General features: G+C 51.9%; 4 protein-coding genes across 16 annotated transcripts in view; 1 reads left to right on the forward strand and 3 right to left on the reverse strand.

Annotated features, from left to right (window-relative positions):
* The window catches only part of LOC115640461 (sushi, nidogen and EGF-like domain-containing protein 1), a 12,513-nt gene extending 12,230 nt beyond the window's left edge, over positions 1-283 (forward strand). For both annotated transcript variants that reach the window (XM_030543218.1, XM_030543217.1), the window contains exon 7: positions 1-283. This exon is cut by the window's left edge and continues 81 nt beyond it. In XM_030543218.1, the coding sequence (XP_030399078.1) occupies positions 1-96 (96 nt within the window). In that variant the 3' untranslated portion in view covers positions 97-283.
* Positions 284-25,951: 25,668 nt separating this feature from the next.
* LOC115640462 (membrane-spanning 4-domains subfamily A member 4D-like) lies at positions 25,952-38,752 on the reverse strand. Of its 10 annotated transcripts, none has more exons than XM_030543227.1 (8): positions 38,474-38,751; positions 36,244-36,297; positions 35,210-35,368; positions 31,701-31,820; positions 29,109-29,165; positions 27,207-27,341; positions 26,685-26,804; positions 25,952-26,396 (listed from the first exon to the last, which is right to left on the reverse strand). In XM_030543227.1, the coding sequence occupies exons 3-8, from the start codon at positions 35,354-35,356 to the stop codon at positions 26,280-26,282; spliced, it is 696 nt and encodes a 231-aa protein (XP_030399087.1). In that variant the 5' UTR covers positions 35,357-35,368; positions 36,244-36,297; positions 38,474-38,751; the 3' UTR covers positions 25,952-26,279. The 10 variants fall into 10 exon arrangements, with proteins under 10 accessions (XP_030399087.1, XP_030399085.1, XP_030399086.1 ...); XM_030543225.1 differs by having other exon boundaries at positions 35,210-35,365; positions 36,244-36,335; XM_030543226.1 differs by having other exon boundaries at positions 36,244-36,335.
* A 7,045-nt stretch (positions 38,753-45,797) lies between these two features.
* On the reverse strand, positions 45,798-53,186 carry LOC115640463 (membrane-spanning 4-domains subfamily A member 4A-like). Of its 2 annotated transcripts, none has more exons than XM_030543231.1 (7): positions 52,195-53,186; positions 51,554-51,737; positions 49,774-49,890; positions 49,056-49,112; positions 48,145-48,291; positions 46,825-46,944; positions 45,798-46,216 (listed from the first exon to the last, which is right to left on the reverse strand). In XM_030543231.1, the coding sequence occupies exons 2-7, from the start codon at positions 51,677-51,679 to the stop codon at positions 46,121-46,123; spliced, it is 663 nt and encodes a 220-aa protein (XP_030399091.1). In that variant the 5' UTR covers positions 51,680-51,737; positions 52,195-53,186; the 3' UTR covers positions 45,798-46,120. The 2 variants fall into 2 exon arrangements, with proteins under 2 accessions (XP_030399091.1, XP_030399090.1); XM_030543230.1 differs by having other exon boundaries at positions 48,136-48,291.
* A 201-nt stretch (positions 53,187-53,387) lies between these two features.
* Positions 53,388-59,766, reverse strand: LOC115640464 (FXYD domain-containing ion transport regulator 5-like). Of its 2 annotated transcripts, XM_030543233.1 has the most exons (11): positions 59,673-59,766; positions 57,981-58,044; positions 57,437-57,487; positions 57,074-57,151; positions 56,790-56,861; positions 56,232-56,285; positions 55,739-55,789; positions 55,582-55,617; positions 55,416-55,490; positions 54,022-54,070; positions 53,388-53,944 (listed from the first exon to the last, which is right to left on the reverse strand). In XM_030543233.1, exons 1-11 carry the CDS (start codon positions 59,676-59,678, stop codon positions 53,920-53,922), a joined length of 561 nt encoding a protein of 186 aa, XP_030399093.1. In that variant the 5' UTR covers positions 59,679-59,766; the 3' UTR covers positions 53,388-53,919. The 2 variants fall into 2 exon arrangements, with proteins under 2 accessions (XP_030399093.1, XP_030399094.1); XM_030543234.1 differs by lacking the exon at positions 56,790-56,861 and having other exon boundaries at positions 59,673-59,764.
* Positions 59,767-60,948: the final 1,182 nt, after the last annotated feature.

A 60,948-nucleotide genomic window follows, 5' to 3' on the forward strand; every position in this document is an offset into this window, starting at 1 on the left:
ACAAGCAATGTCGGGGTTCAGGGCCGCTGGGTCTTCCAGGTGAATGATTTCAAAGTGACGGGGGTCCCCACTGAGAGCAACGACTGCTGGCTGTAAGTGGTACCAGCTCAAGAGTCACGTGCCCAGTTTGCAAACCTCAGATCTCTGCCAGTCTCACTGCTCATGCCAGCCCTACTTTCTCCAGATGAATCCAGGCCTGGCTCAGAGGGGCCCTTCCTCGACATCAGCTGCTGGAAGGATCCAGGCTTCTGCCCCGACTGGCAGGGCACCCCCTGCAGCCAGCCCTGAGTGTAGTGTAGCAATAAAGGATCATCTGTGAACTGTGGCTTGGGGTATCTGTCACCTCCAGGACGCCTGGGGAGTGTGTGTATGTGTGTGTGTGTGCGCGCGCGCGCACTGCCTCCTAGTGGAAAGAATTAAACCTGCTCAGTGTCCAGATGTCTAAATGTGAAAGCAAGATCTTTAGATAGATAGATAGAGGGGGCGTGGGGGGATAGATAGAGGGGGTATATGGAGATAGATAGACAGAGGGGTGTGTACAGGGGCAGATAGATACATAGAGAGGCGTGTATGGGGACAGAGGGGTGTGTGCGAGGACAGATGGATAAAGGGGGGTGTGAGGACAGACAGATGAGTGTCTTTGAGCACTGGCAGACAGTGGCTTTTCATGCCGAAGTGTCACCTTGATAACTCTGACTCACTCGCTGAGGCTGTGTGGTGCTAAGCGAATCCAGAGCCGGCATGTTCCCAGGCACAGTTTGATTTCACTGGCAAGCCGGCTAGGCAGGGAAGCTGCATCATTGCTGGCGTGTAGCAAACAGCCGCCATGATGAGATGAACAGGGGCCCACCCATCCCCCCTCGGTAACCCAGCAAACGCCCTGGTGCCAGCCAGGGATCCATCCTTCTGAGAAAGGAAAGTTGTTGGCTGTGCTGGCAACAGCACAGCTCAGCCAGGTGTGGCAGAGAGCCCGGCCGGCTAAGTAGTTAGAGCACTAGGCTCATGCTTGGGAGAGCGGCTCTGCTCCAGACTCCCCTTAGTCCCTCTGTGCCTCCGTTTCCCTTCTGTACCGTGGGGATAAAAGCATTGGGGGCAGGGTGACCAGACAGCAAGTGTGAAAAATCGGGACATGGTGGGGGGTAATAGGAGCCTATATAAGAAAAAGACCCAAAAATCAGGACTGTCCCTATAACATCAGGTCATCTGGTCACCCTAACTGGGGGAGTCATGAGGCCAGAGGCATTTGCAAGGGGATCAGAGGCTCACTCAGGCTGGCTAACCAAACGCTGAGCCATTTATCTGATCACACTGTGCAGGGAGAGTGAACTGCAGTGAAAGACAGTGGATGGTCTAGATGGTATTTGGTCCTGCCATGCGGGCAGGGGACTGGACTCGATGACCTCTTGAGGTCCCTTCCAGTCCTTGAGTCTATAAGACATCTGAGAGAGAGAGTCAGAAGGTTCAAGGAGGGGGCGCTCCCCCCTTGAAGTCAGGGCTGGCCCCAGTGCGGCGCTCGGGGGCACTGTTCTGCAGGTGCTCAGTCATACACCCCGTTAGTGACACAGCAAGGAACAGAACCCAGAAGTCCTGAATCCCAGGGCCCCTATTTAGTCACTGCCCTGAATGGGCATGTTACCCAACAGTTCTGACACCCAGTCCTACCCTCCTCATGCTCTGACTGCTAGACCCTACTCCCCTCCCAGAGCTGAGGACAGAACCCAGGAGCCCTGGCTCCAAGCCCTCCTGTTCTAACCCGCTATAGATCCCACTCCCCTCCCAGAGCTGGGTATAAAACCCAGGAGTCCTGACTCCCAGCTCCCTCCCCACTCTAACCACTAACTCATTTCCCCTCTGGCTATAACAGCCTGTAGCGCAGCTTGGCTCAGCTTCTACAGGGAAGTTACAACACTGCTGGGGCTGGACGACAGATCTCCTGAGTTCCTCTGATTCCTGGGGGCTGCCTGCCCCCGAGCATGGCAGGGAGCTGCAGGGCTGCGCCTTCTTGCTCCCTTACTGTCAGCAATATCTGTTCAGAGCTTGCTCAAACTCTTCAAAGCACCCACCAGCTTTCAGTGGCAAGTGAAAAGGGAAACTCTGCCTAGCTATTTGTTGCAAAGGGAGGGTGGATTCCTATACTGGGGTAGGTGGAAGCTGCAGCCTGATGCAACGTCCTGTGGTTTTCTGACCATGCAGGACCAGAAAGCAAAGAGTCTGTTTAAAAAAGACTCTCTTGTATCTGAGGAATATATAATCCTATACACCAAAGATGGGACGGTACCTAGTGGTTAGAGCGAGGGAGTGAGGATTCTTGGCTTCTGTCCTGGCTCTGAGAGGGGAGTGGGGTCTCGTGGGTTAGAGCAGGGGGCCTGGCAGCCAGGACTCCTGGGTTTCAGGGAGAGGATAGATGCTTGCACACATGGGCAGGGTGGAGATGATGACCCGGAACTCCAGTGTGGTGAGCGTGACCAGCAAGAGGATGCTCCCCGAGTACAAGCCCTGCCACAGAGAGAGGGAGAGAGAGACCCCTGCGGAACCCTGCCATGGAGCCGAATGCTCACTCTCTGAGCGCACAAATGCAGCAGCCTCAGGCTGTTTTATGGAGCAATGGGGGGAGCCCAAGGGGGGCACTCACCCCCTGGACTGAGTGCTTGCCCCTGTGTTGTGCAAGGGGGGCCTTGCTGCAGGGACCAGGGTGGGATTCAGTAGGGGGTGCTCTTCCCTCACATTTAATACTGTGCCCCCAAACCCAGCCTGGGGCTAGTGGGAGCTGTGCTGCAGGGAGCAGGATGAAGGCTGGAAAGGGGGCGCAGTGCTGCAGGAAGGGGGGGGCTTGGTAGGGGGCACTGTGTTGCTTGGGGCAGAGTGTTCTCCATGTATGATGCAGCGGATGAATCTCTGCCCACCAGACCTCGCAGTATCCAATACTCACCTCATTCAGCAACATGATGTAAAGGAAAACGTTCGCTCCAACTGCTAGCATGCTCGGGGCAGTCCTGACAAGCGCTGCCCTCCTCTGCATGGGGGCAGTCAGAGCGTTTGGGCTTCACCCCTCGTACCACCCCAGAAAGGCATGTAGAGAGTAGTGGGGGTATGGGAAGCCAGGAAGCCATTGCAACATGCTTTGTATGGGAAAAGGACAGGAGCAGAGACAGTAAAGCATGTGGAAGGGGCCATTAGCCATGTCTACCTCTTTCCCTTCCCTGACCTAAGGGAAGATGCACTGGGGTGGGAACCAGGGGATCTACGACTGTAGGAAACATTTCTGTACAGTTCAAAACCAGAGGTGGAAAAATAATGGATTTTTCTGGTTCACTGGCAATTTCCAAAAGATGACAATAATATTCATTTCAGGTCGGCTCAAAAATGAACATTTTTGGTGAAACAAAAAGCAAGACAAAATTTTGGTTTGGGTCAAATGAAACATTTTGTTTTGAAATCCAAATTAAATGCCCTTAGTTTGATCATTTTCTTAATGCTTTGGAATTGTTCTTTTTTAAATAAAATTAAATATAGTCTGAAAGGGAAAATTGGTTCCAACTAAAAAATCCAAACATTTTATTTCGAAAATGTCAAAATGAAACATTCTACTTTCGACCATTTGTTAACCATTAGTTAACGTTCTTGAATAATTTTTAAAATAAAATTAAAGGGATTTTTTAAAGGAAAAGTTGTTTTCAACCAAAAAAAGGTTTTATTTCAAAAATGAAACATTCCAATTTTGACCATTGTTTCATGTTTTTGAGAAAAAAATAAAAATAACAGAAATTTCCAAAGGAAATGTTTCCAACTGAAAAACACTCCACAGGCTTTGTTTAAAAAAATTACAGGGTTTTTTTTTTCCCCCAAGATGAACCATTCAGGAAAAGTGACATGAATCGGTTTGGCTGTCATGAAATCTGCATTTCTCACTGAAAAAAAGGTTCTAGCTGAAAAATTTCCCATAGTTCCATTCACAATTCTTATTACAGACCCCAAATACAGCTCCGCAGTTGTCAAGGTAACTGTCTTCCCCAACAGCTTACAAACAAGAGGCTAAGAGCAGTAGTTACAGAGAACATCTGCACATTCGGCTGATTGGCTGGAGTGTGTATCTGTCATAAGACCATAAGAACGGCCATACCGGGTCAGACCAAAGGTCCATCTAGCCCAGTATCTGTCTACCAACAGTGGCCAGTGCCAGGTGCCCCAGAGGGAGTGAACCTCTCCTGCCATCCATCTCCATCCTCTGACAAACAGAGGCTAGGGACACCATTCCTTACCCATCCTGACTAATAGCCATTTATGGACTTCACCACCATGAATTTATCCAGTTCTCTTTTAAACCCTGCTATACTCCCAGCCTTCACAACCTCCTCAGGCAAGGAGTTCCACAGGTTGATTGTGCGCTGCGTGAAGAAGAACTTCCTTTTGTTTTAAACCTGCTGCCCATTAATTTCATTTGGTGGCCCCTAGTTCTTGTATTATGGGATGTTAGAGATGGATGCTCTTGTCCGGCATTGTCAGATGTTCGGCTGTGTGTGTGCGTGTTCCCGATGGTGCTGTCCTAGCTCTGCGCAGATAGCAGACGCAGACCTCGACTGAACTGCCCAGTTACCACAGACCCAGTTAGTAGCAAAGGCACTTGGTCAGGTTTACTGCCAACTGTGGCAGGGCGGGGAGACCCTGTCCAGTGCAGGGTGAGTTCACCTTGTCCTTCGAGCTGCCCTCTGTCGCTAGGCAGTGAGACATAAGGGCTAAAATCAGTGTAGAGTTGCCAACTTTCTAATTGCACAAAACCAAACACCCTTGCCCCGCCCCCTGCCCTGCCCCTTCCCCGAGGTCCCGTCCCTGCCCTGCCCCTTCTCTGAGGCCCCACCCCCGCACTCACTCCAGCCCCGCTCCCTCAGTCGCTCGCTGTCCCCCACCCTCACTTTCACTGGGCTGGGGCAGGGGGTTGGGGTGTGGGAGGGAGTGAGGGCTCTGGATGGGGGTGCGGGCTGCAGGACGAGACCTGAAATGAGGGGTTCAGGGTGCAGGAGAGGGCTCTGGGCTGGGGCAGGGGGTTGGGTGCAGGAGGGGCTGAGGGCTCCAGCTGGAGGTGTGGACTCGGCTGGGGCCAAGGATGAGGGGTCTGGGATGCAGGAGTGTGCTGTGGACTGGGGCCAACGGCTTTGGACTGTGGGAGGGGTCTCAGGGATGGGGCAGGGGGTTGAGGTGCATGCTCCAAGAGGGAGTGTGGGAGGGGACACAGGACTGGGTTGGGGTGCAGATGGTGGAGCAGTATCTGGGAGGGAGTTGGGGTGCAGGAGAGGGTTGCAGACCTGGGGCAGAGGGTTGGGGTGCAGGAGGGGGTTTGGGGTACAGGCTCCAGCCAGGTGCCGCTTACCTCAGGCGACTCCCGGTCAGTGGCACAGCGGGGCTAAGGCAGGTTTCCTGCCTGCCGACCAGATTTTTAATGGCCTGGTCACTGGTGCTGACTGGAGCTGCCAGGGTCCATTTTCACCGGGCTTTCCAGTCAAAAACCAGACACTTGGCAACCCTATCCATAGGGCAGTAGGGCCTCGTGGCCCAAGTCAGTGGAGTAGCCCTAATGGCCAGAATCCATAGAATTACCCTGGTTCGCAGGGCAATGTGGCCTAGCAGCCACAGTCAGTAGAGATACTCCAGGCTCTCAGGGCAGTGAAGCCTAGTGGCTAGAGTCCATAGAGTTTATGTAAGCAGGGTCTGAATGAGCTTTTCCCTGACAGCTAGCTGGGAGGGGGAGACACAAACTGTATTTACATGAGCACACTTACTCTGCGTGGGCAACCAGCAGACAGAGCAGCATTGCTCAAAGTGATCAACCTTGGCCGATGTTGGGTTACAAATCACTTTAGTACTAAATGCAGGGGACTGAAATGCTGTTATCAGTGGTGTTGTCTTTATTGTACGAATAAAGGGGAGCAGAACTGTCCCAAATGAAGGGGTCACCGTCAGCTAAAAGAAACTCCCTAAGCCAAGAGTTCAAATGGCAGAGCCCTGGATAGGAGCAAGTATTGAGTTCTGTTCCCTCCCTGGTCTGCTAGGAAGCATAGACTCTGCCTGAGGGCCCTTGATCTGGTTTGACTTCTTCCTTCTTGCTGTTTAAAGATACAGCTAAATAGGCTCTATTAAGAGCCTTTGTTATTTTAAGAGCTGAAATCACTTGTGGTGGGACAGGGTTTCTGCCCAGCTTACTAAAAAGCTGAAAATCACTAAGGGTACATCTACACTACAGGATAAATTCAAATTAGCTAAAACCGATTTTATAAAACAGATATTATAAAGTCGACTGTGCGCGTCCACACTAGGCACATTAATTCTGTGGTGTGCATCCGTGGTCCGAGGCTAGCGTCGATTTCTGGAGCGGTGCATTGTGGGTAGCTACTGTAAAAGAATGAGGCCAATAACGTTGATTTGCGTCCACACTAACCCTAAATCGATATAGTAATATCGATTTTAGCGTTACTCTCGTTTTGTAGGAGTACAGAAATCGATTTAAAGAGCCCTTTAAATCAATATAAAGAGCAGTGTAGTGTGGACGGGTGCAGCGTTAAATCGATTTAACCCTGTTAAAATCGGTTTAACAGCGTAGTGTGGACCAGGCCTTAGAGACTGACCTACAGCAGAGAGGCAGGTGGTAGCAGAAGGAAACTGACAGTTGGCCAGCAGGAGCAGCAAGCAGTCAGCTGGTGGGGCCACCAGGAAAGAGAAACTGCATCTGGAGGGTGGCCAACCAGAGCAAGTGCTCAGATGGTGGTGCAAACCAGGTGCCTTCTTTGCTGGGTGGGAGGTGAACTCACACAGATGCACCTCTGAACCCTGGCTCCTCAGTGACCAAGGACAACCCCTGTGAGTGGGGTAAGGTGAGGAAGCAGACAGAGGCAGAGTAAAGGAACGTTTGGTTGTAGAACTCAAAGACATGAGGCGGAAGGCTCTGCCCCACGCACTCAGGGGTGGGTGTCCTGCGCAGTTTTATGATTATGAATCCTGCTTGTGGCGTTTTCCCTAATTAATGTCGGGTGACTTCCCTCCTTTCATTAAAAGGTTCTTTTCTACACAGAGACTCTGTGCTTGCAAGTGGGGAAGTACAGCCTCTTAAAGGCGCCCAGAGATGGTGTCTAATTTTCCCCAGGTTACATAGCGGGGGGGCTTGAGCCGGTTCTGTGTTGTATTGTTGAAAAGGAACTTCTAGATATTCAACCTGGTCCTGGTTGCTGCCGGCTCCAACTGGCAGAAGGGTTACAGTTGGCCTCCAAGGTGAGGCTGTATGGCTTACTGGCCAGTGGGGTATGTAGGCTGCCATCCGGAGGGGGCTGGGTGGGGGCGGAGTAGGGGGATCTGGGCCCTCCCTGCTCCACCAGTTTCCAGCCCAAGGCCCTGTCAGTGGCAAATGTGTCTGCCACTGAGTCAGCAGGGATCCATCTGCAACACGCTGATTATCATCAGGACAATGGCTACTTCCTATTGTGCTACCCATGGTGGCCGTCTGTGCATCTTCAGGGTCTCCAGGTTCCTCGGTGCAGCTCCCTGTAGCTCAGACCTCCCTGGGGCATCCACAGGTAGCTGGGGCATCTGGGTAGCTGTCGGTGGCTCTGGCTTCCACGGTCTGGGGCTCCAGCTGCTCCTGGGTGGAAGCCGGCAAGGAGCGTCCTTCCTTTCCGGCGGTCAACCTAGACTGAGCTGGGCTGCTCCCTCTTATGCTGGTGCTACATCCAGAGCATGTCCAGTAGGGAGGTGGCTTCCTCTGCCCACAGTGAGAAGTTAACCCTTCCCCATCCAGTGCAGAGTGAGGTCACCCCCTCACACCGATGAAGCAAGGTCCTAGCTCCCCAGTTCAAGATCTACAATTACACTAGCATGAGTATGCCCATGACACAATGGACCAGCTCATTCAGTAGTGGGAGTTTCCACTGCTCCCTAGGCCAGACGAAGGGTTTAAGCGAGGTAGCCCAACATTTATAGACCAAGACAAACAACCTGGGATAAAAAACTTATTTACCACCTCACATGTTTCATGACATGTTTGTTACCTCCCCTTGTAGCTTCTCCTAGTGTTTCAGACAAAACATCCCTACTCACCACCTGTCTCTGTGCTTTAACTCCTGAGGTTTCAGACAAATTGTTACTATTCACCACTTTTGTCATAGAATCATAGAATATTGGGGTTGGAAGGGACCTCAGGAAGTATCTAGTCCAACCCCCTGCTCAGAGCAGGACCAATCCCCAGACAGATTTTTACCCCAGTTCCCTAAACAGCCCGCTCAAGTCATTTAGCGTGTGCTGGGCTGGGGTGTTCTTGTGCAGGCCTGCTGCGGTGTGTTCACATGTTCAGTGTGGTTTAGCAATGCTAGCGATACCGGTGCCAAGTTCATGTTCTGGACACTGACCTTTGACTGGGCCTAACTCTTGCTCATAGTGTAACTTTTACTAGGGTGACCAGACAGCAAGTGTGAAAAATTGGACCGGGGGTGGGGGGTAATAGAAGCCTATATAAGAAAAAGACCCCCAAATTGGGACGGTCTCTATAACATTGGGCCATCTAGTCACCCTAACTTTTACTGACTTTCGTTCAGGCCTCAGGCCTTGCACCAGGCCCCTGCTTTAGGCTCTCTCTTTCTACTATACCCAGCACTGCCCCACTCTCTAATTATGACTGCCCCATCCCAGCCCCATAGTCTTTCCACTGAATGTGCCAGATCTGTGTGCTTGGCTAAGCTGTCTTTACCCACTGCTCCCAGAGCCAGGAGAACATAAGAACAGCCACAGGGTCAGACCAATGTCCATCTAGCCCAGTATCCTGTCTCTGACAGTGACCGGTGCCAGATGCTTCAGAAGGAATGAACAGACCTGGGCAATTATTGAGTGATCCATCCACTATTGCCCAGCCCTAGCTCCTGGCAGTCAGAGGCTTAGGGACACCCAGAGCAGGGAGTTGCATCCCTGACCCTCTTGGCTAATGGCCACTGATGGACCTATGCTCCATGCACTTATCTAGCTCTTTTTTTTTAACCCTATGTGATAGATCCAGGCCAGTTGGGTACAGCAGAATAGCAGAAGGCAGATATACTGGCCACTGGATTAACAGTTTTCTGTTCCCTGACTGACCAGAGCAGGGGCTGCTCCAGGCTAATGAGAACACCTGACTCTAATTAACCTGTAAAGAGTCAGGTGAGGCCATTAAGCTAATGTGACCACCTGACTCTAATTAAGGCCCTGCTGATACTATAAAAAGGGCTCACTCCAGTCAGGCAGGGGAGAGGAAGTGTGGCTGAAGGGCTGGTTAATGAAGACACCCCCAAACCGTTGATAAGGGAGCCCTAAGGTAAGGGTGAAGAAGGGAGATGCAGGAGAGCTGTGGGGAAGTGGCCCAGGGAAATGTAGCAACTCGGGCAGTGAAAGATTGGCTGCCAACAGCTGCTACCATTAGGGTCCCTGGGCCGGAACCTGGAGTAGAGGGTGGGTCCAGGTTCCCCCCAACCCACCACTACAGGAACATCTCCTGGGAGGGGAAGTCAGGCCCCTGTCAGGACAGGAGGCTAAACTGTTCTGAAATAAGCCCCTAGGGACAACAGAGACTGTGGGAGTTCTCTCACCAACCTCCTTGCTGGCCTATGATGAAAAGGGCTCAGTAGACCGTTACCCTGGCCCTAGAGAGAGAAGGGCTACGTGGAGGGTCGCAGTGAGCCACTGAGGCTAGCATAAACTGCCTAGAAGTGCAGGACCCATGGGGACAAGGTCAGAGCTCTGCCACACCAGTTACACTTGATCTTCACAACATCCCCTGGCAGTGAGTTCCACAGGTTGACTGCACATTGTGTGAAGAAATACTTCCTTTTGTTTGCTTTAAACCTGCTGCCTATTAATTTTATTGGCAAAGAATCCTGTGGCACCTTATAGACTAACAGACATTTTGGAGTATGAGCTTTCGTGGATGAATACCCACTTCATTAGATGCACGCAGTGGAAGTTTCCAGGGGCAGGTATATATATGCAGGCAAGCTAGAGATAATGAGGTTAGTTCAATCAGGGAGGATGAGGCCCTGTTCTAGCAGTTGAGGTGTGAAAACCAAGGGAGGAGAAACTGGTTCTGTAGTTGGCAAGCCATTCACAGTCTGTTTAATCCTGAGCTGATGGTGTCAAATTTGCAGATGAACTGAAGCTCAGCAGTTTCTCTTTGAAGTCTGGTCCTGAAGTTTTTTTGCTGCAGGTCTGACTACCAAAAGGAGGCTGCCAGACAACTCTCCAATACCAAATTCTACAGGCCACTTCCCTCAGATCCCACTGAGGAATACACTAAGAAACTGCACCATCTACTCAGGACACTCCCCTACACTAACACCGGAACAAATCAACATACCCTTAGAGCCCCGACCAGGGTTATTCTATCTACTACCCAAGATCCATAAACCCAGAAATCCTGGATGCCCCATCATCTCGAGCATTGGCACTCTCACTGAAGGACTGTCTGGATATGTGGACTCTCTACTCAGACCCTATGCCACCAGCACTCCCAGCTATCTCCATGACACCACTGATTTCCTGAGGAAACTACAATGCATTGGTCACCTCCCAGAAAACACCATCCTAGCCACCATGGATGTAGAGGCTCTCTACACGAACATCCCACACACAGATGGAATACAAGCTGTCAGGAACAGTATCCCTGATGATGCCACAGCACAACTGGCTGCTGAGCTCTGTGCCTTTATCCTCACACACAACTATTTCAAATTTGATGACAATATATAACTCCAGATCAATGGCACTGCTATGGGCACCCGCATGGCCCCATAATATGCCAATATTTTTATGGCTGACCTGGAACAACGGTTCCTCATCTCTCGTCCACTCACGCCCCTTCTCTACCTACGCTACATTGATGACATCTTCATCATCTGGACCCACGGGAAGGAGACTCTGGAAAAATTCCACCACGATTTCAACAGCTTCCACCCCACCATCAACCTCAGCCTGGACCAATCTACACGGGAGGTCCACTTCCTAGACACCACGGTGCAAATAAGTGATGGTCACATTACCACTACCCTATACCGAAAACCTACCAACCACTATGCCTGCCTTCATGCCTCCAGCTTCCATCCCGGGCACATCACACGATCCATTGTCTACAGCCAAGCACTGAGGTACAACCACATCTGCTCTAACCCCTCAGACAGAGACCAACACCTACAAAATCTCCACCAAGCATTCTCAAAACTACAATACCCGCACGAGGAAATAAGGAAACAGATCAACAGAGCCAGACGTATACCCAGAAGCCTCCTACTGCGAGACAAACCCAAGAAAGAAACCAACAGGACTCCACTGGCCATCACATACAGTCCCCAGCTAAAACCCCTCCAACGCATCATCAGGGATCTACAACCCATCCTGGACAATGATCCCACACTTTCACAGGCCTTGGGTGGCAGGCCAGTCCTCGCCCACATACAGCCTGCCAACCTGAAACATATTCTCACCAGTTACTGCACACTGCACCATAGTAACTCTAGCTCAGGAACCAATCCATGCAACAAACCTCGATGCCAACTCTGCCCACATATCTACACCAGCGACACCATCACAGGACCTAACCAGATCAGCCACACCATCACCGGTTCATTCACCTGCACGTCCACCAATGTAATATACGCCATCATATGCCAGCAATGCCCCTCTGCTATGTACATCAGCCAAACTGGACAGTCTCTACGGAAAAGGATAAAGGGACACAAATCAGATATTAGGAATGGCAATATACAAAAACCTGTAGGAGAACACTTCAACCTCCCTGGCCACACTATAGCAGACCTTAAGATGGTCATCCTGCAGCAAAAAAACTTCAGGACCAGACTTCAAAGAGAAACTGCTGAGCTTCAGTTCATCTGCAAATTGGACACCATCAGCTCAGGATTAAACAAAGACTGTGAATGGCTTGCCAACTACAGAACCAGTTTCTCCTCCCTTGGTTTTCACACCTCAGCTGCAGGAACAGGGCCTCATCCTCCCTGATTGAACTAACCTCATTATCTCTGGCTTGCTTGCATATATATACCTGCCCCTGGAAATTTCCACTACATGCATCTGAGGAAGTGGGTATTCACCCACGAAAGCTCATGCTCCAAAATGTCTGTTAGTCTATAAGGTGCCACAGGATTCTTTGCTGCTTTTACAGATCCAGACTAACATGGCTACCCCTCTGATAATTTTATTGGGTGACCCCTAGTTCTTGTGTTACGTGAATGGATAAATAACACTTCCCTAGTCCACTTTCTCCACACCAAATGTGAGTGTATAGACCTCCATCAAAGCCCCACTTTGTCATTTCTTTTCTAAGCTGAGCAGAGGCTCTGGGAGGGGAGTGGTGTCTAGTGGTTTAGTGCAAGAGGGGCTGGGAATCAGAACACCTGGTTCTAGCTCCAGATCTGCGAAGGATGTGGGGGCTGGTAGTTAGAGCCACATGTCTATAAAAGAAATAAAATAAAATAAACATTGTGACTCTTGGCAACACTTCTAGCCACCTCAGGGGCCCTTCAGACCTGCCAGGACTTTCATCAGCATAGAAGCCAGGCAACTATTTGTTTAAGATAAAGTTTTTATGGTTAGGTGCAAACAGCCATAAAACAATTTGCACAAAAACACCCGCAGGCAACTGTGCAAAACTCAGCAAAAACTCCTCTTGCATGCTGCCCAGCTTCCTCCCCAGCCAGCCCCCCCACACCAGCCCCCCCTCCAGCCCACCTTACGAGTGAGAGACAGGACTCCTGACAGTCACCACAGGGAGGGATCGGAAAGCAATGTACTGTAGGGAACAAGAGACAGATAGCACCCACTAGGGGGCGCCAGCTCACATCCAGCCCCAGGTCAGGGACTCGCTGGCTCAGAGGGGTGGGGAATGGGGCATGGGACCTTTCCCCTCTAGGGGTGCCAGAGACTTCAGAGTTTGCCCATGGTACATACCCGCAGATAAATCTCAAGCTTCAGACTCTGGTAGGTCAGGAAAGGCACCAGCACTTCCCAGAGACCTGTCTGCACCATCCCCATCACAATCTGGGCAACCTGCCATGGCACAATGGGGGACTGAGATGCTCTCCTTAGAGAGGATCAGCTGTTAAACACATCTGGGCTCAGAAACAGAGCCAGGACTCCTGGGTTCTATCCCCAGCTCTAAGAGGGGAGTGGGGTCTAGTGGGTCAGAGCAGGGAGCACTTGAAGCTAGAACTCCTGGGTTCTCTCCCTGACTCGGGGGTCTAGTGCTTAGGTCATGGGGGGCTGGGAGCCGGGATTCTTGGGTTCTATCCCTATCTCTGTCACAGGATATTCACCCTGAAGGCCAGTTGCTCCCATCTGTAAAGGGTGCCTCTCCACCCCCTCCCCACAACCACTTGGCTATAGTTCAAATGTGAGAGTAGGGGAGCTGGGAGCCAGGATGCCTGGGTTCTCTCCCCTGCTCTGGGAGTGAAGTGAGGTCTGATGGGTTAGCACAGGGGTGCTGGGAGGTGGGATGCCTGGATTCTATCCACCACCACAATCTTCCCCCTCACACCAGACACTTTGCACTGGGATTTGTCAGCACACTCCCCAGTGGGTCTGCAGGAAAGGAGAAGAAGGATGCACCATCTCCTCCTCCATACACAGTGCAGATAAAATCTCTGCATTAAGCATCTTTGCATAACTTTCATTTAACCTTGTATTGGGTCTATCCATGTGTGACCTCTGTTTTCATGCAACTTTGTGTCAAATCCTTATATAGAAACTTTGTATTGAGCGCTGGTATAATGTTATAGCCCCTAAGGATAGTGAAGGTAGAAGAAAAATATCTTTTCGCTAGGAATAGAATAAGATCTCCCCCCTTTCAATCAATTGCCCTGTTGAATGAATGAGGTGTGAATGGGTAAGGCATGGAAGGCAAGCGCTTCCAGACAGCTGCAATAGTTGGAGAGGGGATGGAAGCCAGACCCAAGAACAACACAACTTGTCAAGTGGGCTCATTAAATAAGATCAGACATATTTATGGCCTTGAGAGTTAGACGCGAGCAGCTTTTTTTGAAAATGAATGTGGCAGCATTAAGACAAAACTCAGAAGGAGGTGCCACAAAGGACTTGCAGCTCAGCGCAGAGAGAGGAAGAGAATGGGCCAGAACCAGGGAGAAGATAGGTACCCATTGTCTATGGGCAGGGCCGGGACCCCAGACTGGCAGCGGGCTGAGCGGGTCTGGCAGCCAGGATCCCGGCTGGCAGGAGCCAGCGGATGGAACCTCTGAGTGGCAGAGGGTTGAGCGGCTCAGCCCACTGCCGATCTGGGGTCCCGGCCACTGGCCCCACACAGCCCGCTGCCGGTCTGGGGTTCTGGCTGCCAGAGCCTTGCCAGCCGGAGTCCCGGCCACAGGCCCTGCTCAGCCCGCTGCCAGCCTACGTGAGCAGAACCCCAGGCCGGCAGCATAAGATCAACATTTTAATTTAATTTTAAATGACGCTTCTTAAACATTTTGAAAAGCTTGTTTATTTTACAATACAACACTAGTTTAGTTATACAATATATAGACTTACAGAGAGAGACCTTCTAAAAACATTAAAATGTATTACCAGCACACGAAACCTTAAATTAAAGTGAATAAATGAAGACTCGCTACACCGCTTCTGAAAGGTTGCCGGCCCCTGTATTATAGACTTATAGAAAGAGACCTAAAAACATTAAAATGTATAACTGGCACATGGAACCTTAAATTAGAGTGAATAAAAGAAGACTTGGCACCCCACTTCTGAAAGGTTGCCAGCCCCTGGTCTAGTCCAACCCCCTGCTCAAAGCAGGCCCAATCCCCAACTAAATCATCCCAGCCAGGGCTTTATCCAGCCTGACCTTAAAAACCTCTAAGGAAGGAGATTCCACCACCTCCCTAGGTAACCCATTCCAGTGCTTCAGCACCCTACCACCCTCCTAGTGAAAAAGTTTTTCCTAATATCCAACCTAAACCTTCCCCACTGCAACTTGAGACCATTACTCCTTGTTCTGACATCAGGTACCATTGAGAACAGCCGACTCCATTCTCTTTGGAACCCCCTTTTAGGTAGTTGAAAGCAGCTATCAAATCCCCCCCCCACTCCTCTCTTCTGCAGACTAAACAATCCCAGTTCCCTCAGCCTCTCCTCATATGTCATATAATCAAGTAATCATAGATGTTTTCTCTGGTTGGGTAGAGGCATTCCCTACTAGAAGAAACACCACCACAGAAGCCACAAAAAAGTTATTTACTGAGGCGGTCTGTCGTTATGGAACTCCCGAGATAATAGATTTAGACAGTGGCAGGGCATTTGTAGGAGAAATGTTTACCAACTTGTTACAAGCCTTAGGCATTAAACAAAAATTTCACATCCTCTGTCACCCTCAATCATCAGGGCAAGTAGAGTGCATGAATCACACTATGACAGAAGCCCTAAGGAAAGTTGTCAATGATACTGGGGAAAAATTGGCCTGATAAGCTGCCTTTAATTCTGGTGGCTATCCGTAGTAGCAACCACCTGAAAACAAAAATACAGCTGTTTCAAATGTTATTTGGACAGCCAATGAGACTGATGATTGATCCCACACAGATGGATTTAGGATCAGGGGAAACTGATGCGGTAACACAGCAGCATGATTGTTTTCAGTGGCTCACACAGTTACAAGAGGACACATTGACCTTGGAATACTGGATTAACGAGGCCATTGATAAAATGAATAACAAGCTCCATAAACAGAATGCTGGTAACTTCCAGCTCTGGGAGCCTGGGGATCTGGTCATGTATTTAAAATTGGGTAGAAGGGAGAATAATTTGGAATCTAAATGGATATGTCCATATTCCCTTGTGGACCAGCTTAGCCCTTTGGTGTGCCAAATAGATAAAGATGGGAAGTTAAAATAGGCTCACACCTCGCAACTAAAATTGTTTCCCTAAGCTACAGGTACCAGCGTTACTAACAAAAACCAGAAGATGGCACCCAAGGCATGGAGCATTTGGAGTCCAGTAACTTTGGTGGTGATTTACAGGCTGGAGACAGAACAACAACTGGACACACAATGGGTAATCTTAAGTCTGAGCAAACATTACTCCTGCTGATCATGGATGCATCTATGCAATGTCAGCTCCCGGAGACTCTAGGCAGGGCTCCAACCCCTCCTGCAAACCTGGTCAGCCTGGAACCCAAACCATACCCCCTTTTAAACTGGAGCCAACAGAAACTAGAACAATAACGATCTGGTAAATAAGATGATTTCTGCTGGAAATGTAACTGCTTTCATTATGGATGGCCCAGATCCAGAAACTGTAAAATTCCCCCACTTACTCCAGAGACAACCTGGTATTCAGGTGCCAGTGGCCCCCATGTTTATACTCTACATGTCACAATGAGCTGGACTAAAAACAGCCGGGTTCGGGTTAAGCCCGAGTGTGCCCCATATAGTTCCCCCATATTTGACGCATGGTACAGGGCATTATTGCGAGAACATATTCCAGGAAGAAGGGCTCGAAGTGGAGCAGACGCCATACTAGGGGGAGAGGACTCCTGGTGCGGCATACTGGCAAGAGCCGGTGCACTGTACCGAGGTGGATCGGCTTCCCCTGGTGGCAATTTAAAGGGCCTGGGGCTCTCAGCAGCGGCTGACGCCCTGGGCCCTTTAAACTGCCACCAGAGCCCTGCTGCTGGAGCCCTGAAGAAGAGGTGGAGGGCTTGCATGGTCATTTAAAGGGCCCAGGGTGCCTGCTGCAGCTACCCCCCCAGACCCTTTAAATCATCCCCGGAGCCCTGGAGTAGTGGCGGTGGGGCTCCAGCAGCTATTTAAAGGATCCAGGGCTGCAGCAGCCACTACCACCCTGGCCCTTAAAATAGCCACCGGAGCCCCATCGCCTCCCCAGGGCTCCAGGGACGATTTAAAGGGCCCAGGGTGGTGGTGGCAGCCGGAGCCTCGGGCCCTTTAACTCACCACCTGAGCGCCTGGCTGCCACTGCTACCCTGGAACTCCAGCAGCGCAGCTTGGGTGGCAATTTAAAGGGCCCGGAGCTCCCACTGCTGCTACCCTCCGGGGCCCTTTAAATCGCCCCTGAACCCTGCTGCTGGAGCCCTGGGGTAGCAGCCAGGGGGCTCTGGCGGTGATTTAAAGGGCCAGGGGCTCCCAGCTGCCACTACTGTAGTGGATCCCCGGGCCCTTTAAAGCTCCACCAGTGGCCAGGGCCCCCTCCTATGGTGATTTAAAGAGCCCTTGGCTCTGCTGCGGTAGCAGCAGTTGGAGCCCCAAGCCCTTTAAATCACCTCCGGGTCTCCCAGCCACCTCTGCAGCTGTTAGGTTGGGGGTGATTTAAATCCTGATTTAAAGCACCCAGGATTTAAAGGCCCCGCCTCTTCCAGTTGAGGCCACGCCCCCTCCTAAGGACTCCGGAGTACTGGTAAGTCCTTTAAGTTACTTTCATCCCTGGAGGGAAGCTGCTATAAATGTGAGGTGTCTTGTAGAGGATCCCAGGTCTCGTCTTCTCAACATCAGAGCATCGATCCGGATCGACAGAAGCCTGGCTCCACCTCTCCCCCATCTAACTCACCCGCCAGTGAAGTTAAGGTGAACAACTAGTTGGTAACAACAACAGGACAGAGTGTGTTTGTGTGTGAGTGCATGAGAGTAAAATAGATCATAAGCATATGATAGTATTGATTGTCGCATGTATTGCCAATAAAAGTGGTGCTTTGCCTTATCCACCCTGAAAAGATCCTGTGCAGTACTTTAAGTGCAACAACATGACTCACACCCTGATTCCTAACACCAGTGTTTTCCCCAGGAATTGAAATTAGGGGGGGTGTTCAAATTTATGGGGGGGTCAGGGCCGATGAGGGGTGAGACTGTGAGAGTGAAGGGTGGCTGTATGGCACCATAGTAAAAATTAAAAAAGTTTCAAGACTATATTATTAGATTTAACTCATGTTTTAAACTCATCACACAAATTAAAGTTGGCTACTCAAGCCTTCTGTGAAGCACGACATCTACATCCTTCTTGGTTTCTTGTTATAATTTTGCACAACTCTGTTAATGAACTTCTTGGATGCAGTGTGTTCATCTTTGGTGGCTTCTCGTGTGTCCGGAACTTCCATCCCTTCGATTGATCTGCTCATTAGTTCATTTACATGATTAGGCAGAAGGCGACTCTTTCAGAACACACAATTCCATTCAATGATGTAAAAGAACGCTCAACTGTAGCTGTTGTGACTGGGAGGGGGTACGTCTTCACTACCCGCTGTATCGGCGGGTAGCAATCGATTGCTCGGGGATCGATATATCGCGTCTCATCTAGACGCGATATATCGATCCCCAAACGCGCTTATATCGATTCCATAACTCCACCAACCCGAACGGAGTTGTGGAATCGACAGGGGGAGCCGCGGACATCGATCCCGCGCCGTGAGGATGGGTGAGTAATTCGATCTTAGATACTTCGACTTCAGCTACGTTCTTCACGTAGCTGAAGTTGCGTATCTAAGATCGATTTTCCCCCGTAGTGTAGACCAGCCCTGGGAGCAGCAAGAGATGGATTCCTACTTCTTTCATCTCAGGAAAGATAGCACAAAGATCGGGTCGAGCCCCTAGTGATAAAAAAGAAGCTGAAGTCAAATCTTCATTCATTTGTCAGATGATATTCCACTATGTGTTCAAATTCTCTATTCTGTCCTGATTGCATGGCAGCCCCATTGCTGGCAGTGCCTCACTCCACTCAACTCTCGGTATTTTATAGAACAGGGATCTGTGAAAGCTACAAAGAGGTTTAGTAGAATCTATATGTCATTGTAGATTTTTAAGAATCAAGTCTGTGTACTTTTTCAATTGTCTTAACAAACACAGCTTGTCCTCTTCACTTAAGGATTCAATATAAATGCCTTCATTAGACAACTTCTGGACTGAAGTCTTTGCTTCTTCCAGTACTTTTTCAATGGATAGCTCTCTCATTGATCCAAATGTAGCTTCTATTGCTGGACAAAGATCTACTACTGTTGTAGCAGATGCCTGGATGGCATTGTTTAATGACCCAAGTGGTTTCAACAGTAGACTTACAAGAGAGAGAATGGCAATAGTCTTCTCTGAATGTAATAGCAAAAATAATCCACCAGCCTCACTACTTAGATCCATCCCATCTTAGTAGATACTTTCCAAAGCCAGTAACAATGGCTGAAGTAATTTTAAGACAACAGCCAAGGATTGCTCATGAGAAAGCCAATGGGTTTTCCCAGGCTGGACTAATTTGAACTTCAGTCCCAGTGTATCTTCTATATTTTTCAAGATATTCAGTCTTTTTGGACTCTTGCTGAAAAAAGAATATAATAAAGACATTAAATTTATAGCTTTTAAAATGTCTTTTGAAGAGTCTGCAGCTCGTACTAGCACTAGTTGGAGTAGATGGCCTCTGCAGTGTGTATAGGAGAGATTAGGGTTACACTTTTCTCTGAGAAAAGCTTGTGCTCCACCATGTCTTCCAGAGAAGTTTGCAGCTCCATCAAATGCACAAGCAGTCCTCTGTTCAGGGTCCAACTGACAAGCATTTAACTTTTCTAAGATGTGGGTTGTCACAGATTTAGTCGATGTGTCTTCTATAACTCGAACATCTAGAAATGTATCTACTGGCCTACCACTGACATCAAGATACCGTACACAATGACTTAATACTTGCCTATTTGCATCGGTGCATTCATCAGCCATGTATGCAACCATTTTTTGAATATGGTGAGAGAGTTCTTCACTTTTTTAACTGTTGAGTCTTTCGCTATTACACCACATGCTTCTAGCCAGTCAGTTGCCTTTCTTGCAGAAAGATAGTGAGCATTTGCTGGTCTTGTTTGGAACTAGTGTTCAGTTTCAGGATGAACAAGTGACAATGCACTTAACATTGGCCTCCAGTTTGTAGTGTGTGGTATCTCTTCTTAGACAGAAAGTAGGATGCCACTGTCATAAACAGATAGCTAAGAGTTAATGTTCTTTTACCTGTAAAGGGGTAACAACAGTAACCTGAAACACCTGACCAGAGGACCAATCAGGAAACAAGACTTTTTCAAATCTGGGTGGAGGGAAGTTTTGGGTGTGAGTTCGTTGTTCTTTGTCTTGTGTCTGTACCCTCTCGGCTCTGAGAGTGATTTTTCTATCTCCTGGCTTTCTAATCTTCTGTTTCCAAGTTGTAAGTACAAGGATAGTAAGACAATAGGTTTATATTGTTTTTTTGTATTTACATGTGTGTAGTTGCTGGAATGTGTTAAATTGTATTCTTTTTGGATAAGGCTGTTTATTCATTTTTTTTTCCTTTAAGCAATTGACCCTGTATATTGTCACCTTAATACAGAGACTATATTTTATGTCCTTTTTCATTCTTTTTATATAAAGCTTTCTTTTTAAGACCTGTTGGAGTTTTTCTTTAGTGAGGACTCCAGGGAATTGAGTCTGCAGCTCACCAGGAAATTGGTGGGAGGAAGAAGTCAGGGGGAAAATCTCTTTGTGTTAGATTTACTAAGGCTGACTTTGTATACCCTCTGGGTGAGGGGGGAAGAGAGATTAGCTCTCTCGGTACTTGTGTTTCCAGGACTGGAAACAGGGAGGGTAGAATCCCTTTGTTTAGATTCATGGAGCTTGCTTCTGTATATCTCTCCAGGAACCCAGGGAGGGAACACCTGGAGGGGAGGAGGGGGAAGGGAAATGGTTTATTCCCCTTTGTTGTGAGACTCGAGGAATCTGAGTCTTGGGGTCCCCCAGGGAAGGTTTTGGGGAGACCACAGTGAGCTAGGCACTGTATAATTCCTGGCTGGTGGCAGCAATTACCAGGTCCAAGCTGGTAACTAAGCTTGGAGGTTTTCATGCTAACACCCACATTTTGGACGCTAAGGTCCAGATCTGGGAAGAAATGTTATGACATGGTGGCAGAGCGGTGCGATAAAGATAGAATCCAGAAGCCAGTAGGAATATTATATTTTTCTTTTCTCTGCTAGGGGCTTTTAAGCAGAGAGGGTTTGGTTTTAAAAGGAACCAGAGAGAAATTTTTTTTCTGTTCTCTCCTGGCAGTAGCTTGCATATTAAGCAAGGAACCATTAAGAAACTGTTAAGGGTCTTTTGTTATACTATAGCACTCCCATTAAAAGTTAAGTACCCAGCACAATACACATGCAAATAAAGTGGTTTTTCTGGTTTAATTTACTGTGTTGTGTCTCCGGCATCCTTAACAGCCTCATTAAGTACTTTTAAAATTGGCTTTGAAAGTGGGCCTATAAGGCATTCTGCATGTTGATGCACTCCAGATGCCTGGTGTTTCGCAGCCTTTCCACGTACTTTGCCAGCATTGGCTTGGCTTTGCTGATCAGTCTGACAAAGCAAGCATCTCTACTTTTACTAATTCTATCGTTCGGAAGCTTTCCTTCTTCACAACCTTTTTTGCAAGATTTGCACCAGTAGCCATCTTTTGTAACTTCAATCAATGGGAACATTTTGATTGACAAACATCGGGAACTGCCTTTAAGATTTGGAGACGCTGTTTCTTCAGTCGGTTGCTGTATTTGTGCTTCGGGCTGGTCGGATGTAGATACACTACTTGAACCTTCAGATGACATGTTGAGATATTCCTGGTTCTTGATGTGTTTTTCACCTTGGTTAGTTTTTGAGGCCTTTGAGTGGAAAAATTGTTGCATTGTTTTTTGTCTTTTCATTTTCACTTTGACCTGCAACATACAAAAGAGATATGAATAAATTAAATGTTTTGTTAGGATAATGCAAATTTAACATAAGGATAATGCAAATTACACCAAAACACATAACAGTTCTAGATTTCTAAAACAAATATATATATATTTTTAAATTATTTAATTTAAATTGACTTTTGAAAAGTAAGCCATCATGCGAAAAGAGGGAAGGTCCTCTCATGGATCAGTAACTGGTTAAAAGATGGGAAACAAAGGGTAGGAATAAATTACGAGTTTTCAGAATGAAGAGAGAGAAATAGTGATATCCCTGAGGGGTTGGTACTGGGACTATTACTGTTCAACATATTTATAAATGATCTGGAAAAATGAGTAAACAGTGAAGTGGCAAAATTTGCAGATGATACAAAACTATTCAAGATAGTTGAGGCCAAAGCAGACTGTGAAGAGTTACGAAGGGTGACTGGGCAACAGAATGGCAGATGAAATTCAATGTTGATAAATGCAAAATAACGCACACTGGAAAACATAATCTCAACTATACGTACAAAATGATGGGGTCTAAATTAGCTGTTAACACTCAGGAAAGAGATGTTGGAGTCATTGTGGATGATTCTCTGAAAATATCCACTCAACGTGCAGCGGCAGTCAAAAAAGCAAACAGAATATTGGGTATCATTAAGAATGTGATAGATAATAAGACAGAAAATATCATATTGCCTCTATATTAATCCATGGTACGTGCACACCTTGAATACTGCATATAGATCTGGTCACCCCATTCCAAGAAAGATGAACTGGAATTGGAAAAGGTACAGAGATTAGCAACTAAAATGATTAGGGGTATGAAACAGGAGGAGAGATTAAAATGACCGGGAATATTCAGCTTAGAAAAGAGACGACTAACGGGGGATATGATAGAGGTCTATAAAATCTTGACTGGTGTGGAGAAAGTGAATAAGGAAATGTTATTTAATCCTTCACATCACACAAGAACTAGCAGTCACCCAGTGAAATCAATAAGCACTAGATTTTAAAAAACAAAACAAAAGAAAGTACTTCTTCACACAACATAAAGTCAGCCCATGGAACTCTTTGCCAGGGGATTCTGTGAAGACCAAAACTATAACAGGATTAAAAAGAGAACTAGATAAACTCCTGGAGAATAGGTCCATCAGTGGCTATTAGCCAGGATGGGGAGGGATGCAACACCATGCTCTGAGTGTCCCTAGCCTGTTTACCAGAAGCTGGGAATGGATCACTTGATAATTACCTGTTCTGTTCATTCTCCCTGAAGCACCTGCCCTTGACCACTGTCGGAAGAAAGGATACTGGGCTATATGGACCATTGGTCTGACCCAGTATGGCCATTCTTATGTAAAAATTAACTATAATAACAAAAATGTTTAGTACAGAAACTCCCCAACATAATGATCTCTCAAGATAGCAACAATGTGAGATAACCTTGGCAAATAATGCATTTTAAAAATCTTGGCCTACTAGGAAACATATTTATATAAGTTTCCATTCCCAGTCACAAATCTAGCATTCTGGAGCAAAGTCACCAAAATATAGTCCAACAAAGAAATGTTTATTTAATGTGCCCCTCATGTTTCCCTCCATCTCACCCCACTTACCGGTGTTGTCCTTGATCCGTGGAGACTCAGAGTTCAGAGATGCTTTCACATAAGTTCATCTCCCAGGTGGGGGGCAAGAAGGCATCTTGCTCGTTCCTCCAGCTGCTCACTGTTCGCTCTGGCCACTGTTGTTCATTGTGCCACTGTTCACTCCATCGCTCTGTTGCCAATGGCCCTGCGCCATCACCTTCTGCTGCCACCTGCCCCAGTGACCTCTGTGAGTTGGTCTCTTGAGGTTCCAGCAGCTCTCAGTGATTTCAGCTGAGCTCTCAGTGGGGGAACCTCGCTGCTAGTGCAGGCTGGCCCGTCTCTTCCACAGAAACACCGGCCCACAGCAGGTCTAAGCACTTAGACCTGATTACAGGGCCGGCTCTCGCAATTTCGCCGCCCCAAGCATGGCAGCACGCCGCGGGGGGCGCTCTGCCACTCACCAGTCCCGCGGCTCCGGTGGACCTGCCGCAGGCGTTTCTGCGGACAGTCCGCTGGTCCCGCGGCTCCGATGGAGCTGCTGTAGGCGTGTCTGCGGATGGTCCGCTGGTCCCGCGGCTCCGGTGGACCTGCCGCAGACACACCTGCGGCAGGTCCACCGGAGCCGCCTGCCGCCCTCCCAGCAACCAGCAGAGCACCCCCCGTGGAGTGCCCCCCCAAGCACGCGCTTGGCGCGCTGTGGCCTGGAGCCGGCCCTGCCTGATTATCAGTGATTTCAGCTGCAGTGGTCACTTAACAGAACAATGACTATCTATGGAGCCTAATCTATGAAGGAGTTCCTGAGATACAGCCCCTCTAAACAGCCCATTTTTAATATTTCAGCTTTCGGACACTTTTAGCAGAGACGGGGATATCCAAACTGTTCTAAAATCCATGTGCCTTGTCTGAGCACCTTGAAAATTGGCACACCAATTCAGGGTCTGAAAGGAAGTTTTTGTTACAGACCTAGGGTCATTTTATAAAGGGGTTCTTGAGATACAACCCCCCCAAATGACCCATTTTTTAAATGTCAACTTTCTTGCTGTGCTTTTTTGACAGTTCAAACCTCTCTAAAGTGCATATGCACAGTCAAATTAGTTTGAAAATTACTATATCAGTTAAGGGACCAGGGTAAAATGTATGGTGCAAAATTAGAGTCATGTGGCCAGAGACATAGTCCTCCCCTCAATGACCCATTTTTTAAATTTCATCGTGCTTATTGCACTTTTTCGCACAGAGACAGAGGTTTTCAATCCTCTCTGAAGACCAGATGCTTAGTCGGATTATCTTGACATTTAACATGCTGGTTCAAAGGCCATGGCAAGGTTTGTGATGCAAATTCAGCATCCGTTTTTAACAGGTTTTTCAATATACAGCCCTCCCAAAATAACAATTTTTAAAAAATAATCAACTTCCTGATCACATTTCTTTGCACAGAGTTAGGGAAAAACTCCCTAACTCTGTGCATGGTCCACTTCAGTCTTTTCACACTGGAAAGCCACAGTCGGGAGGTAGGTTTAAGCACAGAACCAGCACCCAAACCCAATACTTAACAAGCTCTCAGACTTTTTTCCTGCACAGATCCCACACCCCTGAGTGCAAAATAGACAGGCCCTCCCCCAGAAAACCTTCTCTAGCTTTGGGGAAGGTGTGATAGGCTTGAAACCAGGAAAATTTCCAGTGACCAAGGAGCACCTCACAGCTCTTACTATTAACTATGGCTTCATATCCCTCCTAGCAATTGTAACCCCACCCCTGCCTGTCCCATTCTCCGTCCCAGAGCAGGGTTGTTCAACACAGGGTAAGTCTGCCTTGTCATTTTTTGTACACAACTTTGAGACACTGGGCATGAGGTCCTTCCATAGGCTGCCTCAATGCATCACATACTGGTGCATATCCACCTCAGCCCAGATCCATAGACGCTGACTCTTATTTTAACCCAGGAGCACTCCACCCCATCTCCACCTGAGGCCCCGCCCCATTCCAAAGAATTGAGTCCTTTGTGGGGAATGAGACCAAACCTAAAAGCTTGGTGCTAAATGAAGGCAGGGCAGGTTCCTAGATTTTGGAGCACTGAAGCAGGCCCAGAGGCGCCAGGCCTGAGGATACAGTCAAAGATCAGTGATGGTCATTGAGGTGAAAAGTTCTGAGGCTTCAGAGAATGGGCCCTGTGGCTCCTGGCTAGGATCCCAGCTCAGATGTCTCCTGCTCCAGAGCCAGATAAGGCCAAGCGAGCTGGGGGGCGGGTGGGCTCGGGGACTGGGGCAATCATTAGGTGCTCTGGGAACCATCCTGCTGAGTTCTCTTGCAGGGGAGGTCCCAGGTCACTGAAGGGTGGGGGGACCTGGGAGGGGAATGGGGAAGAATCATTGTGGGTTGGAGCAGGAAGGCTGGGAGCCAGGATGCTAATTTCTCTCTCTTTCTGTTGTATGTTCTGTCTCTCTCCAACAGCCCCCACCAAAGCTGCTCTCACAGTCACCCCTGCCACCCAACCTCCTACTGTCCTCCCCATCACTCTCCAGGCACCTCATCCTGGGCCCCAGTGCACACTGGCCCTGTTAGTGGGAGGCATCAGGGACAGTCCAGATAATCCCCCCAACAGGCTGGGGCTTAGGATCAGGGGATCCCACTGAACACAGGAGCGAAGGAAATCAGGGCTGGATGATTAAAGAAAAAGGTTTTATTGGAGGCAGCCTGGACATGTTACAGAGTGTGGGACCTGGGGCTGAAATCCCATCCACAGGGGTAGGACGGAAAGGGCCAGGAGACTGGCAGATAGATTGTGTGATGCTGTGGGTCAGGCATCTTTAGGGACATGTCTCTCGCCATCGGCACTGTGATCACTGCATGGGGGTCAGCAGGCTCCGTGTCAGGAGTGAGGAGCTATGACCAGTTCCCACTCTGCTGCTTTGGTCTCCAGTAAGGCACAGATGGGCACGGTCTGTAGGGAGCTGGTGATCCAGGCAGTGGCTGCCCTAGGGAACAGCTCATGGGGTGGCGAGGTCCTTGTAAGGGGGAGGAGTGCAGGCAACAGCATCAGAGTGGGTGTTGGTGGCAGTAGTTGGATCATCTGAAGGCACCACGTTCTGGTAAATGACCACAGACTGCAGGAAAAGGTGAGGACAACCTATCAGGATAGGACTCAAGTGTGCCTCTCAGCCAGCAGCACCCCAGTGATGTGCTCCCAGTATAGAACCCTGGAGTCCTAGCTCCCAGTCTCCCCCTCCCCCACAAACACACACACTTCAGTCCACTAGATCCCACTCCCATCCCCAAGATGGAAATTGAACCCAGGTGTCCTGGCTCCCACCACTCCTCCTGGAAGCCACTAGACCCCTCTCCCCTCCACCATCTCTGTCATTAATACACGCCCCATGGTGACACATCATTACCACTTCGCTGTAGCTGTTCCTGCAGGTGGTTTTGCACCCAAAGGCCGCAGTGGAGATGGAGACAAAGAATTCCAGGAAGGTGAACAGGAGCAGAACCGTGATGCAGGCCACGGTTACCTTCTGCCAATGGGAAACTGTTGAATTCCCTACGGGGCAAAGTCCCCATGTCCCATTCCCTCAACCTCACCCCGCAAGCCAGCCAGTGCCCACCCTGGGCTGGATCAAAGCCAGCATCCCCATAAGGGAAAAGGCCCCATCTCCCATTCCCCACACCCCTAAGCCAGCCACACCCCCCACTCTGCCCCTGAATTTCCTGCCCCCTGCCCCGAGACAGCCAGTCCCTTGCCTTGGGGCTGGATCAGAGCCAGCACCCTTGAAGGGGAAAGGTCCCATGACCCATTCCCTGCCAGCTGGGCAAGGCAGTCCCTAGGGTTGGCCATGGGAGGCAGGTTGGTCCCCGTGGGAGCAGGGGGATGGATGCATTGGCAGCGCTGCCCTCATGCTGCGATACCAAGTACTCACATAAGTGATGCACGTCTCTGGGTACCAGTAACACCTGCTCTGATACCTGGATTCTGTCAAGCTGATCAGATACAGGATCATGGCACATCCAGCCAGCACGGAACTGATGATGTTCATTCCTAGGCTGCCTTTCACCTGGATGGGAGACGGGGGTGGAGAGAGGTGTGCACTGAGAGCCCAGCTGGACACACACGGGCAACATGGCATGGAGCCCAGCCCCTCTCGGGGAAGACACCCCCACCCTGGCTGTGGGGAGAGCCCACACGATGACATGTCATTACTGGGATCACAATGTTAACTCCCATTGCTGTAGCAGTGCAGCCTAATGGCCAAACCCTTGCTCAGACAGGAACATTTAGGGGCAAATCGCGACACTGGATTGAGGTACGATTCAAATAATTCCAACCACTTTGGAAAGAATGAGTGATTGTGGGTATAAGATAGATAGATAGATAGATTAGATTAGATGGTACTTCCCATAAGACTTTATGGAAATATGCTTAGAATGTGTTTTATGCTACATATGCCAGGTACATATCTCCATAAAGGTTATGATCTACTGAATGTATTAATCCTATTTGCATGCATGTATCATTTTTGTATTCAAAGTTATGAATGTTGGTTGTGTACTGGCTTGGTTTCTAAATAACCTTACTAGAGCATTTGGTCAGTTCCTGGAGAAAGGAATGTTGAAGTTAAGTACCTAATCAAGAAACACTTAAAGGACGATGGATCTTGGAAGGCTCCAATCCACAAAAGAAGTCTTTTTGAGGACGTTCAAGGTATCATGTAAACAATGGATGCTACCTGTAAAAACTGAGTCATGCATGGACATGTGACTTGCCCAGGTGAGTCCTAAACTCCATCTTGCAGCTGGACTTTGCATAGGGGTGAGGAGAGGGCCTCCACTCACAAGAGAAAGTCTATTTAAACCCCTGGGAGATCCCTCCACAGGGTCTTCAGCTGGCTAAAGAGAGAGCATCTCCACCCCCCAGGATGCTTAAAAGAAACTGGAACAAAAGCCAGTGTGCAGGGGGTGTGAGTGACTGCTGGACCCAGGCTAAAAGGAGATTTGCCTGTAAAAGGGAGCATTCTGGAACTGGGGAGGATCTTATCTGTATTCAGTTTGATTAGACATAGATTTCTGCATTTTATTTTATTTTGCTTGGTGACTTACTTTGTTCTGTCTGTTACTACTTGGAGCCACTTAAATCCTACTTTCTGTAGTTAACAAAATTACTTATTAATTAACTCAGAGTATGTGTTAATACCTGGGGGAGCAAACAGCTGTGCATGTCTCTCTATCTGTGTTATAGAGGGCTAACAATTTATGCGTTTACCCTGTATAAAGCTTATACAGGATAAAATGGATTTATTTGGGTTTAGACCCCATTTGGAGCTGGCCATCTGAGTGTTAAAGACAGGAATGCTTCTGTGAGCTGCTTTCAGGTAAACCTGCAGCTTTGGGGCAAGTAATTCAGACCCTGGATCTTTGTTGGAGCAGACAGGAGTGTCTGGCTCAGCAGGACAGGGTGCTGGGGTCCTGAGCTGGCAGGGAAAGCAGTAGTCTTGGCATATCAAGTGGCAGCTCCCAGAGGGGGTTCTGTGATCTAACCTATCATAGATAGAGGAGGTGTGTGGGGATAGATAATAGAATACAAGGCTTGGAAGGGAGCTCAGGAGGGATCTAGTCTAACTCCCTGCTCAAAGGGGGACTAATTCCCACACAGATTTTCACCCCAGATTCCTAAGTGGCTCCCTCAAAGATTGAACTCATAGCCCTAGGTTTAGCAAGCTAGTGCTCAAGCCACTGAGCTATCCCTCCCCCCAACATAGATAGATAGAGGGGGTGTGTGGGGATAGATAGATAGATAGGAAGGAAATTGAGGCATCAGTTTGTACCAGTGGTATGTTGGGATTCTTTGCAGCCGCCACTGAGAGGGCCCCCGAGATGATGTACTGTGAGGGGGAGAGAGAAAGGGTTAGAACAGGGGTCAGCAACCTATGGCACGCGTGCCAAAGATGGCATGCGAGCCAATTTTTAATGGCACGCTGGAGCCTGCCGGGAATCCAGCGTGCCACTAAAAATCCCGCCCAGCTCGGCTCGCTCTCCTCTGCCCTCCACTTCCCCCGTGCGCGCAGGGAGCAGAAGCATAGCTGTGCGCACGGGGTGGGCAAATGGCCCCACTCTCCTGGCACGGCAAGCCGCGGGGTCCGCGCTCCCGGGCCGGAGCGTGGGGCCGAGCGCAGCAAGCTGCCGGCCCCTCCCCTGGAGCCCTGCTGCCATGTGCAGAGCTCTGGGGGTTGGGGCTGTGCGATCCCGAGGGCAGCGTTTGGCTCCGCGGGGAGGCAGACACGCTCCCTGCTCAACCGGAGGGGCGGGGCGGGGTGGGGCGCTCCCACGAAGCAGAGTATCTAGCTCTGGGTGGAGCCTCATGGTAAGGGGCCCAGGGCTGGGGGGGTTGGATAAGGGGTGGGGACAGTCAGGGGACAGGGAGCAGGGTGGGTTGGATAGGGGGGGACCCGGCGGGCGGTTAGGGGTGGGGGGGGTTGGATAGGGCATGGGAGTCCTGGGGTTTGTGAGGTGGCAGGGAGTGAATAGGGATCAGGGCAGTCAGGGGACCGAGAGCAAGGAGGGTCTGGGGGGGAAGTTAGGGTGGGGGGGTCTCTGAAGGGGGTGGGCAGGGCACAAGGAGCTGGGGGGGTTGGATGAGTTGGGAGTTCTGGAGGTCCTGTCAGGAGGCAGGGGTGTGGAAACGGGTTAGGGCAGGCAGGGAGTGGGGGGGGGGTCGGATGGGTCAGGAGTTCTGGGGGTGCTGTCAGGGGGTGGGGAGTAGTTGGATAGGCATGGGAGTCCTGGGGGTCTGGTTGGGGATGGGGGTGTGGACAAAGATCAGGGAAGTCAGGGGACAGGTAGGAGGTAGAGTCCAGTCTGGGGACAAGGAACAGGGAGGCTTAGATAGGGGGTGGGTTCCTGGGGGGCAGGGGTCCCAGGAGGGGGTAGTCAGGGGACAAGGAGCAGCAGGGTTGAGAGTTTTTAGGGGGGCAGTCACCCAGCACTCTCCTCTGAGCCCTGACCCCCCCCACACGCCCTCTTCCCTGAGCCCCGCACCGCCCCCAGACCCCTGCCCTGAGCCCTGTACCTCCCTCATACATACCCAGCCCTCTGCTTGACTCCTTCATCCCCCCACATCCAAGACCCTAGCCCTGACTCTGGCACCCCCACCCATTCCCAGCCCCCCCCCTGCCCTGAGACCTACACCCTCCCACATACCCAGCCCCCAGCCCTGACTCCAACCCTCTGCCCCCAGCCCTCTGGGTCCTGGCCGCCAGCCCCGCACAGCCCACTGCTGGTCTGGGGTTCTGGCTGATGGACCCTTGCCAGCCGGGGTCCTGGCCACAGGCCCCGCTCAGCCCGCTGCCGGCCTAGGTGAACAGAACCTCAGACCAGCAGCGGGCTGAGCGGGCCGGCAGCGTAATACCAACGTGTTAATTTCATTTTAAATGAAGCTTCTTAAACATTTTGAAAACCCTCTTTAATTTTACAATACAACACTAGTTTAGTTATATAATATATAGACTATAGAGAGAGACCTTCTAAAAAAACGTTAAAATGTATGACCGGCACATGAAACCTTAAATTAGAGTGAATAAATGAAGGCTCGGCACACTGCTTCTGAAAGGTTGCCGACCCCTGGGTTAGAAGCAGAGTTGTGCCTGTGTCTTGCAGTCATGGAGCACAGCAGGGGTGGATAGGTGCTGTGCATGCTGGGAAGTACTAGACGAGGGTGAGCCTGGGAGAGGTAGTCCAGCAGGAGACAGGGTAAAGGCTGGTGATCACATGGGAACCAACATCTGTGCTGAGCCACCCACAGCCTGACTCTGCACGTCTGTATAATTCTCTCCTGTGCCCTGGCAAGTCGCCTGGTGTGATTAGAGCCCCACATATCCTATTGTAGGGTCTGCTGCTAGCGCCGCCTAGCGGTAAGGTTGCCCAACACATCCCATTATAAGACCCTACTTTCACGTGCTGATAACTTTGCCAAGCATTAACTATTAGGGCTGAAATTTCCCATTCTCAGCCTGCTGCAGGCTCAATTTTGGGGATAAATTTCAATGCAAATCATTCAGCCATTGCTGAGAATGAGGCTGGAGAAAGTACGTTGTCTTGCCCATGGTAAAAATAATTCTTACAACCATTTCATTGAGAAGCTTTAGTGCCTGCATGCTTTGGAGCAGGGCCTGGAAATGTGGTGGGGGAGGAGGTCACCCTGAGGACAGGGATGTGCCTTTTGCTTTTCCATAAAAAGTCCACTCAAATTTGGCCAAATTATAAGCATTTGAAAATTTTCCATTTGCACATGCTCCGTGGAGATGTGTTAGACTTTGGCAGCTAGAATCTCCAAAGGGTCTGTCTGCACGGAGCGTGCTCCAATCCTTCCCTGCTCCTACATGTGACCCAATGGCAGAGGGCAGGGTGGGGTGGAGACTTACCAGCAACCCGCTCCATATCGGGACGTGCAGACTCAATGCCAATATCCACAAATCGGAGCTGACCATAGCCATCATCACCCCGACAGCAAGCTGCACAGCTCCAACTACGATCTGGGTAATCTACCGGGAAGTGAAGCCAAGAATTTCATCACTGCACCCCAAGCTCGCTAGGGGTCGCTTTCCCCTTGGTGCTCTTAACAGGTCCCTCTGTCTTGGGTATTTACCTGGTGCCCATCATCCAGAGCCATCCCTTGGGTATGGCAAATTGGGGCCCCACTAGGGTGGGGAGGTTAGGTGGGAGGCAGGTGGGCGAACGGGGTGAGCAGGTGAATGGGGAGGTGGGCAGCAAGCGGGCAGGGGGGATGAGGAGGAGCCCCCCCCTACCAGAACCTCTCCCTTCCCCTAGCTCCTCCTGCCCACCGGTGGGCCCTGGCAATCCATGCCTATCACCTGCCATGTATCAGATGATTTTTGCGGCATCAGGAGGCACTGGGAGGAAGGGGAGGGGAGGGAGGATGCAGCATGCTTGTGGGAGGGGGTGGAACTGGGCAGGGAAGAAGCAGAGGCGGGGTGGAGCCTTGGAGAGAGGAGTGGAATGGAGGCGGGGCCTGGGCAGGGCAAGGGGGCAGCACCCCCCAGCAGATTAGAAACTTGGCACTGATGTTCCGGGTCCCGCACCGCCCCCCCCAAGGATGGCCCTGCCATCACCATAGCCTCTCATAGTCTCAGTCTTTAATGCATTGATCCTCCCCATCCCAACTCCCCTGGGAGACAGAAATGTGCTGTTATCACTATTGTACAGGTAGGGAAACTGAGGCACAGAGCAAGATTGAGGGAGATGCCCAAGGGGCACACTAGGTGTTTATGGTAGGGTAAGGGTAAGTAGACCCATGGGTCAGTTCTGACACAGCAGGGAGTGTTGGGAAGGATACTGGGCTAGAAGTGCCCATTGGTCTGATCCAGGTCAGCAAGGAGGGGGAAGGATATCAGGCTGGATGGGCCCATGGGTCTGATCCGGGTCAGCAGGGAGGGGGAAGGATACCAGGCTAGATGAGCCCGTGGATCTGAGTTATGCTGGCAGGAAGGGGAGGGGATACCAGGGTGGATGAGCCCGTGGATCTGAGTTATGTTGGCAGGGAGGGGAGGGGATACCAGGCTGGATGGGCCCATGGGTCTGATCTGGGACATGAGGGAGGCAAATTTAATGTTTCTATGTATCAGAGGGTAGCCGTGTTAGTCTGGATCTGTAAAAGCAGCAAAGAATCCTGTGGCACCTTATAGACTAACAGAGGTTTTGGAGCATGAGCTTTCGTGGGTGAATACCCACTTCTTCAGATGCATGTAATGGAAATATCCAGGGGCAGGTATATATATGTGTGCTAGCAAGCAAGCTAGAGATAACGAGGTCAGTTCAATCAGGGAGGATGAGGCCCTGTTCTAGCAGTTGAGGTGTGAAAACCAAGAGAGGAGAAACTGGTTCTGTAATTGGCAAGCCATTCACAGTCTTTGTTCAATCCTGAGCTGATGGTGTCAAATTTGCAGATGAACTGAAGCTCAGCAGTTTCTCTTTGAAGTCTGGTCCTGAAGTTTTTTTGCTGCAGGATGGCCACCTTAAGGTCTGCTATAGTGTGGCCGGGGAGGTTGAAGTGCTCTCCTACAGGTTTTTGTATATTGCCATTCCTAATGTCTGATTTGTGTCCATTTATCCTTTTCCGTAGAGACTGTCCAGTTTGGCCGATGTACATAGCAGAGGGGCATTGCTGGCATATGATGGCGTATATTACATTGGTGGATGTGCAGGTGAATGAACCAGTGATGGTGTGGCTGATCTGGTTAGGTCCTGTGATGGTGTCGCTGGTGTAGATATGTGGGCAGAGTTGGCATCGAGGTTTGTTGCATGGATTGGTTCCTGAGCTAGAGTTATTATGGTGTGGTGTGCAGTTACTGGTGAGAATATGTTTCAGGTTGGCAGGTTGTCTGTGGGCAAGGATTGGCCTGCCACCCAAGGCCTGTGAAAGTGTGGGATCATTGTCCAGGATGGGTTGTAGATCCTTGATGATGCGCTGGAGGGGTTTTAGCTGGGGGCTGTATGTGATGGCCAGTGGAGTCCTGTTGGTTTCTCTCTTGGGTTTGTCTTGCAGTATACTTTCACAGGCCTTGGGTGGCAGGCCAATCCTTGCCCACAGACAACCTGCCAACCTGAAACATATTCTCACCAGTAACTGCACACCACACCATAATAACTCTAGCTCAGGAACCAATCCATGCAACAAACCTCGATGCCAACTCTGCCCACATATCTACACCAGCGACACCATCACAGGACCTAACCAGATCAGCCACACCATCACTGGTTCATTCACCTGCACATCCACCAATGTAATATACGCCATCATATGCCAGCAATGCCCCTCTGCTATGTACATCGGCCAAACTGGACAGTCTCTACGGAAAAGGATAAATGGACACAAATCAGACATTAGGAATGGCAATATACAAAAACCTGTAGGAGAGCACTTCAACCTCCCCGGCCACACTATAGCAGACCTTAAGGTGGCCATCCTGCAGCAAAAAAACTTCAGGACCAGACTTCAAAGAGAAACTGCTGAGCTTCAGTTCATCTGCAAATTTGACACCATCAGCTCAGGATTGAACAAAGACTGTGAATGGCTTGCCAATTACAGAACCAGTTTCTCCTCTCTTGGTTTTCACACCTCAACTGCTAGAACAGGGCCTCATCCTCCCTGATTGAACTGACCTCGTTATCTCTAGCTTGCTTGCTAGCACACATATATATACCTGCCCCTGGATATTTCCATTACATGCATCTGAAGAAGTGGGTATTCACCCACGAAAGCTCATGCTCCAAAACCTCTGTTAGTCTATAAGGTGCCACAGGATTCTTTGCTGCTTTTAATGTTTCTATGGTTTATCATCACAAAATTTGGAGAATTATAATCCCAGCAGAAGCCACAGTCCCTGTGACTCATCCTATGGCTCCCACCAGGGAAATCAGACATGCTGAAATACAGACAGGCTGGATGCAGATGCTTGGCCTGGGGGACTCTGGGCTTAGAAAGCAATGGTCAGGGGGACGCTCCGGCACTGCCTGAGCTCAGGGGCAGTGACCCATGGTCTGGCAGGTACAGGAGGACTAGGCGCCCACTGTCAGGGGATTACGCTGGCCCCAACCGGCTGCCCTCTCTGCAAGAACGATGCTGGCGTTTCTGGGGTAACTGGGCCAGGCTCCTCCCTGGCATGACACTCGCGTCCGAGCAAACGTGCAGGCAGCAAGAGGACAGGGCTGGGTCATGTAAACACCCACCCAGTGTATCTTAAGCACTGGAGCGAATTGGCCCCTGGAATCCCTCCCCCAGCATCCTTTGGCCCATAGGACACCACCTTCAAACCACGACATCATCAGAACAAGCTCTCATTGGCTGATTGTCCCAGGTGGTTGGGGAAGCCTCCCGAAAGCAGTTAGCCCTTTTAGTCCACAGGATACTCACCCCCAGGGCCAGCGGCTCCCCCTTGTAGAACTTCTCCAGGGGCCGCGGTTTGGCTGGGTTGGCAGCACTGGCCGTGTGGGGCTGGGTGATGAACCTGTTGATGATCGTGATGGGGCCGGCTGAGCTGGCTGTCACGGTGGTGTCCATAGCAGAACCCTGCTGAGATAACAGCTGGGCTTTCTTTCTGCCGGCAGGGCATTGGGGAGGTAAAAGACACCCCCGCTCCCCCGGGATAACAGATAACCCCCACCCTCAGCTCATCTGCATCATCTCTTGCCCTATCTGGGGGAGATACAGGTCAGGATTTTCCTTGCGGTGCCCAATCACCTGCATGTTAATATCACCTTAATTAAACCCTTTAATATCGTCATCACTTTCACCCACAGCAGGGGGTGCTACTGAACAAAAAATGGCTCCCATGGTCTGTGCCCCATGAACCTGCCCCTTCCCCCTATGTGGCAGTGGAGCAATAGGATAATTGTTCCTTTGTCTGACACTGATATCCCATTTCTAAAAGCAGTTTCCCACTTCTCACCCCAGTATCCCACCACTGACACCAAGATCCCACTGCAAACACCAGTTTCTCACCATTCATACCAGTATCCCACTTCTCTGCCACCAGTATCCCACCACTGACACCTGTATTAACACCTGTCTCGCTCCTTTCACACCACTGACCCCAGTGTCCCACATGTCAGATCTGTTTCACGGCTTTCAAACCAGTATCCCGCAGCTAACCCTGGTATCCGACGACTGACACTAATATCCCATGACTGACCCTAGTATCCTGCCTTTCACAATAATTTCCCACCTCTCACAGCAGTATCTCACCTCATTTACCAATATCCCACAGCTAACACCAATATCCCATGACTGATGCCAGTTTCCCATCACTCACACCATTTTCCCACCTCTCACCTCAATATCTCACCTTGATTACCAATATCCCACTTCTCACACCAGTATCCCCTGGCTAACACTAGTATCCCACCGCTCACACCAGCATCACAGCAGAATTCCAGAGCAGCACAAACCAGCTTCTCAGTGAAGGAGGATTCAGCGAGGCGCAGTCTGGGAAGAGTCTCAATCTAATCAAAGTGTAGGGAAAATTCAAGGTCTTCTTTTTCTGCCAGGAGGGAATGGGGTGATGATCCATTTATAACTCAGGTGGATGATTTCCCACCCACACCACCTCCTCCCAGGTCATATTATCATCACCCTAGCTCTACCCCTCCACATTGGCATCACTTCAGTGAGCAGCTGGGGATGCTGTGGAGTCCAGTGTGTCTCTCAACTTCCCCCCGTGGCCCAGGCTGGGTTCCACTGGAAACCTCCATGGTAGTGAAGAACCCACTGGGCTGGGTATAGAGAAGGTGTGAAAGGCAGGGCTGAGCTTGTGTTGTGCCATTTTTCTTGCCTAGTAAAGAGCAGAGCCCCCGCTGAGGGGTCCCAAGAACTGAGAGGAGATGAGTGAAAACAGAGCTAGAGACATGCCCTGACTAGCAGCCCCACCTGGAGCCGGAGTGGGCAGGAGATAAACCCCCAGTAGGCCGTGCTGTAGGGGCTCAGCAGGGGCCCCAGTGGAGATGGCCATGACAGGAAGGGGAGCTGGTCTAGAAAGGGGAGAGGACCTGGGAGTCAGGAGAGATGCACAGGCCAGGGGTGATACAGAATGGGGGGATCCCCCAAAACACTGTGGTTATACTCAGAGCCAGAGCCCCAGTAAGGAACCCAGGTTCTGAGCCAGTAAGCTTCCACCATGGGCTAAGATGTGTGTGTGGTTGTGCGTGTCTGTGGGTGGGACTGTTCATATGTGCACGTGACTCTCTGTGTGTCTGACTGTCTGGTGGGACTGTCCATCTGTCCATATGTGCACGTGACTCTCTGTGTGTCTGACTGTCTGGTGGGACTGTCCATCTGTCCATATCTCCATATGACTCTCTATGTATCTGACTGAGGGTGGGGAGGGGGACTGTCCATGTCTCTGTGTGTGTATATGACTCTCTATGTGTCTGACTGTCTGGTGGGAGTGTCCATCTGTCCATGTCAGTGTGCACACGACTTTCTGCATGTCTGACTGTCTGTGCATGGAACTGTCCATGTGTCCATGTTGCATCTCTGTGGTTGCCAGCTTGATGTATCTGTAAGTGTACTTCAGTGGGTGTGTGTGAGAGAGGTTGTGTGTGAGAGAGACAGAGTGTGAATTCAGTGTGTTTCTGTTGTGTATGTCTGTCTCTAAGTGTGTTTGTGTGAATGTGCATGTCTATGTGAGTGTGGCAGGAGTGTGACTGTGTGTTTGTGTCCATTCTTGTGTATGTGTGTGTGTGTGTGTGAGTGATGAGTTGGATGAAACCTCTATAATTCGGGTTAAAATCCTGGTCAGGTTGACAGGTGTGAACTCACCCTCCCATTAACATAGCTGTAAACATAATCCCCAGTAAAGACAAAAGGTGTGTCACACACACACGGTTTTTGGGCTGAGTATTGTTTTGGGCAGGGCTGGGTGCAAGAACACCCAGACACTAAGCTCACACATAAGCGGTGTCTACAGCCGCAGGCCCTTCCAATGTCAGTGATGGGGGTTTCCATCGCTGTATTGAATCCTGTGATAGGTAGGTCAGCAGGAGAATCCTAACATGGGCCTGGCAGTGTCCACACCAGGGGTGAGGTCGACTGAGCGCCAGAGCTCCTGGCCTGGAATTTTCCACAGCCCTGAGTGCTGTAGCGAGGTTAGACTAATATTGAAGTGCAAAGCAAGCCAAGACCAGAGAGAGGCAGAAGCAGAGGCTAGAAAAGCCAAGCGGGTCCCTGTCTGCACAATGTGACCCTGGAAAAAGCTGGAGCGGGACCTTTCAGGTCTGGTGCCAGCTGTGGAGCCTGGGGGCGCTATAAGCTGAGCGACTGTTTGATTTGGGTGCAGAGACACAGGACTTTGTACACTGCTTGCAAATAAACAAACCTGTGTCACAGCCAATCCTTGGCTAGCCCCGATTTCTGCCTCCACCTGGGGTGTCCCCCGAGGCCCCTACTTAGACTAGCCGCTGAGGTCAGAAGGGGCAACGTGTGTGTCTGTTAATAGGGAAGTTGAGTGTGCATGTGTGTATATCAGCGTGTGTGCTGTACGCAGGTCCCTCGTGCCCCTGAACTCCCAGCTCCGTCTGCCCCGTCGCAGCAATCCCTGACCCCTCCACTAACCGACAGCCCCCCGGAGAGACCCAGCCAGGGCAAATCCCCTTCCCCAATCCCATCCTGCCTCCGGCTCACCCTCCATCCATCCGGCTCTGCAGCTGGCTCTCACTCCATCAGGAAAGAGCTGAGCTTGGACCCCATCCCGTAAACAAGGGGCCCCTCCTGGGAAGCTCCAGAAACGATCACTGCCCTGATTGGAGCCGAAGTAAGAAAAGGCAGGCCGGGGGCTGGACAGTGTCTCAGTTCCCCTGGCCTCTTTGCCTGGCGCACAATGGCTCCTGTCAGCAGGCTGCAGGCAATACGCTGCTCACCAGCAGGACCTCTCGAGACTAATCATTTCCTTCCCCCTGCCCAAAAGAAGGGCTGGAGACACCGAGCTGTGGTGCAGGCTGAGCATTGGGCTTCTATCCAGAGCTGACGGGAGGTTTTCCAGAGGGATGTTTTGCTGTTGGAAAGTGCAGATTTCTCAACCCCCAAAGCGGGGCCCTGATGACAGTCCTTAAATAGGGCCAGGGCTGTTCTGACGCAGCTGGGGGTCAGCTGTTCTCCTTGTCCAGCGAAGATAGGAGGAGAAGTGATAGTTAATCCCCAGCAGGTGAGACTGAGGGTGGATTTTAGATCCAACTTTCTAACTCTAAGGGGAGCTGAGCACTAGAACAGGTTAGCAAGGGGATCTGTGTGCCCCCTTCCCCCATGCACCAGATCCCCCCACTCTTTCCCCATGCCAATGGCTCTAGTGTCCCTCACCATTTTTCCCTTCTGTTTTTCTGGTGCCCCCGAAATCGACAGGTTTCTGCCTGGTCCGGTCCCTGACAGTTTGGGGCTGATCAGATGCGGAGTTCAAAACATATCCTGTAACACCCACACAGACGGACAGACAAGGTGTGTCAGGCCTCACTTCGCCAGACCTAGTGACAATGGGAAGGGACCCAGCTGCTGCGGGGATGGGGGCCGGAGAAGCCCCTGTGATAGGTCGGGGCCCTGCACAGACATACACCCAGTGGCCACCCCGAGGTCTCACAGAGGGGACATGCCAGCTTGCCCAGCGGACCAGTGGTAGCTCTGGGGGCAAGCTCCAGCTCTCCTAGCCCCCATCCCTCACTGGGGACAGCAGCAGGGCTCCAGCTGTCAGTCCCGATGGCAGGGCTCTGGCTGTGAGGCCCATTCAGGGCTGACAGCCTCCAGGCGATGTTTGTAACAGTGTCTTCACAGCCACTGTGTTGTCCTAACTACACCCGCCTCAGCGCTCCGCCTCTCGCAGAAGTGGCGTTATTGGGTCGGCGTAGCCGGCGACTCACGTCAGTGGAAGCCCTGTTGGAGCGTAGACCTGAACAGAGGCAAGGCAACGTAAGTTGCCGTCCATCAACCTAACTCTGTAGTGTAGCCCAGGTCTCAGATACTAGCTGACCCTCTCTCTGCAATAACATAAGAACATAAGAACGGCCGTACTGGGTCAGACCAAAGGTCCATCTAGCCCAGTATCTGTCCACCGACAGTGGCCAATGCCAGGTGCCCCCGAGGGAGTGAACCTAACAAGCAATGATCAAGTGATCTCTCTCCTGCCATCCATCTCCATCCTCTGACAAACAGAGGCTAGGGACACCATTCCTTACCCATCCTGGCTAATAGCCATTTAGGGACTTAACCACCATGAATTTATTCAGTTCTCTTTTAAACGCTGTTATAGTCCTAGCCTTCACAACCTCCTCAGGTAAGGAGTTCCACAAGTTGACTGTGCGCTGCATGAAAAAGAACTTCCTTTTATTTGTTTTAAACCTGCTGCCCATTAATTTCATTTGATGACCCCTAGTTCTTGTATTATGGGAATAAGTAAATAACTTTTTCTTATCCACTTTCTCCACATCATTCATGATTTTATATACCTCTATCATATCCCCCCTTACTCTCCTCTTTTCCAAGCTGAAGAGTCCTAGCCTCTTTAATCTTTCCTCATATGGGACCTGTTCCAAACCCCTAATCATTTTTGTTGCCCTTTTCTGATCCTTTTCTAGTGCTAGAATATTTTTTTTGAGGTGAGGAGAACAATCTATACAGTATTCAAGATGTGGGCGTACCATGGATTTATATAAGGGCAATAAGATATTCTCAGTCTTATTCTCTATCCCCTTTTTAATGATTCCTAACATTCTGTTTGCTTTTTTGACCGCCTCTGCACACTGCGTGGACATTTTCAGAGAATTATCCTGCAGCTTGAGGTCTTCAAACCATTTTGAAGATTTCAATAACTCGATTCTGGGATAGGGGTTGTTGTAAAATTGGATGGGTGGGGTTCTGTGGCCTGCCTTGTGCAGGAGGTCAGACTAGATGATCAGATTGGTCCCTTCTGACCTATGAGTCTATGAGTCTATGACGCCAAGATCTTTTTCCTGACTCGTTGTAGCTATATTAGCCCCCATCATATTGTATGTATAGTAGGGGTTATTTTTTCCAATGTGCATTACTTTACATTTATCCACATAAAACTTCATTTGCCATTTTGTTGCCCAATCACTTAGTTTTGTGAGATCTTTTTGAAGTTCTTCACAGTCTGCTTTGGTCTTAACTAGCTTGAGTAGTTTAGTATCATCTGCAAACTTTGCCACCTCACTGTTTACCCCTTTCTCCAGATCATTTATGAGTAAATTGAATAGGATTGGTCCGAGGACTGACCCTAGGGGAACACCACTAGTTACCCCTCTCCATTCTGAGAATTTACCATTCATTCCTATCCTTTGTTCCCTGTCTTTTAACCAGTTCTCAGTTCATGAAAGGACCTTCCCTTTTATCCCATGTCAGCTTAATTTACGTAAGAGCCTTTGGTGAGGGACCTTGTCAAAGGCTTTCTGGAAATCTAAGTACACTATGTCCACCGGCTGCCCCTTGTCCACATGTCTGTTGACCCCTTCAAAGAACTCTAATAGATTAGTAAGACACGATTTCTCTTTACAGAAACCATGTTGACTATTGCTCAACAGTTTATGTTTTTCTATGTGTCTGACAATTTTATTCTTAACTGTTGTTTCAACTAATTTGCCTGGCACCGACGTTAGACTTACTGGTCTGTAATTGCTGGGATCACCTATAGAGCCCTTTTTAAATATTGGTGTTACATTTGCTAACTTCCAGTCATTAGGCACCGAAGCTGATTTAAAGGACAGGTTAAAAACCTTAGTTAATAGTTCCGCAACTTCACATTTGAGTTCTTTCAGAACTCTTGGGTGAATGCCATCTGGTCCCGGTGACTTGTTACTGTTAAGTTTATTAATTAATGCCAAAACCTCCTCTAGTGACACTTCAGTCTGTGACAGTTCCTCAGATCCGTCACCTACAAAAGCCAGCTCAGGTTTGGGAATTTCCCTAACATCCTCAGCCGTGAAGACTGAAGCAAAGAATCCATTTAGTTTCTCCGCAATTACTTTATCGTCTTTAATGTTTAAGGGAGGAGCTGATTAGACTCTCTTGGGGGGTTTGTTGCTTTGTTCAGTGATTCTAAAAGTTTAGGACTGGAAGGGACCTCGATGCACCATCTGGTCCAGTCCCCTGCACTCACAGCAGGACTGTAACAGCCTGACCAGGCCTGACCAGCGTTTGTCTAATTTGCTCTTTAAAACCCCCAGTGCTGGAGATTCCACAGCCTCCCTGGGCAATTTATTCCAGTGTTTAACCACCCTGACAGTTAGGAACTTTTTCCTAATGTCCAACCTAAACCTCCCTTGCTGCAATTTAAGCCCATTGCTTCTTGTCCTGTCCTAGAGTATCACCTGATGCCTGGGTCCCCACAGAGATGGGCCCCAGCTCCCTGAGCCCTCGCTGCTCTGGAGGGGTCTGCGCAGCATGAGCTGTTCTCAGCCTGGGGCAGGACGCGTCTGGGCCTGGAGCCTGGCCAGGGGAGGAAGAGGAACTAAGAAGGGTGGGAGATGTGGGGAGCCAAGGAACTGGCCCTATGGTGTGACAGACACAGGCCAGGGTCTGGCCCCTGAAGGGTTAATATTGAGCAATGATTTAGCAATGATGCCCTCTGCCAGTAACTGTGACCATGGAGGAGGGCGCAGCTAGGGTATGTCATCCTGTGGGGAGTGGGGCAAGGGGCTCAGCAGGGGGCACCGTGCTGCAGGGAGTGGGGCGAGGGTGCTGTGCTGAGTGGGGCAGGGGACATCGCGCTGCAGGGTGTGGGGCGGGGGGCACTGTGCTGCAGGGAGTGGGGCAGGAGACATCGCGCTGCAGGGAGTGGGGTGGGGGACTCAGCACAGCTCCAGGGTCACAGTTACTGGCAGAGGGAGTCATTGCTAAACCATTGCTCAATATTAACCCTCCAGGGCCCGGATCCCCATTCCCATTAGCTCCTCTTCCTCCCTGGGCCTGGCTCCAGGCCAGGCACTTCCCGCCCCAGGCAGAGAACAGCTTGTTCTCAACAGTTCCCTCCAGGGAAGCACTTGGTGGGAGGGGAAGATTTTCCCTGCAATTAACGTCCATCTCCTTGCCTCCTGCTCTAACCATTCAACCCCACTCCACTCCCAGAGCTGGAAGAGAACCCGGCACTCCTGGCCCCCTTGCTCTAACCACTCGAGCCTGCCCCGCCCGCGCCACTTTTGCAGAACTACCACAGAGCAATGTCACCATATTCCCCACCCCATCCTCTGATCCCTCTTAAATCCTGTCCCCTTCCACCCAGCCCCCTCCCCATAACCACCTCCACTCCCCCCCTTCCTCCCTCTAATGTTCCCCTTCTCCGAGTTCCTTTGAGCCCTTCCCGATTTACCACTGTGCCCAAATCCCCCCTGCCCGCCTTTAACACAGTACAGCTCAGCACCAGGTTTACTCCCCCATCCCCCGATTTCATGCCATGTCTGTATTTGAACTCCCAGCGCCTGGGGCTGGCTCAGGTTTCATGCCCATAACACGCTCCCAGGGCTGTCCTTAGGCATAGGCAACATAGGCAGCTGCGTAGGGCACCTGAAAATTTGGGGCACCACTGGGTCTTAGTGTCCACCCCGTTGTTTTCCTATCCCTGTTCTGACCCTTCCTGCAGGCTCCCACAGATGGCTGCTCTAGCCTGGAGAGTCTTCCTTGGGAGAGAATCTAGTAGTTAAAAGTGAAAAAACCTCCAGCCTGCCAGACCTTTTAGCACAACATTGAAACTGTTAAAGAGACATTCAAGGGGTAATAAAGCCATTTAACAGGCATTTGCCAACCCCAAGGTATATACTGACAGGTTTAACTATAGTAATTAAAATGTGTATTTTAGATAAGGGAGGTCTTTTGAAGGATTTATTTAAAAAACTGTATGTCTGAAGATCCATGCATTTAAGGCTAAAGATGATTGTGCATCTAAAACTCTATGCAAGCATTTTTTAGAAATGTGATTTTATAATCTTCACCAGCTCACTAATGAAATATTTTTAAAGCAAACTTTAAACTAAGGTCCTGTAGACTGACATGTTCTGTGTAAATATTACATTAATGCACAACTGTTTTTGTCAGTAAAGTCAGAAACTGACAGTATAAAAATTTATTTGAGCATAAGCTTTCGTGGACATCGGATGAAATGGGTTCTAGTCCACAAAAGCTTATGCCCAAATAATTTGTTAGTCTTTGAGGTGACACAAGGACTCGTCCTTGTTTTTGCTGATACAGACTAACAGGACTACCACTCTGCTGGCTACACTCACACTTTACAGCCCTGCAACTTTCGCACTCAGGGGTGTGAAAAAACACCCCTCTGAGCACTGCAAGATACAGGGCTGTAAAGCCTCAGTGTAATCAGGATGGCAGCGGCACGCTACACCCGTAAGGGTTGTGGTTTACGTGCAGCGCTGGGAGAGCTCTCTCCCAGCACTGCCGCTATGACTACACTCACACTTCAAAGCGCTGCTGTGGCAGCGCTCCCGCGGCAGCGCTTTGAAATTCCAAATGTAGCCATACCCTCAAAAAGTGCTTCCAAGTCTTCCTGTGTCCTTTCGGTCCATCCCTTCACCATCTCTCCCCGCACTCCCCACTGAAGAGAGTCCTTCCCTTCCAGATAGCTGGACAAAGAGTTTCCCTTTCTTTACTTCTGACTATCCCACAAACTAGTTTTAAAAGAACCCTCCAGCAAAACCAGTACCTTAGTAAGACAAAATCCTTGTTATACCTAAAATCTTTGGAAACATTTTTTTTTTAAAGTTGGTGAAATTTCATAACCATGTCTCTTGTTATGGAGATCACACAAAGTAAATTACTGTTCCCTTTTTCTAAAAGCAATGAACATTGTTATGAACACACTAAACCTCTCTGATTAATTTAAAAGAATGTCTTCGTTTCAGTGAGTTAAATGTGTAGTAATCTGGACTGCTGGTTTAAGATTTGAGTACATTTAAAATATAAATTCAGCTTAGAAAAACTGATTAAGAAAATGTAAAATAGAGAAGAGCTGCATCATGTATTCCATTATATGTAATGTTGTATTCAGCAGGACAGCTGACTCACCCTTACTATGAAGTTTTTGCAAATAAATCTCTGACAAACTTTAGGGCATATCAAAACACCTGTGACTGACATTTTTATTCCCAAATTTTAGTGCTTTTAATTAGGTACTTTCTTCATGTCCATTCTGCATGAGGGAGAGGGCATGGAAGTCTCTGTGGGGAACTGTGACTCTCCGCCACCATGAGGCAGGCCGGGCATCTCATTATCCTTTGCTGTCCAGTCCCTCCTCCCCCTCCCCCACCAGGCTGTGAGCTTGGGCTGCCATCCGGCATAGGGGCACCAGTTTAATAATACTGCGTAGGGCCTCATAAATCCTAAGGACGGCCCTGCACGCTCCTTGAACCTCCACCAGATCGGGGAGCTCAGTTCGGCTGGCTGCCCACCTGGGCACGCTGGCTCCACCGGCTCCGCATCGTTCCTTTGGCACGTGCCCGGTAGCCACACCCCCGTCCCAGGGGCAGGCTCTCAGGTGATCCCCGTGCTCAGCGTTGCTTCCTTGAGGGGCAAGTTGGTGCCACGCACTAGCCGGGGCAAATGGCGAGCACCTGAGCCCACTCGGGGCAGGAGCCAACCCCTGGCTTGACCCCTGTCTGCATGCAAAGAGAATGGGGAGAATCTGTTAACCTTAAGGAAAGCTGTTTTCTTGGGGGAGGGGTGCCTCTCGGGAACCCCTCGCTCAAATTGTACCAGATTTAGAGCTCTAAACATACGTAGCACAGGCCTGTGCCATGCACCAATCTCACTTCTTCTCAGCTCGCTGCCTTTATCTCAGCACCGCGGGTGTGTGCCATGCACGGAGTTCACCTGTTCTCAGGTGCCCACCCCAGGTCCAGCATTTTGGCAGTGCCTACAATGCCAGGGCCATGCCTGGGCTGCCCCTCTCCCTTCACCAAGTCAGGGGATCCTGATGAATAAGTGAGGCAAAAACTGGGGCTGGTCGTTCATTTGAAACATGTTTATTGGGTGTGGGGAGATCAGGGGCAAATGTGCAGCAGAGAGGAATCAGATCCTGTCAGCAGGGGAGAAGAAAGAAAGAAAGAAGCTGTAATTTGCCACGCTGTAGTCTCGCGCTATCTCTTTCAATCCGCAGAAGGAAGCTGTCACACCATTAGTGTAGATGGCACCTTTCAGAGCAAGTCCCGGTTGTCACTATCCATGGTTCTGGCCAAGATGATGCGCTGCCCCCTGGGGGCCACTGACGGGCCAGCAGCAGCTCACCATGGTTGGGGTTGGCCGGCAGCTGGCATAGGGCACGGCTCAGGGGGTCTGGGTATCCTGGTAAGGGGGTGGGGATTTGGGGGGGTCATTGGCGAGGGCAGCTGGGGGCCCCATGTTCTGATAAATCACCACAGACTGGAGGGAGAGACAAGAGGAGAGCATGAGGGACAGCCCTAGGGACAGCCACTCCCCTGCCCCCCACATTCCCCTGTACCCCCTACTCCTCCCTCCTTCCACCCACATTCCCATGCAGCCCTATAGGGCAGTGCACAGACACAAATTGTTCATGGACTAACTCCCCTAGGGAAGCACGGGGGCAGGGGGAGGTTCCTACATCTGTCAACTGACCTAAAAAGAAGATGTGTTGACAGAACAAGGAGCAATGGTCTCAAGTTGCAGTGGGGGAGGTCTAGGTTGGGTGGTGAAGCACTGGAATGGGTTACCTAGGGAGGTGGTGGAATCTCCTTCCTTAGAGGTTTTTAAGGTCAGGCTTGACAAAGCCCTGGCTGGGATGATTTAGTTGGGGATTGGTCCTGCTTTGAGCAGGGGATTGGATTAGATACCTCCTGAGGTCCCTTCTAACCCTAATATTCTATGACAATTTTTTCACATACTCAGGGATAGAACCCAGGAGTCCTCACCCCTGGTTTTAACCTCTAGACTCCACTCCCTTCTCTGAGCCTGGGATAGAACCCAGGAGTCCTGGCTCCCAGCCCCCCATCCCCTTGCACAGAGGCTGTCACCATGTCACTGTAGCTGTCCCGGCAGAGTGTTTTGCACCCGAAAGCAGCACTGGAGATGGAGACGCAAAACTCCAGGATGGTGAAGACGAGGAGAATCATGGCCACCCCGAACATGATATCCTGGCCAGGGAGAGTCACAAGGGACTGACTGACAATACACACAGCTCCCCCTGTTGAGCCTCCCACTCCCCACAGCACAGCGCCCCCTGCTGAGCCCCCCACTCCCCACAGCACAGCTCCCCCTGTTGAGCCTCCCACTCCCCACAGCACAGCTCCCCCTGTTGAGCCTCCCACTCCCCACAGCACAACGCCCCCTGCTGAGCCTCCCACTCCCCACAGCACAGCGCCCCCTGCTGAGCCCCCTGCTCCCCACAGCACAGTGCTCTCTGCTGAGCCCCCTGCATCGCTCCCCTCAGCACAGTGCCCCCTGCTGAGCCCCCCACTCCCCACAGCACAGCGCCCCCTGCTGCGCCCCCTGCTGAGCCTCCCACTCCCCACAGCACAGCGCCCTCTGCTGAGCACCCTGCTCCCCACAGCACAGCGCCCTCTGCTGAGCACCCTGCTCCCCGCAGCACAGCGCCCCCTGCTGAGCCCCCTGCTCCCCGTAGCACAATGCTCTCTGCTGAGCCCCCTGCATCGCTCCCCTCAGCACAGTGCCCCCTGCTGAGCCCCCCACTCCCCACAGCACAGCGCCCCCTGCTGAACCTCCCACTCCCCCACAGCACAGCGCCCCCTGATGAGCCCCCTGCCTCTCTCCCCACAGCACAGCGCCCCCTGCTGAGCCCCCTGCTCCCCGTAGCACAGTGCTCTCTGCTGAGCCCCCTGCATCGCTCCCCTCAGCACAGTGCCCCCTGCTGAGCCCCCCACTCCCCACAGCACAGCGCCCCCTGCTGAACCTCCCACTCCCCCACAGCACAGCGCCCCCTGATGAGCCCCCTGCCTCTCTCCCCACAGCACAGTGTCCCCTGCTGAGCCCTCTGCTCCCCACAGCACGGCGCCCCCTGCTCAGCCCCCTGCCCCACTCCCCTCAGCACAGCGCCCCCTGCTGAGCCCCCTGCTCCCTGCAGCACGGTGCCCCCTGCTGAGCCTCCCGCTCCCCATAGCACAGAGCCCCCTGCTGAGCCCTCTGGTCGCTGCAGCACAGCGCCCCCTGCTGAGCCTCCCGCTCCCCTGCCTCCCTCTGCAGCATGGCGCCCCCTAATGGCTCTCAACTCTTGGGCCAGGGCCCTAACCAAGAGGGTCATGGACAGCACCAGTGCCCCCGGCTTTGCGGGGCAGAGCTGGGCAGGCCCAGGAAGCAGCCGGACTCACTGTGGGCACCTGGGAGGTCGGCGCGCAGGACTTGGACGACTCGATCCACTGGCAGTTTCTGTACGGGTAGTAGAATGCAAAGGAGAGCAAATAGAAGATGATGCCCACTCCGGAAACTATGGCGCTGAGGATATTCATAGCCAGCAGGCCCCGCATCTGGGAGAGGAGGCATCAGCTATGTCATCCACACACCCCACACCTCCCACCCCTGCATCCCCCCCACAGGGGCCCTCCCACCCTTGAATCCTGCACCCCTCCAGACGCCCTCGGCCTGTGCCCAGCCTCCATGGTACAGTAGGTCGGTGAAGGTTTTAGCGTCTAGCGAGACAAGGCGGGTGAGGTCCCAGCTTCCGCTGGGGAAAGATCTCCAGAGCTCTTCTTCCATTCCTTGTTACAATCTTCAGCCTGAAACAGGCAGCTTGCAGCCATTCACGGCAGTTTTCAGTGGTGACGTTTTGGGCTTTGGGGCAATTTTAAGTAGATATTTTTCATTTTCCCTGCACTTTTTAGCAGCTTCCAGCTACAAATTTGCTCTCTTTCTTTGGCAAATGTTGGCAGCCAATTGGCTGTTTTCAGCTGTTTGGGATGGACTGCTGTTTAAGTCTGAAAAAACTGGGGGTGGGGGGATTTTTTGGTGGCTGTTTTGGGCTGAAATTTTTCAATTTTGGGCAATTTCCTGCTGTAAAGTCTTCCTTTTGTTACTGTTTTGGGGTAAAATGTTTCAATTTTCAACCATTTGGGCAGGTTTGGGATGTGAATTTTCAGTGTTGGGAAAAAAGTCAAAATTTTCCATTGGAATTTGCAGTGAATTCCCCCTCACACACCCCAAATTGTTCATGTTTCATTTAACTTTCCCTGGGGGGGGAACCCCAATATATTCCAACTGGCTCAAGAAACGGGACAAAAACCTTGTTCCTTACCAGTGAGATCTTGGGGTTCTTGGCAGCTTCCACACAAATGATCCCCGAAATGATGTACTGTGGGGAAAGCAGAAATAGGTGAAGGCTGCTGCCCACTCTTTGCCCAACAGCTGAGACTATCCCAGTGTCCCCCACTTGCTTGGTGCCTCAGTTTCCCCTCCATGCATTAGGTATAATGACATTCCCTCCCTCACAGGCAGAGTGAGCACATATTTCTCAAGCTCATTATACATCCCAGAGACTCCCTCCCCACCATGCTAAGGGCATTATGTGCCCCCCACTTCCATGCCAGGGGGTTCTGGTGCCCCCCATTCTTCCCTTTCCCCCCATGCCAGAGGCTCTGTATGCCCCACATGGACTCAGCTGAAGATGGGGGAGGGATCCAAGTGCCAAAGAAGCCTCTGTGATAGGTCAAGGCTTTGCACAGACACACAGCCAGTGGCCACTCCGAAGGACTCACAGAGGGGACATGCGATCTCCCCCAGCAGGTCAGCGGGCAAACCCCGGCTCTCCTAGCCCCATGGCCAATTCCCCGAGTCACCACCCCGCCACCCCTGGCAGTGCCAGCTGGGCTTCCAAAGACCATTGGCCATGCTCCGGGAAGCCGGGTTCAGGGCACGGCACTGCTGGCTAAACCACCCTACACTGAGGATTTGGAGATGATGTCCTCCTTGTTTTCACACACACACACCCCAAAACCCCCACCACTAGGACTTACCAGGATCCCAGTCCAAAAGGGAGTCCCCATTTGTATTGCTATTAGATTGTGCTCATTCACCAGGATCAGGATGATGCCGAAAGCTACCTGCACAATGCCTGTGAATATCTGTGTGATCTGCCAAGACACCATGGGGCATAACATGTTACTGGCCAGGAGCTACATTCTCAGGAACTTACTACACAGTTACTCAGTCTCTACTACACAGTTACTCCATCCCTACCACACGGTGACACAGTCTCTACTACACAGAGTCTCTGTATTTTGGCTTGTCATTCATGAGAGGATAAAGCCTCAAGACAGATCCTCAGGAGACTTTGCCACTGGCCTTATTCCCTTATTCGCCCCGTGACTCAGTTTCCCCACGATACCTCATTTGTAAAGTACTTTGAGATTGATGGATGACCAAGACTACTAATTGATAGGGATGATAATTGTATGGCTACACATCTACGTAGGCCAAGATTTCCAAAGGTATTTAGGCACCTGAATGCAGGTAGGTGCCTCTTGGGCTTGACAAAAGTGCCAGAACTAAGTGACTAACTCCTATTGACCTTCCATGAGCTGCAGGCACCTGACCTGTGTAAGACTTGGTAAGTCCTACTTGCACCTATCTGCAACATTGGCCACCTTTGTAAAGCTGGGCCTTGGTCTCTACTGTGTGGCTATTCAGCCCTTACTACTTGGTTACTCAGTCCTTACTACATGGTTAATCATTCTTTACTAGATGGCGTCTCAGTCCTGCCTACTCAGTTCTTACTACTGTACATCCTTACTCAGTCTTTATTGTATAGATGCTCTGTGTTTACTACATGGTTATTCATTCCCTACCAGATGGTTACTCAGTCCTTATTACATGGTTACTCATTCCCTACTAGATGGCTCTCCGGTCTTTACTACATTATTTCTCAGTTCTTACTATATCCTTACTCACTCTAACTTGTTTCCTTACTCAACTAAATTGTTACTCAGTTCTTACTACATTAATACTCAGTCCTTATTGCAAAGATGCTCTGTGCTTACTACATGGTTATTCATTCCCCATTAGATGGTAACTCAGTGCTTACTAAAGGGTTATGAAGTTCTTTTTAGTTATTCAGTACTTCTACAATTAAACCACTGAATTAAGCATTTAGTAAATCTCTCTACCTAACTAATCAACTTAGATAAGCATCTACTTTTGTTTTCGTCTATATTTCCCATCACCTTAGTACGGAAGTAATGGATTAAAATAATGTCATTGCCTCATGCTCCCAAGTGGAACATTCCTAATGAAAACAGCTGGGAATTAGGACTCTTGGGTTCCATCCCCAGCTCTGGAGGGGAGTGGGGGGTCTAGTGGGTTACAGCAGAGGAGCTAGGACTCCTGGCTTCTATTTCCAGCTCTCATAGGGGAGGAGGATGCTCAGAGGGTCAGGTCTTGTGCATCCTGACCGTGACTCTCTGTAAGTCTCCACTCAGGCACCCACCTAGCTCCGTGCCTCAGTTTCCCTCTCTGTATTACAGAGACAATCATCCCCACCCACATTTCTAAGGCATTTTGGGATCCTCAGGGCCACAGCACTATACCAAAGCCACACATCACAGCCTGTGGCCAAGGACAGGACCCCCTGCACCTAAAAGCCTGAGCATCTTCCATCCAAGCTAATCAGGCAACTTCACCCAGCAAGGGCAGCAGCTGCCTCCTGTTAATGGCCTAGGCAGCAGCAGGAGCCGGAAAGGCTCATTGTGTCCTTCTGGGTCCCCTCTGCAGGCCAGCCCCCGGCCACGCTGGACTCACACCCAGAGCCAGCGGCTCCCCCTGGTAGAACTTCTGCAGGGGCCGCAGTGGGGCAGAGGAGTCTGATGAGTGGGGCTGGGGTATGATCTGCGTCAGTAGGATGACTCCGGAGGGCTCTGCCTCCATCAGGGCAGCGGGTGCCTATTCCCAGCCTGCGCAGTGCGGACAGGAGCCGTCACAGCAACTAAAGGAGGGAGAGGAAAAGAGAGAGAAGGAGAGGAAAAGAACGAAGAGTTTCACATTCAGGATGAGAACAACTGAGATCCAGGACACCTGGTTTCTCTCCCTGGCTCCGGGAGGGGAGTTGGGTCTAGTGGTTAGAGAAGGGAGGGCTGGAAGCCAGGACTCCTGGGTTCTCTCTATGGCTCTGGGAGAGGGGATGGTTAGCGCACGGGTGAGGTGTGGTCCACAGAGCCAGTTTTTCACAGGAAACCTTTCCCCTCCCATCTCTGCCTCCCTCCTTGCTAGTAAATCTCTCCCATGCCTGTGGCGGGAGAGCATCAGACATGGTGATCCTCCCAGCCTCCGTCTGCCCCAGCCCCAAGCTCGCAGCCCCCCAGCCGCTCTGTGGCTGATGCACCTCAGAGAGCGCCCCCTCTCCCCCACTGCCCAGCGCCCCTGCTATGATCGGCTGTACTTGCCCTGGGCTCCTAGCACCCCCGGCCGCTCCGCAGCTCGGGCTGGCTGCCTGGGCAGGAAATGGCTGGGCCTGGCACCCAGCCAGGGGAGGGAGAGGAAGCGGGAGAGGCCCATGCAGGGGAGCTGGTGGCCTCTGGCACTAGGCTGGAGTGGGGGCAGATTTGACCCTGGAACCTCTGGGCCAGCCTGGCAGAAATGCCCGGCCCAGCAGTGGGCTGGGGACGAGCTGGTGCCACGGGTGAGCTACCGAGAGAAACTGTCTTGCCGCTGCCTCCAGCTTGCTGGCGATGTGGTGTGATGGCAGCCAGGCCACCGAGCTTCCCGGGCCGCTCCACCCTTTGGGCCATGTCATGCGTGGAGGTTTCCTAGACGTGGGGCTGGAGCGGACCTCAAGGGGGCCTCAGGGCCGGTGCCCAGAGCCAAGTCAGAGCCAAGGGACCCCTGAGCGGCCCTGACAGGGTGTGTCCAGCCTGGGCTTAAAATCCTCCAGTGACACGGTTCCCTGGGTAACCTGTTCGGGGGAAGTCCCAGCTGGTCTTTTGGTGGCTGCTAAGTGTCTTCAGGGGGCTGACAAACAACAGTTGCATTTGTGGGTCCACGCCCCCGAGGCAGCTGCATCCCAGTGCCAGGCGAGCCGGCCTCGTGTGCCGTTATGTGAGGTTGTTCCCCAGCTGCCCCACCCCAGAGGTGGCTGCATCCCAGGTCTTGGTGAGCTGTCCCCCTGCGGCAATATGTGTGGCTGTTCCCCAGCAGCAACTGCATCCCAGTGTCAGGTGAGCTGTCCCCATGCAGCTGTTCCCCGGCTGCCCCACCCCAGATGTGGCTGCATCTCAGCGCTCTGTATACACAATCCCAGGAATATGAGTCTGAGATAATCTGTGCAGATGAGTCCGCTTCTGTTGCAGGAGTGATGATGTGAGTGAAATCCCCATGATATTAACCGTCTACTTCCCAGTTCCCCCTGCTCTAACCCACTCCCCTCCCAGAGCTGGGAATCAGACCCAGGAGTCCTGGCTTCCAGCTCCAACCCACTAGACTCACTCCCCTCCCAGAGCCAAGGATGAAACCCAGGAGTCCTGGCTCCCAGCTCCAACCCACTAGACTCACTCCCCTCCCAGAGCTGGGAATAGAACCCAGGAGTCCTGACTCATACCCCCACCCCCACCCCTCCATGTGTGTGAGAGGCTCACAGACCCTTTGCTTCCCCAGGGGCAGGCATTTAATGTCATCAAAATACAACATGGGGCAACTGGAGCTCGGAGATGGGGCCGGGGGGGCAGGCCAGGCACAGACTGGGGACTCGGATTGGGGCGGGGGGGGATAAGGCCTGAATGGGGGACAAGGATGGGGAATCCAGGCCAGGAAGGGGGAGGGGACAGGGATGGGAGGACAAGTCTGGAAGGGAGTGGAGAGAGGAATGTGGGAGATCAGACTGGGACAGAGAGGGGACAGAGATGGGGGGAAAGGAGAGGGATGGAGGATCCAGGCCCGGGGGCAGGCTGGGGAATCGGTGGGGGCTAGAGGGGTCGGGCTGGGGTGATCAGAGCTGGGGTGCTGTTGACAGACGGATCACAGAGGGGGGAGCAAGGGGCACTTGGCAGCCCTCAGGTCTGTGCTGCTGGTTCTGCCCCAGCCGCCCCAACAGGCACGCAGCATCGCTGTGGGGCTCCGAGCCGGCCCCTCCAAGCAGTGTCCAGCCCCACAGGGATCCCCCAGCAGGGGATGCCTCAGAGTCGTGAGATATCATAGGCGCTGCAAGGAAAAGGGAGAAGAGTGAGGGGGGCTGGTGGACCCTGCGGGGCCCAAGAGGGGACAGGGCTGGCTCTCACCTCCTCTGCTTCCGGCCCCCACATCTGGAGAATTTCCCGTATTTACCACCTGGGGATGGAGAGAGAACAAGTGTGAACCCAGGTGTCCTAGCTCCCAGCCCCCAGCCCAGCTCTACACCCCAGACCACGCTCCCATACCAGAGCCAGGGAGAGAACCCAGGAGTCCTGGTTCCAACCCCACCCCACACTGCTCTACCAATCAGCCCCCACTCCTCTCCCAGAGCTGGGGAGAGAACCCAGGAGTCCTGGTTCCAACCCCACCCCACACTGCTCTACCCATCAGCCCCCACTCCTCTCCCAGAGCCAGGGAGAGAACCCAGGAGTCCTGGTTCCAACCCCACTCCCACACTGCTCCACCCATCAGACCCCACTCCTCTCGCAGAGCCGGGGAGAGAACCCAGGAGTCCTGGTTCTAACCCCACCCCACACTGCTCTACCCATCAGCCCCCACTCCTCTCGCAGAGCCGGGGAGAGAACCCAGGTGTCCTGGCTCCAACCCCACCCCCACACTGCTCCACCCATCAGACCCCACTCCTCTCCCAGAGCTGGGGAGAGAACCCAGGAGTCCTGGTTCCAACCCCACCCCCACACTGCTTCACCCATCAGACCCCACTCCTCTCCCAGAGCCGGGGAGAGAACCCAGGAGTCCTGGTTCCAACCCCACCCCCACACTGCTCCACCCATCAGACCCCACTCCTCTCCCAGAGCTGGGGAGAGAACCCAGGAGTCCTGGTTCCAACCCCACCCCACACTGCTCTACCCATCAGCCCCCACTCCTCTCCCAGAGCCGGGGAGAGAACCCAGGTGTCCTGGCTCCAACCCCACCCCCACACTGCTCCACCCATCAGACCCCACTCCCATCCCAGAGCCAGGGAGAGAACCCAGGAGTCCTGGTTCCAACCCCACCCCACACTGCTCCACCCATCAGCCCCCACTCCTCTCCCAGAGCTGGGGAGAGAACCCAGGAGTCCTGGTTCCAACCCCACCCCCACACTGCTCCACCCATCAGCCCCCACTCCTCTCCCAGAGCCAGGGAGAGAACCCAGGAGTCCTGGTTCCAACCCCACCCCACACTGCTCCACCCATCAGACCCCACTCCTCTCGCAGAGCCGGGGAGAGAACCCAGGAGTCCTGGTTCCAACCCCACCCCCACACTGCTCCACCCATCAGACCCCACTCCTCTCCCAGAGCTGGGGAGAGAACAGGAGTCCTGGTTCCAACCCCACCCCCACACTGCTCCACCCATCAGACCCCACTCCTCTCCCAGAGCCGGGGAGAGAACCCAGGAGTCCTGGTTCCAACCCCACCCCCACACTGCTCCACCCATCAGCCCCCACTCCTCTCGCAGAGCCGGGGAGAGAACCCAGGTGTCCTGGCTCCCAGCCCCTACTCACAGGTGAGGATGAGGATGCCCAGGACGAACAGGATGGCGGCAGCTATCAGGCCCCACTTGCGCAGGGAGTTGTAATCTGGAAGGGAGGAGGAAGGGGATGACTGTGAGTGGAGTGAGGTGAGGAGCAGCATCGCCTGCTGCTCGAGGCAGGAACAGCTGCTACCCACCGTAACTGAAGATTTCCTCCTGGCTTTGGCCGGCTCCTGTGGGAGCAGAGAGAGAATTACCCAAAATGCCCAGCTCAGGTGTGGGGGTGGGGAGGAATGGGCAGGGACCTTTCCCCTCTGGGGGGCTCCGGCTCCGATCCGGCCCCGGGGCACTCACCTAATCTGGCCAAGCTCCCAGTCTCTCTGTGGGTAACAGGCCTCTTGGAGCCTAGAAAGAACAAGGTTTGGGGTGAAAAAGATCCAGAGACCCCAGCTGAGACCTGCCCTCCCCCACACCTGCCTCTGGGATGGGGCACAGGGCAGCTGGTTATCCAAGGAGCCCTTGTCTGGCCCCGAAATGCAGCCACCTCTGGGGTGGGATGTGGGGGGCTGGTTATCCAGAGAGCCCTTGCCTAGCACCAAGATGCAGCCACCTCTGGGGTGGGACGTGGGGGGCTGGTTATCCAGGGAGCCCTTGCCTAGCACCGAGATGCGGCTGCCTCTGGGGTGGGATGTGGGGGGCTGGTTATCCAGGGAGCCCTTGCCTAGCACCGAGATGCAGCTGCCTCTGGGGTGGGACGTGGGGGGCTGGTTATCCAGGGAGCCCTTGCCTAGCACCGAGATGCAGCTGCCTCTGGGGTGGGATGTGGGGGGCTGGTTATTTCTCCTACCTGAAGCGGTTGTGCTCGTGCTGCTGGAACTGGAACCTCTAGATCCTGTGGTGGCTGCGGGGAGATCAAAGGAGGGTAGGACTCAGATCTTGGACCCATCTGCCCCGCCCCCCTCCCAGCTCTGCTGGTGCCCCTCACTCCCGACCTGCAGCCCTGGCTATCCCAGCCCTGGAGTTCCCCTCAACAGCTCCGCTGTGCCCTTCACTCCTGACCTGCAGCCCCCTGCTCTCCCAGCTGGTCCTTTCATTTCTAACGCCCCTGTCACTCTTTTCAGGCTGAGCTCTTACGTAGGGAGCTTTTCCCTGCCAAATCACACCTACCTGGGGTGTTGCCACTGGAGGGACTGGGGGGTACATTGTGGGGCAGAGCAATTACCTGCTGTATGATTGGGAGGGAGGGGTGAACAAAGCCCTGGCTGGGATGATTTAGTTGAGAATTGGTCCTGCTTTGAGCAGGGGGTTGGACTAGATACCTCCTGAGGTCCCTTCCAACCCTGATATTCTATGACTGGGGCTACGTGGAGGGGATCTGGCTTGGCCTGGAGTGGGGAGCTCTAACCCTTGGTCACCTCGTCTTCCACATGATGCCCACTCCCTGCGCTAGATGTGTTTTCCCCCTCTGCATCTTGGTCTGCATTTGGCCGTGTCATGCAAAGAAAGAACTGAGATTAGAAACAATGGATCAGCCACCTCTGGAGTGGGACAGTCGGGGAACAGGGGCACATAATGCCACACAGTGATGGCTTTTCTGGCACTGAGATGCAGCCACCTCTGGGGCGGGGCAGCTGGGGAACAGCTGCACATAACGCCACACTGGGATGGCTGCCAGGCACTGATATTTACCTCTCAAATCCAAGTTGGGGTTAGATGGGGTCATGACTCCATAGTCCTGCCCTGCTTCAGGCCTCGGGCTGACGATTGCTGATGAAGAATAAAAGCCTCCGTGAGCAACAACGACTCATATGACAGCTAGTCTGTATCACACACACCCCACAGCACCGGGCTGATCCCAGCCAGCAGGGACACATACACACAGAGCACCCCTTCTGGGTCCCAGCCCGCTCCCTGCAGCACAGCGCCCTCCGCTAACTCCCCGCCCCCACAACCCTGCACCCCCTGCCCCGCTCTCCGCAGCACAGCACCCCCTTCTGACTCCCTGCCCTGCTCCCCACAGCACGCCTGTCCATGCAGTGGGCTGGCACTTACCCCTCTGCTCAGCCAGCAAGGTCGTCGTTATGACATCCTTCAGGGAGTTATCTGTGGGAGCAAAGGGCTGAGTAGGAGATTTCGGCTGGGGGGGGCCACAGGCCAGACAGGCAGACACTCACCCCAGCCATGGCTTGTTGTTCTCTGGCCACCCAGCTTCCATTGTGTGTGTGTGTGTGTGTGTGTGTCCCTGCTGCCCCCTTCTGGAGGGGACGAATCCTGCTATGTGTGTGTGTATATGCAGGCGTGTGAGCGGTGCACGCTGTCCGGAAACAACCCTACTGTGCTACACATCATATTGCCTGTACAGCTCCCGATTGGTAGGGGGGGAAAAACAGATCCCCAGGAGCCCAGGCTCCCAGCCCTCCCCTATCTAACCACTCCCCTCCCAGAGCTGGGCTAAAACCCAGGAGTCCTGGTTCCCAGCCCCACCAGGACAGCCGGTCCCTCCTACAGATATTTCCCAAGGCTGGATTTCCTGGTCAGCCAAGGGGTCTGGTGCCCCAGGGCTGTGGTGCCATTGGGAGAGGCAGGTGACACTTACCTTGCTGAGTCGGAACCAGGGCTGGGACCAGGCCCAGGAACAACAACAATATAGAGACCTGGACCTGCAGCAAAACCGGAGAGACTTGATTGTCCTGGGCTTTGCTGGCACCCTTCACTCCCACCCGCAATCCCCTGCCAGCACAGGCCTGAGCTCGCCTCCAGCTCTACCAGTGCCCCTCAGTCCTGACCTGCAGCTCCTGCTAGCCCTGCCCTGGGCTCCTCACCCAGGCATTCATATGTAGTGGTGCAGCACCGTACTGAATCAGACAAGCCACAAGAAGCTACTAAGGTGACCAACGTGTGTGAAACATTTTCAGAGCCTGAGATGCCTGGGAGGAGAGACCCAGCCGTGTTGGGGTAGGGATGAGGGGTGGATTTGCCTTGTTGATTTATGAGCTACTGGGGGAGCTGCTGCCAGCAGCGATGGGCTCAGGCTCTCAGCAGACTCAGGCAGCGTTGCCACGTCGGTCACACTCTGGGTAGCTCTCCTCTCCCAGGGATGGGCTCGGGCTCTCAGCAGACTCAGGCAGCATTGCCATGTCGGTAACACCCAGGGAAGCTCCCCAGACCCAGTGATGGGCTCAGGCTCTGGCAGACTCAGGCAGTGTCACTGACTCATGTTTGATCCCCAAGCCCATGAGCTAGAAACGTCTTTCTCCCCCCACACACAAACACACAAATCAAACTCTGATGCAATCCTGGGGTACAGAAGAGAACCCCCCACCCTGCATGGTGAACAGCCTGGATGGGTCAGGCCAGGCTGGGGGAGGGTTGCTCTGATCTCAAGGCAGGTAACTGCCCTGAAACTCACACTGGCTCCCAGGGGCCTGGTGACATGGGCCTCACATGGGGGCAGTGGCTGGACAAGGTCTCTTCACAGGACAGATGATTCAGATGGGGTGGAGGGTGTACAGCGATAGATAGATAGATAGATAGATAGATAGATAGATAGATAGATAGATAGATAGATAGATGCAGGGGGTGTGGGAGGATAGATAGATAGATAGATAGATAGATAGATAGAGGGAGTGTATGGGGATAGATAGATAGATAGATAGAGGGTGTATCTGGGGATAGATAGATAGATAGATAGATAGATAGATAGATAGATAGATAGATAGATAGATGATAGATAGATGCAGGGGGTGTGGGAGGATAGATAGATAGATAGATAGATAGATAGGGTGTATGGGGATAGATAGATAGGTAGATAGATAGATAGATAGATAGAGGGGTTGTGGGGGGATAGATAGAGGGAGTGTGGGGGGATAGATAGAGGGGGTGTGGGGGGATAGATAGATAGATAGATAGATAGATGCAGGGGGTGTGTGGGGAGAGAAAGAGAGAGACCGGATGGCATGTAGGGGGGAGGGTGTATGTCTACAACTGTTAGCTGCGGCCCCATATGCACATCAGTTTTGTGGCCCGGTTCTCATCCCAGGGTCCCACACCCCGCCCCTTGCCGGCCCCTCTTCCCCCACATCCCCCTCCGGCCAGGACACCTGGTTCCCATCACCAGCCTGCCTGGCTCCCCATGCCGCTCCCCACTCGATGCCCCCCCTCCCGCAGCTGTGATCCACCGGGGTCGCTCGTGGCAGGAAGTCGGGGCCGTGGTGCTGGACTGGGGGCACAGCTGACTCTGATCAGAGCCGGGGAACCCAGGCGTCTGGAATGGGGGGTGGGGACTCACCCTCATGGCAGCAGGCACTGGGCCGGTGTGTGAGCAGGAGGGGGAGGGCAGCACTCAGCCGGCAGAAGGAGGCCTCACGAGTCATTTCCTCCCGCCTGTACTTCCTGCAAGGCGCGTGTGTGTGAGAGGGACCGTGTGTGCGCGCGTGTGTGTGTGTGCGTGCGTGCACTCAGAGGACTGTTTGTCTGCAAGTGATGTGGCTGCAAAATGAAAGGGAACCCCGAAAAGTGGAAATGAAGAGGAAGGGAACTGCCCTGCCCCAGAGGTGGCTGCATCTCAGCACCGGGTAAGCCTCCCCCATACAGCGTTATGTGCAGATGTTCCCTAGCTGACCTGCCCCAGAGATGGCTGCATCTTAGTGTGCTCAATTCCCCACTCCTGTCCCCGTCATTTGCTTATCCCCAGGGAGCCAGGCAGGTGGGGATCAGGACTCTACTCAGCCCCACACAGCAGAGGGCTGCTCACTGGGAGCCTCCCATTGGCAGGTGCCCCAGGTAGGCAGGGGAGATTCAGAAACAGGAGCAGGACAGGAGCTAGGGCTGAAGGCAAGGATGGCCCCTGTGCATGTTGGGAGTACCACTCCAGGACCAGTGCATGCTGGGAGTTCTGCTCTGAGCCTGGTGCATTCTGGGAGTCCTGCACTGGGCCTGGTGCACGCTGGGAGTCCTGCACTGGGCCTGGTGCACGCTGGGAGCACTGCTCCGATCATGGTGCATCCTGGGAGTCTGCTCCAGGCCTGGTGGATTTTGGGAGTCTCACTCTGCACTGCTGCATGCTGGGAGATCTTCTCTCTCAATGGGGCATGCTGGGATAGGGAGTCTGACTTCCTTTTTCAGAGCTGGGGACTCCAGCTGCCCACACACACACATGCACACCCCAGAAACCTGCGCTTAGCTCTGGACCCCTCTTGGGACCTGTTGGCCCAACTCCTGAAGAATGGGACAAGTAGTTCTGGCTTTTCAGGAACTGTGGCATCGTTCTCCACAGTGTGCTCCAGAGGTGGCTGCATCTCAGTGCCAGGCAAGACATCCCTGTGTGGTGTTATGTGCAGCTGTTCCCCTGCTGCTCCTCCCCAGAGGTGGCTGCATCTCAGCGCTGGGCAAAACATCCCTGTGTGGTGTTATGTGTGGCTGTTCCCCCACTGCCTTGCCCCATAGGTGGCTGCATAGGTGGTGGGTATAATAGGCCAGGGGAGGCTAAGCCTCCCCAAACAGGATGCAGTGCACCTCCCTCTGGAGGCATGCCACTGGCCTGCTGCATTTCCAGCACTGCTGGA

This window comes from Gopherus evgoodei, unplaced genomic scaffold (genome assembly GCF_007399415.2).
Source record: "Gopherus evgoodei ecotype Sinaloan lineage unplaced genomic scaffold, rGopEvg1_v1.p scaffold_31_arrow_ctg1, whole genome shotgun sequence".
Lineage (NCBI taxonomy): Eukaryota > Metazoa > Chordata > Testudines > Testudinidae > Gopherus > Gopherus evgoodei.

Bases quoted from the DNA above. Each gene is read 5' to 3' on its own strand.
- LOC115640462 (XM_030543228.1), bottom strand. From the start codon at position 35,356: ATGGACACCACCGTGACAGCCAGCTCAGCCGGCCCCATCACGATCATC. The intron at 27,342-29,108 runs GTACAAACTGAT...TCTCCCATCCAG, and splicing joins AGAATCCCAACATACCACTG to GTGAAAGGCAGCCTAGGAAT. The intron at 26,805-27,206 runs GTGAGTACTTGG...TCCCATTGGCAG, and splicing joins CAGAGACGTGCATCACTTAT to AAGGTAACCGTGGCCTGCAT.
- LOC115640463 (XM_030543230.1), bottom strand. From the start codon at position 51,679: ATGGAGGCAGAGCCCTCCGGAGTCATCCTACTGACGCAGATCATACCC. The intron at 48,292-49,055 runs GTAAGGAACAAG...CTCCTCTCCCAG, and splicing joins AGAACCCCAAGATCTCACTG to ATGCGGGGCCTGCTGGCTAT. The intron at 46,945-48,135 runs GTGAGTCCGGCT...CTCCCTGGCCAG, and splicing joins CGACCTCCCAGGTGCCCACA to GATATCATGTTCGGGGTGGC.
- LOC115640464 (XM_030543233.1), bottom strand. The intron at 57,152-57,436 runs GTAAGTGCCAGC...ATTCTTCATCAG, and splicing joins CTTGCTGGCTGAGCAGAGGG to CAATCGTCAGCCCGAGGCCT. The intron at 54,071-55,415 runs GTGAGTAGGGGC...CTCCATCCCCAG, and splicing joins GGGCATCCTCATCCTCACCT to GTGGTAAATACGGGAAATTC.